We start from the raw sequence: 72,089 nt of genomic DNA, 5'->3' as shown, positions 1-72,089 counted from the left end.
AGACTGAGATTTATGGGTATTGATGATAATTCAAAATGGTACAAATTCATTGATACTAAACATGTGATTGTCATTTCACAATCTGCTAATTTTGAGGAAGATATTGACTGGTCCAGGATTCATTCCAATGATCCTGAAGTTTATTTTCCTAGAGATGGTGTTCCAGATGCCATGCAGCCTGATGACAATTCGCAGGCAGATGTTCCTTCTACCAGTTCTTCACAACCTGATGTTCCGTCTTCGCAAGCCGCGGATGCTGATGCTAGCGACGAACGTGAGGACGAGGATGATGATGATGAAGAAGAAGAAGACTGGACTGATGTTCCTAGACGCTCCAAGAGGGCCACAAAAGGAATCCCTCCACAACGTTATTCATGGCAACTGACAAAATCACCATTACCTTTGATTTGCAACGTTACTCTTCCTCCAGAGACATTCACACAAATCAAACAGCTCCCTGATTCAGAACAAGACAAGTGGTATGATGCAATGCAGGATGAAATGGACAGTTTGAAGAAACTTAATGTATTCACACCTGCAAAACCTCCAGCAAACAAGAAAGTCATTGGCACCCGATGGGTCTACAGAATCAAGAAGAAACCAAATGGTGAGTCTTTATACAAAGCCAGACTGGTAGCTCAGGGTTTGGCTCAACGTTATCCTGAGGACTACACAAACACTTACTCACCAACAGTCAGAACTGAAAGTGTAAAAATTGCTTTAACCACTGCAACTATTCTTGGTTTAGAAGTTTTCCAATTTGATGTGGACACAGCTTATCTACATGCAGACCTAGATGAAGAGATCTACTTGAGAAGCCCTCCAGGATTCCGAAAGCAAGAAGGGGATACCTGGTTCCTGAACAAAAGTCTTTATGGTCTGAAACAGTCAGGTTTAATGTGGTATTTATGTCTTACTGACAAACTAAATTCAATGGGCATTATTAAGTCCGAAACTGATGAATGCGTGTTCACAAAAAGATCTAACAATGCATATGAGATAATTCTTGTTTATGTTGATGATATTGTTTATATTGGTCCAAATAAGAAAATGAGTGAGATTTTTGCTAAAAGTTTGCAGAGATACTTCACACTAAAATCTTTAGGACACATTAGCACTTATTTAGGTGTTCAAATTGAAAAGACACAGAAAGGGTTTAGTCTTTCACAAGAGGAGAAAATTGACCACATTCTACATCATTGCAACATGAAAGATGCTAGCACAACAAAGACACCCATGCAAACAGATTTTCACAACTTAACACATGAACCAAGTCCTGAGTTCAAGGATCAAACACTTTATCGTTCAGTCATTGGTTCACTATTATACATTAGTAGTTGGACCAGACCTGACATCGCACTTAGTGTTAATCTTTTATCAACACACGTAGGTAAGGCAACACAATTTCATTGGTCATGCATTAAGAAGTTGTTGAAATACCTGAAACACACTAAACACATGAAGTTATTGCTAGAACCAACACACGCTGATCAACCAAAGCTGATTTGTTTTGCCGATTCCGACTGGGCGAGCAACAATAAGTCACGCAAAAGCACTTCTGGTTACATGATGTTCCTAAATGGTTGTCCTGTTTACTGGCAAGTGAGAAAACAGAGTTTTGTTTCATGTTCATCTACTGAAGCTGAATATGCTTGTGTTTCAGATGCTTGTAATTCTCTAACGTGGTTTGATGCTTTGATCACAGATATCTGGACACGTCCGATTCGACCAATCACCGTGATGGAAGATAATGTATCTGTTGTCTATATTTCTGAGTCACATTTTACAGGTTCTAGGTCCAGACACATTGACATTCGTTATCAAAACACAAAGCAATTAGTTAAGCAAGGTTTTGTTAAATTGCAATATGTTTCTACACATGATCAGATCGCAGACATGCTTAACAAACCACTTGCCGCAAATCAACACGAGTATCTGCGAAAGAAGATGTGCCTTAATTGATGATTTGATGACGTCAGCCCAGACTAGCAAAAGAAGGGGTGTCACGATGTTAAAAAGTTTGCTAGGCCTGAACTGCCTAAACTGACATTCAAGAGTTAAACTAAGAAAGCTTTATTGCGCAGGTCATAAAACAAAAAAAGGTTCTTATCTGAAAGTGATTTATTGCGCACGCGTTACACATTCCAAAAATTCTTCTCTTTTTTGTTCGGCAGCCAACTTTGGCTGACGGAGCTTTCATTATCAAAATGAAACAATTAGTTATTTTCTGTTTCATTTACTTTTATTAAAGTTTGTTTATTAATTAGAATATTTTTAAAGACTTTTATTTTTCTCAATATCTCAAAAGATATGCGGAAGGGAATCAGCCACGGTCCATTGATCTCAGATATCAGGCGTTTTTCCCCTGACATTGGTGAGCATCTCCAACACCACGAGGACCATGGTAAAACCTGACAACAGAAGCAGCCCTGTCAGGAAGTCCATGGACACCCCCCCCCAGGGTCTGTCCAATATCAGCAATGCCTGCAACAAGACTGGAAGAGCTCCCGTAGCTGACCTGGCCTGTCGACACTGCACACATGACATGACGTAAATCTGCACATTGTGTCACAAGCGGGGCCACCAGAACGTACGGGAGATAAAGTTTAAAGTCTTGAACTGGCCACAATTTCCCGCCGCTGGATTGTCATGACATTGGGAGAGCACAAATCCACGGAGAGGCCCTGTGGGCACATAGAGCTGATCCCGGTATCTCAAAAGGTCCATGGGGAAACCGGCCCTACCTCTGCTATCCGGAAGCAGCCCTGTCAGGAAGTCCATGGACACCCCCCCCCCCCCAGGGTCTGTCCGGTGTCGACAATGGCTGCAACAAGCCTGGAAGAGCTCCCGTAGATGACTTGGCCTGTCGACATTGCACACACGATGTGACGTAAATCTGCAATCATGTCGCAAGCGGGGCCACCAGAAACTCCGGGAGATCAGTTCAAAATCTTGAAAAAGTCACAATTTCCCGCTGCTGGATTGTTGTGAATGTCAGGCGTTCTAAATATCCCATAATGTTCTTCCTGGAATTCCACCCAGTTGAAAGTTCATGATCTATCCCCACACCCCATAATCCATCACATGTTCCAATCATCATCTTCCACCCTGGCATCTACACCCCTCTGCTTCCGGTCAGGTGCCGAGGTGCGGAGACAAAAGATGACCTTGGCTTCTATAAAAGAATGACAACAATACATTCCACAAATCCTACTCCTTTCCATTCCCCCTTCCCAACTACTACACTAATGAAACACATAGAAAATTATAAGAAAGTGTGGCAGGCCAAAAATCCTAAAAGAAACATAACTATAGGCCTGACAGTGACATTGGAAGAGCACAAGTCCACGGAGAGGCCCTGTGGGCACATAGAGCCGATCCTGGTATCTCAAAAGGTCCTCGTCGAAGGTCCATGGGTAAACCGGCTCTACCTCTGCTCTCTGTTGCTCTACTGACTCATCGTACCACTGGGCATCTAAAGCCACCTCAAACACCACCTTCATAGCCAACAACTCCTTCTTCCAGATGGTGTAATTGCGCTCGGAAGTTTTGCGTTTCTGAGAATAATAAGGGCAAGGGAAAAGGGTATCATCAGGTGCATGAGCCTGCAGTAACACTATACCCACCGCAATGTCAGACACGTCTCCCTCCACTACAAATGGACGATGGGGATTAGGGTGCTTCAGGATCGGCTCCTTCATAAAAGCGCACTTCAGGGCCATGAAAGGAGCTGTTGCTCCGTGGGCCCCATGTGAAACAGCACTTTCTTTTGCAGGAGCCGAGTGAGGGGCATGGTCAAGAAAGCAAAGGGGATGATGGTACGGTAATAGTTGGCAAACCCGAGGAGTCTCTGAACATCCTTCATACATCGAGGAGGTTGCCAACTGTGCAACGCCTCCACCTTTCCCACCTCCATCGCAATTCCCTAAGGGGAGATATGGTGCCCCAGAAAGTCAATGGTAGTCTGCCAGAACTGACACTTCTCCAGCTTTGCAAATAAACGATGTTCTCGGAGTCACTGCAAGACTAGGTACAAATGTTGTTGATGATCCTTCCAGGACTTCGAGTAGATCAAGATGTCGTCCAGGTAAATGATGACAAACTGATCCAATAGATCACAGAGGATGTCATTCATGAAGTGTTGGAAGATTGCTGGGGCATTGGTCAACCCAAACGCATGACCGTGTATTCGAAATGTCTGTAACGGGTGCCAAGGGCTGTCTTCCATTCATCTGTCCCCCTGACTTGGACAAGGTTATAAGCTACACACAGGTCCAGCTTTGTGAACACCGTCAACTCCTGGAGCCACACCAACCACTCAGGAATCAGGGGCAGTGGTTAACGGTTACACACCATGATGGAAATCAAGGGACGGTAATGACAGCAAAGTCTCAGATCCCCCATCTTCTTTTTCACGAACAAAACAGGAGCAGCAGGCTTCCCTGATGCCTTCGGAGCGCTCAAAACGACTCTCCGAACAAACCGGAAGTCACTTCTGGTTTGCTCGGATGGTTGTTTTAAACATTCTGAAGGCTTCAGGGAAGCCTCTGGATGATCCCTGAAGTCTTTGGAGAGCTTAAAATGACCCTCCGAGCAAACAGGAAAAAATAATAATAATAATAATAATAATAATAATAATAATAATAATAATAATAATAATAATAATAATAGTAGTAGTAGTAGTAGTAGTAGTAGTAGTAGTAGTAGTAGTAATAGTAATAATAATAATAATAATAATAATAATAATAATAATAATAATAATAATAATAATAATTTAATTTGTTAGCTGCTCCCTCTCCACAAAGGTTATAAGCTACACACAGGTCCAGCTTTGTGAACACCGTCAACTCCTGGAGCCACACCAACCACTCAGGAATCAGGGGCAGTGGTTAACGGTTACACACCATGATGGAAATCAAGGGACGGTAATGACAGCAAAGTCTCAGATCCCCCATCTTCTTTTTCACGAACAAAACAGGAGCAGCAGGCTTCCCTGATGCCTTCGGAGCGCTCAAAACGACTCTCCGAACAAACCGGAAGTCACTTCTGGTTTGCTCGGATGGTTGTTTTAAACATTCTGAAGGCTTCAGGGAAGCCTCTGGATGATCCCTGAAGTCTTTGGAGAGCTTAAAATGACCCTCCGAGCAAACAGGAAGTAATAATAATAATAATAATAATAATAATAATAATAATAATAATAATAATAATAATAATAACAACAACAACAACAACAACAACAACAACAATAATAATAATAACAACAACAACAACAACAACAACAACAACAACAATAATAATAATAATAATAATAATAATAATAATAATAATAATAATAATTTAATTTGTTAGCTGCTCCCTCTCCACAAAGGACTCGTGGCGGCGTACAATAAAAAACATACATAAATACATATAAGCATACACATACACACATACACATACATATACATACACGGACACGGACACGGAGGAGGTAACAATTACATATATCACAATAATAATAATAAAATTAACCATTAAAAAATACTCCAAAATAAAATTACAAATTTAAAAGGACTGTCAGGAGGAAAGGATAAACTACGGTTGAGCCAGGCCAGATAATTGAAAAAGGTGGGTCTTGAGCTTTACACGGAAGGAGCGGAGTTCGGAAGTAATCCTGATGTCAAGGGGGAGGTCATTCCACAGGGCTGGGCCCATCACAGAGAAGGCCCTGCTTCTAGGTGTCGCCCCCCGACACTGTTTAGCGGACGGCACCAGGAGAAGTCCCTCTCTGTGTGAGCGGATTGGTCATAGGGATGTATGGGGCAGGATGCGATCCCGCAGATAACTATGTCCTGTGCCATGGAGCGCTTTGAAGATCGTAATCAAAACCTTGAAACGCACCTGATAGACCACAGGAAGCCAGTGCAGCTCACGCAGGAGAGGTGTTACATGGGAGAACCTAGTCCTCCCCATAATCACCCGCGCGGCCGCATTCTGAACCAACTGTAGTCTCCGAGTGCATCTCAAGGGAAGCCTCATGTAGAGAGCATTGCAGTAGTCCAGGCGAGACGTCACTAGCGCATGGGTGACTGTGCGCAAGGCATCCCGGTCCAATAAGGGGCACAATTGGCGCACCAGGCGGACCAAGTGGAACGCCCCCCTTGCCACGGCTGTTACATGGTCATCCATGGACAGCCGGGCATCTAGGAGGATGCCCAAATTGTGCGCCCATTCCATGGGGGCCAGTTGCTCGCCCCCAATGGCCAGAGATGGAAGCAACTGGTTGAACCGGGGGGCTGGAAGCCACAGCCACTCCGTCTTGGAGGGGTTGAGTTTAAGTCGGTTGTCATCCATCCAGACCCGTACAGCTTCCAAGCACCGGGACATCATTTCGACGGCCTCATTGGGGTGGTGCTTCCGGTTTGCTCGAAGAGTTGTTTTAAGCCTTCCGAAGGCTTCAGGGAAGCCTCCAGACGATCCCTGAAGCCTCCAGAGGACCTCCGCAGGGTGTGGGGGGCAGAGGAGACTCTTTTTGCCCTCCCCAGGCTCCTATAAAGCCTCTGGAGCCTGGGGAGGGCGAAAAAAGCATGTAAAAATGGGGGGAGCGCCTGTTGTGCACATATGTACACTGGGGGGGTCGCATATTGCATTATCTGTGCGGCACATGACTTGCCTGTTCTCCCCCGACTTGTGGCACGCGAGCCAAAAAGGTTTTTCATAGCTGCGATAGACCTATCAGCCTGACCTGAATATGAGGAAAGATTCTGGAAAAGATAATTAAGCAACAAATTAGTTAACACCTAGAAGTAAACAAAATATTAGCCAAAAGCGAACATGGGTTTGTCAAAAACAGATCATGCCAGACTAATCTTATTGCATTCTTTGACAAAGTAGCAAAATTAGTGGACCAGAGGAATCCCATCAATCTGGTTTACTTGGACTTCAGTGAGGCATTTGATAAGGTAGACCATAACCTACTACTAGATAAAGTAGAAGAATGTGGGTTGGACAGTATCACCACCAGATGGATTCGTAACTGGCTGACCAACCGCACTCAGCGTGTAGTACTGAATGGAATTGCATCTACAGGGAGGGGGGTATGCAGTGGAGTACCCCAAGGCTCTGTTTTGGGCCCAGTATTCTTCAACATCTTTATCAATGATTTGGATGAGGGAATAAATGGGGAATTCATCAAATTTGCAGATGACACCAAGCTGGCAGGAATAGCCAACACTCCAGAAGGTAGGCCAAAGATATAGATGGATCTTGACAAACTTGAACATTGGGTACTATCTAATAAAATGAAATTCATTGGTGAAAAGAGTAAGGTTCTACATTTAGGCAACAAAAATGAAATGCACAGGTACAGTATAGGTGGTACCTTGCTCAACAGTAGTAACTGTGAAAGGGATCTTGGAGTCCTAGTGGACAACCATTTAAATATGAGCCGGCAATGTGCAGCAGCTGCCAAAAAAGCCAACACATTTCTAGGCTGCATCAACAGAGGGAAAGAATCAAGATCACGTGAAGTGTTAATACCACTTTATAATGCCTTGATAAGGCAACACTTGGAATAGTGCATTCAGTTTTGGTCACCACAATGTAGAAAAGATGTGGAGACTCTAGAAAGAGTGCAAAGAAAAGCAACAAAGATGATTAGGAGAAAGGAGACTAAAATATATGAAGAACAGTTGCAGGAAGTGGATATGTCTAGTTTAATGAAAAGAAGTAGTAGGAGAGACATGATAGCAGTGTTCCAATATCTCAAGGATTGCAACAAAGAAGAGAGAGTCGAACTATTCTCCAAGGCACCTGAGGGTAGAACAAGAAGCAATGGGTGGAAACTTATCAAGCAGGGAAGCAACTTAGAACTGAGGAGAAATTTCCGGACAGTTAGAATGATCAATCAGGCAGGGGGTTGGACTAGAAGATCTCCCATGTCCCTTCCAACTCTGCTATTGTATTGTGTATACCTTTAGCAGATGAATATGGTAGACTTGCAGTAGTTTGAATTGAACTCAACAGAATAAAATCAATAGTGGTAGGTGTATATACGCAAATGATGAGAGAAGCATTTTTTTGAAAAAATATTAATGGACCATTTACAGCCCTTTTCATGTGGAAACTGTCTTATGACGGGAGATTGGAAAGGAATGACTACACCAGCTTTGGGTAGAACACCACATCAAGGGGATTAAACCCTCACAGGGTAAATTATCAAAGACTTTATTTGAAATGATGGATGATCTAATATTAATAGATTCATGGAGAAATAAAAGTGGAGACACCAGAGAGTATACCTTTTTTTCTGAAACACATTAATCTTTTTCAAGATTTTTTTCAAAAAATCTCTCAAATAAAATTCTGAAAGTGGACATTCTGCCTAAATCTTCTTCTGATCATAATCCTGTGCTTCTGGTTTTAAGAGGAAAGAGCAAAAAGAAACTGCAAGAGTACTTTGAGAATAATTTAGATAAAAGGACAATACTCAATGACAGTATTGAATACTAATAAAGATGATAGAAGGAGCTATTTTGTACACCACAACATTTAGAGAAGAAAATATCCCAGGAAATGATATAAAGGATAATGGATGCAATGAGACAGAAAGAAATTCAACTGTAAAAGACAACCATGGATCTTAAAAGTTTACAACATGTCAAATTCTTATGGCAAATGTTAACAGTACAGGAAATAGAAACCAATTGAACTAGGCACAACAAAGGTACTTCAAGTTGAAAATAAACCAGGGAGATGGTTGGCATATAAATTAAGAAAGCAAAAGCAAAAGACAATGTTTGGAACAATTTGTGTAGGCAGTAATGTAATAAGATACTGTTGGAAGAAATGTCCTTCTGGGTTCGGCTCCAAGTGGGGAAAAAGACACTGGAGACATGGAGGCTGCTTGGAATGATAGTTTTAATGGTGGACAGGACCACATGGCTTGAGTCCTGAACAGAAAAGGTGATCACATGCTTCAATGTTGGTGGAGAAGAAGAGAAGGGAAGAGAAGAGCTGAAGAAGGGCTTGCAGGGATTTTTATAATCTGTTCAGCCCCACCAATCTGTTTCCTGTTCCTGTGTAAGATATGTATTCTGATTGGCTGTCAGACTCACATGGGCCCATGCAAGGGCAACCCTCTAGGCTGAGTTTTGAATCCAGGTTTGATTGAGTTCAGATGCCATGTGGTCAGTTGAGTAAAGGCTTATATTATCATGCCATCATTCCCATCCCCCCTGGAGCTGAAGGGAGGAACTCTTTATTATGTAAAGTGGACTAGCTTGGCCTTCTTAATGGCCCATTGATAAAGTGAGGATGGCAGGAAGCTGCAGGAATTTACTTAGTTTTTAAAATGTGTTTCTCCCTTTTTCACATCCAGGAAAATATAATATTCTGCCTTATCAATATTTCCTAGGATATTTCATTTTTCTGGGAGAGGACTGGGTGATAACTTCCTACAATACAATGAACTTATTAAAAAGTCTTTCATAATTTATATTCAAATTTATACAAAAGACAGGAGATAGATATGTCAAAAATAGATGAATATCTTTGAAGGCAACAGCTGCCTAACCCCAGAGGCATCAACAACCCAATAAGTGTTTTTGAGATATTGGAAGTCATTAAAAAATGAAGCCAGGCAAAGACCCAGGCCCAGATGGTCTTACAAGCCAATTGTCAGGTCTGGAAGACATCTTTTGCATTAGGCCTTCAGGCCTGGCACATTTATTACTTTGGGAAACTGGGAGGGAGGATTGTTTGCGGTTGGGAAATGTATAGTCAAAATAAATGGACTTGAACTTTGGTTTGGTTGGGGAAACCAGGAAACTTTCAGATTCAGGTTTTCCCAGATGTGCCAATATGACATCTCTAATAAAAAGGAACTTTGAGGAAACTCAGAGTCTTTTTTCGTTGGGGGTGTCACTTGGAACCCTGACACCAACATTATAAGTGCTTTGAGGATGAACTTCTCCAACCACCAAAGGACACAATAAATGATATACTACAGGAGGGAAAGATGCCCCAGACATGGAAAGAAGCCAACATTTTGTTGCTATCCAAGGAGGGTCAAGATGTTACAAAGACAAAGAATTGTAGACCAATTTCATTATTAAACAAGGACTAGAAACTTTGTGCTGCCATTTGGACAGATTTAGTCTATACATGAAGACCAAGGAGTCTTTCGGCCAAAAAGAGATATTGTGAAGATTGTGTTAAACATTATTGAATGCTTACAATATCATAAAGAGAAACAGGCAGCCTTAATATTTTTAGAATGGAATGGAATGGAATGGAATAGAGTAGAATAGAATGGAATAGAATAGAATAGAATAGAATAGAACAGAACAGAACAGAACAGAACAGCACAGAACAGAACAGAACAGAACAGAACAGAACAGAATAGAATAGAATAGAATAGAATAGAATTTCAGTAATGCCCTCACACATAAACATATTTGCATCTCTATTTCGCTTTATGGATGTAGTGATTTTACTTTTGTCTTGAGACTCATGTGTTCCTGCCTCTGCAAGTCCCCAGATGTTTTGAAGTTGTTCACTTATGTGACTTTCTTACTATCATTATTAAATTAGTCAGTTTTTTCTTCCAAATCCTATGGGACTCCATGAAAGTAGGAGCAACTGACACTGAATAATGGTATTTATTGTCCCCATCCTATTCCAATCCATGGCTGGGAGCCTCAGAGCTCTGTGAATTGTTTTGATAATATGATGTTGCTCTCTCTGGTTTTGTCTGAAAAGCATCTCAAGAAGGCATATCAGTCTGATCTACTTCAAAGATCTTGTTGCAGACAAAGGCATTTGTGCACAGAAAGAAGGCACTCGTGGAAGATGTTAGTATTTGTGGAGTTGCTGTTAATAGTATTGCCTGAAGTGGTGTGCAAGAATCCTAGCCTTCAATGTGCCTTTCAGGAGCCTCTTCCTATTCAGCACACCTACCATCAGCTTGGAGACATTAACATTGCTGGCATTATTTCTGCCTTCTTTGCAACTTCTAATCCTATTGATTTCATTCAAGATCCTTTTCAGAGTTTTCATGATCGAACTATGTACGTATACCATTAATTTATTGTCAAGCTCTTAACTTTGCTGGTAAATCACATGATGCTTGAAATATTTTCTTCCGATAGCCAAAAGTCAAGAAAGGAATGTCTAAAACAGGATATCTACGTTTATTTTAAGTAAAATGATATTTCACTTTAGTTTCCAAGTAAAGTTGAAATAGATGAAATAGAGATCCAATTTGCCTTGATAACAAATTGCATCTAAATATCTCTTACTTTACAGATATGTATGGCTATATTAATGAAGCTGTCACTGCAGTTAAGAAAGGAGAAGCACATATGTCCCATGATAAGTTTTTTCATTGATATTTCTGGTACCAAAATGCAGCAATTTCACTCTGTTTATAAGCTATTCTTTAAAGCTGTGCTTTGGTATGGGCCATTCTCACATACTATAACACAGAAATAAGAATTATTAAACACATTAAAACAAAATATGCTGTACTGAAGGATTGCAAGGCACATGATGTGAAACAGACCTCTCTTAATGTATTTTTTAAAATTGTTTTACAGAATAGTTTTTCAGAATTACCAGCATATCCTGGCCTTAGCATTTGCTATCAAACAGATTAATGAAAATCCCCAGATCCTAACCAACATCACGCTGGGCTTCCACATTTTTAACAGCAATTTTAGTCCAAGCTCGACTTACTTTGCCTCAATGGTTCTACCTTTCAGTCAGGGAAAATTCATCCCTAACTACAAGTGTGGGATCACAAATACTTTGGCTGCAGTCATTGGGGGACCTGACAGCTCTCTTCACATGGCAAGTGTGCTGTGCATCTACAAAGTTCCTCAGGTAAGATTTGATGGAGATATACGCTATCATTTTGCCATAATTCCCTAAACATCTACATGCTTCTCTCTGTAAAAAGAAGAGAACTTTTGTATAAGTAGATATTGTTTTTCCTTGATAAAGTTAGCATAATAGTATAAGTAATCATAAAATGTACAGATGTTGAAGGTATTTGACATAGCCAATTCCAGATACTGAACAAAGGCTCAAATTTGAAACATTCACAATAGATTCCAGAAAAATGTATTTACTGATATTTCAAGAGAGACATCTTGTTTGTTATTTCCTAATCAACACAAAGAGTTGCATAATGTTTCAGTATATAAAAATAACAAAATACTCAAATGAAATGTACACATTTTCAGAGGCTCATATAGACCCTTGTGATTGTATATGTTTATCTTTCTGTAGTTGATATATGGCTCTGCTCCAGTCATGGATAAAGAGACTCAAGCAGTTTTCTTCCAACAAATGTTTCCTAATGAATCCCACCAACGCAAGGGCCTCCTGCAGTTATTGCTGTATTTTAGATGGATCTGGATTGGAATTCTTATACTAAAAGATGAGAAAGGAGAGAAATTCCTCCAGGAGGTGCTCCCCACATTTTCAATACATGGCATCTGCATTGAATTTATAGCAGAGTTACCAAAGGAATCTGTTTACAATGATTTTACTGATGTCATGGATGAAGGATTACATATATACCATGTTCTCATGAATAGCACAGCCAATGTGATAATCTTATATGGTGAAACTCAGTCCATATCAACTCTGAGAAGTTTCCTCCAGTTTTCAGAAGTGGAGGATGTACCAAAGAAGAATAAGATCTGGCTTATAACCGCTCAAACAGATTACACATCAGTTGCCGTTCATAAATTTTGGGATATCCATTTTCTACATGGTGCTTTATCCTTTGCAGTTCACACAAGGGAGGTCCAAGATTTCCAAGAATTTATTCAAAATGTGAATCCAAACAACAACCAGCATGATTATTTTCGAAAAGATTTTTGGGAACAGGCATTTGATTGCTCCTTTTCAAACTCAAAAACTGAGACCTCTGAGAAAACATGTACTGGGCAAGAGAGGCTTGACACCCTTCCCACATCTGTGTTTGAAACATTAATGAGCAGCCAAAGTTACAATATTTACAATGCAGTCTATGCTGTGGCACATGCTTTTCAGTCTCTCTCTCTATACAGATCTAGAGAAACAACAATGATGAAAGAAAGAAGGAAACATTTTCACAATCAAGTATGGTGGCAAGTAAGTCTGTTAGCAGTCCATAAACTCTAGCAAATATTATTCCCCAGGGATATTGATGTCTGAAAATCCAAAAGTGTGATGTAATAATGGATTAACTAATGATAACGTTCATAGGCTGATATTAAAATTGAAAATGGCATTCTACAAAATTCCTTAGAAGATGCTTCTCTCTATGAAATTAACTTAGCACTTAAACCACTTCACAGTGTTTTACATCCCTCTCTAAGAAATTTACCGACTCAACATGTTCCATATTGCCCCCAACAATTCTGGTCCTTATTTGACCAACCTTGGAAGAATAGAAGGCTGAGGCACCCTTGAGCTGGTGAAAATAGAACTGTCGAACTGCAGGCAGCCAGCAGTCAGCAGAAGTAGCCTGCAGTACTTTCATTCTAACCACTGTTCTAAGCTCATGTTCTTTTTATAGGGTTCTCACCTCTTCATAGACTATTTCTAGATACAGATATTATCAACACCATATGGAGAATTTTAGAGCAAATGGATGGAGATGAATGAGAGCAGCTTTATATGCTTCCAAGATTATGGCTCTGAGAGAAGATGGGAAGGTGTTTTTAATATCTTAGTGTGCATAATAAAAGAGGACCAAGATGGGATGGGATTTTGAGCCTATGTTTTGTGAGATATATGTACTCCTTTGGGATGAAATAAAAATAAATTTCAAATGATGAACATGTAAGCCATCACATTAATGTAAGATATCAAATTCCAGAAGCATGCAGATATTGTCTCTGGCTCTACCACTTCCACTGAGACTTTGTTTCTAAGGTAGAATAGTTTCCTAAAAATTATTCTCTAAATTAATTTTAGATTTTACTTTCTAAAAGTATCATTATATTGTAACTTGTACAGGCAGCCCTAACTTAATGATGATCATTGGTGATGATTGTATGCAACTGATATTGATGAAGTTAGATGTTGTGACATCACTTGAGCAATTACTGGCTCAGGATTTGGATCATGCAAGCACAATAAGGAAGATGTACTTTCCATGTAATTAAATAAGCAAGGTGACAATGTATAGCCTTCTTGTACTTACCCTATTTAGAAGCAATCAATTATTCCACATCTGGTTTTAACTGTTTCGTCTGACCGGCCCCAATCTGATCCCTTAGGAAAGAAAGACCCTCGACTCCATTTTGTTAAAGCAAAGGGTTCTCTTATTAAAGGTGTTGGTTGAAGTAATGTGAAGCCAGCTCTGAATTCTCCCATGCTTGCAAGATACAAAAAAGCTGCATCCAGAGTCCATTTTTCCTCTGTCTCTATGATAAGTCTGTTTCCAGCCAACCAGATCTCACCAACATGTTTTGATAATGCTGAAATATTTGCAGATAATCCACATATTTCTTAGGCTTGGCCTTGGGATGCTGGTACAAACAAGATCTGGCTGTTCTGTCTTTATCACTTGTCATTCCCCATCCCAATTTCCCATCACCTAGAAATACAGCTTTATTACCCTTTCATACTCCCCACCTCTGCCTGCTTTTGACAGCAGGATGCCTTTGAGGTTCCAAGGTGAATCGGGCATAGGTGACATTAGCTTTCTCAGGTGACAGCTATGTTGGTCGTGTACACTCAATACTTTAATAACCTGTCACAAATTAAGAACTTATCACAAATTGTTGCGATCCACATAATCAAAGGCGTTAGCATGGTCAATGAAGCAGGAGTAAATGGTTTTCTGGAATTACATTGCTTTCTCATAATCCCGCAAATGCAGGAATCTTGATCTCCAATTCCTCTGCCTTTTCAAAACATCATTTGTACTTCTTAATTTTGGGTTCATTTACTGATGAAGCCTAACTTGTAGCAATTTGAATATATCTTGTAGTGTGTGAAATGAGTGCAATTATATGGTACTTTTATACATCCTAGTATTTGTTATATATTTATTAGAAGTGATCTGGCTTAAGTAGCTTTTTCAATTATGCCACAGAACTTTGTTTTCTTTTATTCCTTGCTTGTTGTTTATTTTGTAATTCTATGTTATTTTTATTTTAGAAATCTGATATGCAATCTCTACCACTATTTTAGAATCATTGTTATGTTATTTATTTGATACTGGCCTACAAAATGGTTTTTATAGAGTCTTTGTTGAAAGAAAAAATGATTTAATTAATATATGCATGTTTTGAATACATGAATTATTTCTCCCTCCCTTGGTTTGTCCCTCTCTGATTGCCTCTGTGCTTCAGGTTCATTCTTTCCTGAGAAGTGTCAGATTCAACAACAGTGTTGGTGAACAGATCTCCTTTGATAAAAATGGAGAGTTCATTGGTGGATTTGATGTTATCAACTGGATCACATTCCAAAACCAATCCTTTGCTAGGGTCAAAGTTGGAGTCATAGATCCCACAGCTCCAGCAGACAAGTTCTTCAATATTTCTATAGATTTCATCACATGGCCAGTAGGATTTAATCAGGTTAGTTTTTTTTGCATCTCGATTTCTCTGCTTTCATTTAAATATCTTTATTGATGAAAATGTCACAGTATCATTTCTGACTAATCTAGGTACAACTTTTCTGGAAAAGAAAAGATATCAGTCGGATTTTTAAAAACTTTTCTAGCAATTGCTATTCAATATTAGAAAATATACTTTCCTGGCTGCCTGTCAAACTTGAGCAATAGTTTCCAGGTTTTTGAAGTTAAGCTGCAAACCAGCACTGTAGATCTTTTCTGTTTGCAGGCATCAAAATTCAGAAGTTGAGAGAACCAACTTTAACTAACTAGCACAGAAATTGTCTTTGAAGAGAGATGATGGCTAATGAAGGCTTCAAATATTTATTTAATTATAATTTCAGAGCTATTGCATCTAAAATTATGTTATCCTGCTACTTCGTTTTTAATCTCATGGTAACTCTCCAAGCACTTTCTATCCCCTCTGTATCTTAAAATATTCTTTTTCATTCATTGATAGGAATTTCCTTTATCTTTGTGTAATAGTCCTTGTGAGACAGGATACAGCAAGGCCAAGAAAGAAGGGAAGTTGTTTTGTTGCTATGATTGCAATTTATGTCCAGCGGGGAAAATATCAAAGGAAAAAGGTAGGAAATTTCCAAATATACTGGGATTAAGCCAGTGTTTCTCAAATAGTGGGGCGCGCCCCCCAGGGGGGGCGCGAGGCTCCGTAAAGGGGGGCTCGTTTGCCCGTCAGGATCGCTGAGCCCGCCCGCGTCTCTCTTCCCTCAGCCGCCCCTTCTCTTTCTCCTTCTTCCGACCGGCCCTCACAGTCACGACTCAAGCCTATCCATGTCGGGCAGCCACAACAAGGCAACTGCTCCTCCTGCGGCCAGCTGCGGTGCCCATTTATCAGGCCTCCGACCCGGAACCTTTATCGGCCACTGGAGCCATACAGGAACCGGATCTAGTGCTGGCTAAATGGGTGGGGAGTAAGGCGGGGCCCCGGCGGAGAGAAGCGAAACCCGGGCTTCAAGGATGCGTCTCTGTCTGGAGAGTTTCCAAGGCTCTGTGGTAAGGAAAGGCGAGAGTTTCCAAAGCTTAGAGCGTGGGGGGGGCGCAAAAATACTATTTACAGTCGCGCGGGGGGCACGAAATGTTTTCTTCTTCCTAGGGGGGGCATGACAGAAAATAATTGAGAAGCACTGGATTAAGCCAACATTTTAATTTTTATATTAACTCACTTGCATTCTTTTTTAGACATGGATGACTGCTCTCCATGTCCAGAAGATCAATATCCAAATCCTGCCAAAAATATGTGCATTCCAAAGCGCATCATCTTTTTATCCTATGAAGAACCTTTGGGGATCAGTCTGACAGGTCTTTCTCTTTGCTTTTCTTTAATGACTATTTTAGTGATCACAATCTTCTTGAAACACAAAGACACTCCCATCGTCAAAGCGAACAACCGGAATCTCACTTATATACTCCTAGTTTCTCTTCTCCTCTCTTTCCTTTGTGCATTTCTATTTGTTGGGAGGCCAAATACGATTGTGTGTCTCTTTCGACAACCAGCTTTTGGCCTCATCTTTTCTGTGGCGGTTTCCTGTGTATTGGCTAAAACCTTTCTTGTGGTTCTAGCGTTCATGGCTACCAAACCTGGTTCCAATCTGAGGAAATGGGTGGGGGGAAAGATGGTCAGTTTCATTCTATTATCCTGTTCCCTTGTTCAAATATGTATTTGTGCTGCATGGCTGATAACAACACCACCATATCCAGATATTGATGCAGAGACAATGCCTGAAGAAGTCATCCTGGAGTGCAATGAAGACTCTGTCATGTTCTACTGTGTTTTGGGCTTCATGGGTTTTCTTGCTCTCCTTAGCTTCTCTGCTGCTTTTCTAGCTAGGAATTTACCTGACAGTTTCAATGAAGCCAAATTCATCACCTTCAGCATGTTGGTCTTCTGCAGTGTTTGGCTGTGTTTTATTCCAACCTATCTAAGCACAAGGGGAAAATATACTTTGGCTGTGGAGATCTTCTCCATGATCTCCTCCAGTGCTGGCTTATTGGTTTGCATCTTTCTCCCCAAGTGTTTTATCATTGTGATGAGACCTGAACTGAACAATAAACACCAGCTCATGAAGAGAAAGTTTTAAGAAATCTTTATCTTTGACTGATATCTTTTATATCTGCATATTGGAGAACGAATTACTCTATAAAAACATAAATTACATCACAAATTAATGTATTGACATATTTATAGACATTATTGATTTTTTTTTGCATTCCAGATATTCAGTTATAACTGCAACTATCTTGTACTTTGTTTGGTTTGTTTTTGCAGTGAGCTGGTGCTTATATTTGATTTGATATTACAAATATTATATTAGATATTACAGTATTGTTGTCTTTTAATGCTTATGCTAGTCATATCTTTGGAGCAAACTTCAACATAGGGAACCTTATTCTGTGGTGTTTGTGCTCTTTTAGTTGTTCACTTATTCTTTGCTTCAATTCTTCTAGTTCTTTACTTGCAGGGCTTTGTTCTTTTTTCTTTTATAAATGAAAACAATTCTAGTTTCCTGCATTGCCAATTCCTTCTGGTTTGCCTCTAAAATCTGAGTTACCTCTGGCGAGGCTTAGATTTCTATGCTCTGGGTAGATCTTTTCAGTTCTTCCAATTCAGCTTCTGTAAATACATTATTATATCTGGTTATTTTAGGGGTTTTTAATTTACTGTATTTGTTTTTAGGGTTTTGAATTTATTTTATATCTGCTTTGTACAGTTCTTTTAACTACATTTTAACCTCCTCCATGTCAATTGTCAACTGTACATATTTAATTTAATTTTATTGTATCCTGTTATATTTTGTATGAACTGTACACCGCCCCGAGTCCCTTGCGGGAGAGGGGGCGGTCTAGAAGCATTAAATATTATTATTATTATTATTATTATTATTATTATTATTATTATTATTATTATTATTATTATTATTATTATTATTATTATTTCATACTATAAATCATCACTCATCTGCTAGCCTCTGTTTTGTTATTTCCAATTTTAGATATTGTTTTATTTTCCAGAAATGGTGCATTCACTTCCAATGTCCTGTTATTCCTGGGGTTGATCTGTAATAATAGAGCATTACTTCTTTACTTTCAATCACTAGGTCCACATTGTGATGGGTAAATACATTTTCTTACAGTAGTTCTGCAGATGCTGGCCCTGGTTGCTTAACCAACAGTCGTGTACCTTATTTTTCACCCAATGTCCAGCAACTCCAAAACATTAGCATGGTCCTTGTTGACACAGGCAATCACATATGGGTTCCTCAGAACACAACCACATCAAGGCACTCAAATAATTGCCTCACTGGGGATTACTATCTTTTATCATACAATCACCATAGGTTCAGATTGGATCTGGCATTTTCTAAATCTTCATATGAAATCCATCCCAAAGACACTTCTGGTTGAACCTTCCACCTTTGAGGTCAGGGGAGTTCTTAGCTCTGATAGAGACCCTCTATAGTTTTAGGCTTTTAATGTTTTCTAAGCCAGAAAAATCCCAAACCCCGGGATAGGGGGAGCCTTTGGAAATTGACCCTTTTGCTCAGGGGCTGCAACTAGTTTTACACTCAGTTTGGTGATCACACACATGCATGCCTAATGCACTTGCATGCAGCATTCAAACAGCAATTTGAAGCTCAGCTCTAAGGAAGCCCCTGTAAGCAGAATAGCGGAGGTGCAGAAATCAGATGTGCTTTCTAGCTGTCGACTAAGCTAGAAAGAAGGAAATATAGGAAAAGATAGGGCGGGGGTGGTTGGGTGTGCAGGGCTGATTGTTAGAGCTACCGATTTGCCTGAACCTGCCAGATCCTGCAGCAGCCAACCACTGCTTTAGCTTCCTTGTGCAACCAAACACTCTCACACTTCTTCTTGAAGAAAAAGAAGAAGTAGTCAGATGAGTCCCTGGGTGAGGCAGGGCAATAAAGAGGCTTTCTCTAGTTGCAGCTTGCCATTTCCATTTTTGTGTATCTATCATCATTTTTGAGGCTTTGTGATTGTTTAGAGGCTTTTTTATATAATAGTGCTGATTCACCAAAAAAGGGAGCCAAAGACTATACTATTGCCAACTCTCTTCAAGCTTCTGTTAGTCTAAACCCAGTGGAATATATTTTATAAGGCCATGACTCTGAAACTTTTAACATTAAAATTAAATTGTGTCATTTTAAACGCAAAGACATGGCTATGCAAAAGAAGACACACAACTTAGAGAGATAATCAGCAGATATAGAATTCTTAAAGCCTTTTATGGCTAAGTATTCTGACCCCCTCCCCACTTCATACACCAACACACCGAGACAAAGATACTGCAGGATGATTTATTAACACAGAGACTAGACCTTGGCAGCAATCCAGCACAGTCGAGACCTTGGCAGCAATCCAGCACAGACTAGACCTTGGCAGCAATCCAGCACAGATGAGACCTTGGCAGCAATCCAGCACAGACTAGACCTTGGCAGCAATCCAGCCTGCCAAGAGGACAAGACCGAATAGCTTCTCCAGCTCTGGTAAATATGTTGATTCCTGCAAACAGCTTGTGGAAAGTCCCTCCTTAAATACAGTCTTGAGAGGAGCCTAATTACAACCACCTGAGTTCAATTATTTCCTATAATTGCATAGCTGTTCTTTTCGTCTATTAGCCCTTCATTGCCGGGCATCCAGAAACCCTTGTCTCCTCCCCACTGCTCCAATGCATGACATCAGGAGCACACTCACTTGTCTCCTCCTCACTGCTCCAAGGCATCATTTCATTAGCACACTCCCTTTGGCTTTCACCACTGCTCCATGCCTCAGCCTCTCTGATCCCTGCTCGGAGTCCGAACCCTGTCCATGTTCCTCCACATCTTCCAGAGCCAACCCATAAGGCCCCTCACTGTCGGAGTCTGGTTGCAGCTCTAACAGCTCCTGCTGGCCCACAACAGTATCCCTTACCACAGGGCCTTCCCGCAGCTCTGATGCTTGGGGTGTGGCCTCGATGGATATTTCACATGTTAAACGTGCACCAACGGTCCAGGTACTCCCATCTGATCCCTCATCCTTCCAGTCAACCAAGTGCTGAAAACATCCCTTCAGCCATCTCGAGTCTCAGATCTGGGCCATTTTGTGCGGTAGCTGCTTCTCCATCTCACACAATGATGGCTGGGGGAGAGAGGGTTGGCGGAGAGGACAAGCCGACCACTCAGGAATCAGGAGCGAGCGATGGAACACTGGGTACTCTCGGATTGAGCATGGTAGGGTCAGGCAATAGGCCACTGGGTTGATGATGGCCTTCATGGGGAACTGCGCAAGATACCGTTGGTCCAACTTCTTAGTCAGCCGGTGGGACGGAAGATGCTGCGTGCACAGCCACACGCAATCTCCCACAGCCAACTTCGGCACCACACGTTGAGACTTATTCACACTTTTGTAGTCCTCCTTTGCCTGATTCAGATAGTGGCACACAACTTTGTGGACTGCCTGGAGCTCAGAGAGGAAGTCCTGCGCTGCGGGGACTGGGGAGTCCACTGGGGTGAGAGTGAATAAGCAAGTGTGATACCCGACGTTAGCCATGAAGGGCATTGTCTGGTTGGAGGTATGCTGCGAGTTGTTAAACGTGAATTCCGCCATGGCCAGGTACTCCGCCTAGTTGTTCTACTTCTGATTCAGAAAGCAGTGCAGGTACGGTCATGACATTGGGAGAGCACAAGTCCATGGAGAGGCCCTGTGGGCACATAAAGCCAGTCCCGGTATCTCAGAAGGTCCTCATCTAAGGTCCACGGGGAAGCCGGCCCTATCTCTCTTCTCTGTTGCTCTACCCACTTGTCATCCTGCTGTGCATCCCAAATCAGAGACTGTAAGTCCACGGGCTCATGAATAGCAGCGAAGGAGTCGACGGGTAGAATGGTCTTGGGGGGAAGTGAGTATGCAGGGTCAGAGTACTCTAGTTTTCTAGACAAGGCATCCGCCCTTTGATTGTTCGCAATAGGGATGTAAGTCACTTTAAAGTTGAACCGGGCAAAGAACAGAGACCACCGGATCTGGGGCTGGTTCAGCTTATGCGCCATTGTCAAAATCTCTAAATTCTTATGGTCCATACGGACCTCAACTTGATGACTGTCCCCCTCCAGGTGATGCCTCCAGGTCTCAAACGCCACCTTGATAGCCAACAACTCCTTCTCCCAGATGGTGTAATTGCGCTCAGAAGGATTGAATTTCTGAGAATAATAAGAGCAAGGGAAAAGGGTACCATCAGGGGCGTGAGCCTGCCATAACACCACATCCACCGCGATGTCACACACGTCTGCCTCCACTACAAATGGACGATGGGGATCCGGGTGCTTCAGGACTGGATCCCTTGTAAAAGCACTCTTCAGGGCCACGAATGCCTGATGCTCCGTGGGCCCACAGCAAAACGGCACTTTCTTTTGCAGGAGCCGAGTGATGGGTGCAGTCAAGAAAGCAAAGCTGGGGATGAAGGTGCGGTAATAGTTCTCAAACTCTAGGAGTCTCTGAACATCCTTCATATGTTGAGGAGATTGCCAACTGTGCAACACCTCCACCTTGCCTGGCTCCATCGCAATTCCCTCAGGGGAGATCCGGTGCCCCAGAAACTCGATGGTAGTCTGCCAGAACTGGAACTTCTCCAGCTTTGCAAATAAACAATGTTCTCGGAGTCGTTGCAGGACCAGGCGCAAATGTTGTTGATGATCCTTCCAGGACATTGAGTAGATCTAGATGTCATCCAGGTAAATGATGACAAAGTGATCCAAGAGGTCCTGGAAGATGTCATTCATGAAGTGTTGGAAGATTGCCTGGGCATTGGTCAACCCAAACGGCATGACCATGCATTCAAAATGTCCGTAACAGGTGCCAAGGGCTGTCTTCCATTCATCCCCACCCTGACTCGGACCACGTTATAAGCCACATGCAAGTCCAGTTTTCTGAACACCGTCACCTCCTGGAGCCACTCCAACAACGCAGGAATCAGGGGCAGTGGGTAACGGTTAAGCACCGTGATGATATTCAGGCAACGGTAATCACAGCAAAGTCTCAGATCCCCCATCTTCTTCACAAACAAAACCGGTGCAGACAATGGCGAAGACGAGGGCCAGAAAAAAACCCGGGCGAGGTTCTTGTGTATAAAGTCCTGCAATGTGCCGTGGCGGCCGGTCCACCTCTGTTTCGGTGTGCACCCAACCTAAAATCTCCCTCAGATCGGGCTCCGCCCCTTTCTGAAATGTTGTTCCTGAATTGAGGGGGAGGCCGCAGGCCGCGCAGCTCCCCTACCCTTTTTGGGGCGAACCAAAACCAGGTGTCCAGGATCCCCACAGTAGAAACACAACCCCCTGCATGCCATCTATCCATCTCCATGCGTGACAAGCAGGGTTTGGTTTAACCCAACTCCATGGGATCCTCCCATGCAATTGGAGTCTCCTGAGGGACCGGCATCCTAGTGGTCTCCTGGGACACGCGGTGAGGCCTCCGCCTCTGCAGCCGGGCGTCTATCCAGAGTCACAAGTGGACCAATGCATCGAACTTTTGTGGCCTGTCCACCCTCACTAGCTCATCCTGCAGGTAATCTGATAGCCTGTCCTGAAAAGTGTCCATGAGGTCTGGCTCATTCCAAGCTGAGTCCTGACTAAGCAGCTGGAATTCGCTAACATAATCCTGCAAAGAGCCACGGCCCTGCTGCAGCGACTTAAGTGGTCTGGTGGCTGTATCTCCCTTAATGGAATCATCATACATCAGCCTGAGATGGTCACAAAAGCCATGGAAATCATCCAGCAGAGGGCTAGTCTGAGATGGCAACGGAGTAGCCCAACGAGCTGCTGTGCCTGAGAGCAAGCTGATAATAAATCCCACTTTCATCCGGTCAGTGGGAAAGTCCTCCGCTCTCAAGCTGATAAACAGTTGGCATTGTCCCAAGAATGCTGCAAACATAGCTTGGTTGCCATCAAACCTGTCTGGTGTAGCCACTGGGCATTTCCTCCATGGTTGGGGGGGGGGGGTAGCAGGCCTCTGGAGCTGAACTACTTGCCCAGCCAGCAAAGCCAACTATTGAGCCAAGTGGGCATTATCAGCATGTAGTTGTTCAATTGTAGCTGAATGGAGCTTTGTTTGGGGCAGGAATTAATCTGTTTTGACCCCCCTCTTCACACACCAACAGGCCGAGACAAAGATACTGCATGATGATTTATTAACACAGAGACTAGACCTTGGCAGCTATCCAGCATAGACGAGATCTTGGCAGCAATCCAGCACAGACTAGACCTTGGCAGCAATCCAGCACAGACTAGACCTTGGCAGCAATTCAGCCTGCCAAGAGGACAAGACCCAATAGCTTTTCCAACTCTGGTAAATATGTTGATTCCTGCAAACAGCTTGTTGAAAGTCCCTCCTTAAATACCGTCTTGAGAGGAGCCTAATTATAACCACCTGAGTTCAATTATCTCCTGTAACTGCATAGCTGTTCTTTACATCTATTAGCCCTTCATTGCCGAGCATCCAGAACCACTTCCCTTGTCTCCTCCCCACTGCTCCAATGCATGACATCAGCAGCACACTCCCTTATCTCTTCCCCACTGCTCCAAAAAATGACTTCAGGAGCACACTCCTTTTGGCTTTCAACGCTGCTCCATGCCACAGCTGCCTCCTGGTGGCCAATGTCTGAAAGGATATATGAAACAGGTGAAAGCCAGAGTAGATTGTATGGAGCATAAATAGGAAGAAGACAAAATCTTTAAGTGAAGCTAAATTGTAAGAGATAATAATTCTGGAAGTTCAGATTAAAAAATCCTGATTAAGATTTTGTGGAATACCTGACCAACCAGGAGAAGATATCAGATTAAGGATGGTGAAGGCCTTGGCCCTATTAATTAATAAAGAGGAAAAAGAAATGGAAATTGATTTGGAAAAGATTTACAAAATTAATTCCAGATTTGCCATCATGAGAAAGTTACTATGGGATGTTATTATTCATTTTGTAAGAAGAAGAATGAGGGATCAGGTTCTGGATTGCCATTTTATCAGCTGGTATTAAAAAGATCAGTTAGGAGTTATTTTATATAAACCCCAATTTGTCTTATATAAAAAATCCCAATTTAAACCCAAGCTACCTTGGATAGTGGAAAGAGGGGGACATAGCCAAGGCAGAATATTAGCAAATAGCCCGAGACTGAAAGTGAGGAAAGCTAAGGCTCACAATGAAGGAAAGGCTTGCCACAAATGTAAAAAATAACAAAAAAAGCTTCTTCCAACATGTTAAAAACAAGAAAAAGTTAAGGAAACAATTGGCCCATTGCTGGGAAAAAGTAACAAGAAGGTGACAAGCAACTGGGAGGAAGCAGAAGTATTTAATTCATTTTTTTGCATCTGTCTTTACACAAAAGGATGAAACAGTCCAACATATCAAAAACAGCACCACAAAAATCAGATTAGGAACACAAGTTGAAATAGGGGAAAAAATGGTAACTGAGCACCTGTCTAACCTAGACAAGTTCAAATCACCAGCACTGGATAGATTACACACCAGGGTTCTGGAGGAACTGGCAGATGAGACCTCAGAACCACTGAACTGTATCTTTCAGAGATCCTGGAGCACCGGGGAACTGCCAGAGGACTGGAAAAGAGCTGATGTGGTTCTCATCTTCAAAAACGGAAAAAAAATAGATCCATGAAACCATAGACCTATCAGCCTGGTCTCAATACCAGGAAAGATTCTGGAAAAGATAAATAAGCAACAAATTAGTGAACACCTAGAAGTAAACAAAATAATAGCCAAAAGCCAAAATGGGTTTGTCAAAACCAGATCATGCCAGACTAATCTTATTGAATTCTTTGACAAAGTGACAAAATTAGTGGACCAGAGGAATGCCGTCGACAAAGTTTACTTGGACTTCAGTAAGGTGTTTGATAAGGTAGACCATAACCTACTACTAGATAAAGTAGAAGAATGTGGGTTAGACAGCATTACCACCAGATGGAATTGTAACTGGCAACCAGCATATTCATCAATGATTTGGATGAGGGAATAAATGGGGAACTCATCAAATTTGCAGATGACACCAAGCTGGCAGGAATAGCCAACACTCCAGAAGATAGGCTTAAAATGCAGCAGTATCTTGACAAACTTGAACATTGGGCACTATCTAACGAAATGAAATTCAATAATGAATAGAGTAAGGTTCTACATTTAGGCAGGAAAAACAAAATGCACAGGTACACTATATGTGATAACTGGCTCAATAGTAGTAACTGTAGGAGGGATCTTGGAGTCCTAGTGGACAACCATTTGGTAATGCTACACTTGGAATAATGCATTCAGTTTTGGTCACCAGGATGTAGAAAAGATATGGAGACTCTAGAAAGAGTACAAAGAAAAGCAACAAAGATGATTAGGAGAATGGAGACTAAAATATTTGAAGAACGGTTGCAGGAACTTGGGTATGTCTAGCTTAATGAAAAGAAGTAGTAGGAGAGACATGATAGCAGTGTTCCAATATCTCAAGGATTGCCACAAAGAAGAGAGAGTCAAACTATTCTCCAAGGCGCCTGAGGGTAGAACAAGAAGCATTGGGTGGAAACTAATCAAGGAGGGAAGAACTTAGAACTGAGGAGAAATTTCCTGTCCATTAGAACGATCAATCAGTGGAACAGTTTGCTTCCAGAAGTTGTGAATGCCCCAACACTGGAAATCTTTAAGAAGATGTTGGATAGCCATTTGTCTGAAATGGTATAGGATTTCCTGCCTAGGAAGGGGGTTGGACTAGAAGATCTCCAATGTCCCTTCCAATGTCCCTTCTATTGTATTGTGTATACCTATAGCAGATGAATATGGTAGACTTGCAGTAGTTTGAATTGAACTAAAAGGAATAAAAACAATAGTGGTAGGTGTATATACGCCAAATGATGAGAGAAGCATTTTTTTTTTAAAAATGGACCAGTTACAGCCCTTTTCATGTGGAAACTGTCTTATGATGGGAGATTGGAAAGGAATGACTACATCAGCTTTGGGTAGAATACCACATCAAGGGGATTATACCTTCACAGGGTAAATTATCAAAGACTTTCTTTGGAATGATGGACGATCTAATATAGATTCAGGGAGAAATAAAAGTGGAGACACCAGAGAGTATACCTTTTTTTCCTGAAAGACATTAATCTTTCTCAAGATTTTTTTCTAAAAATTTCTCTAATAAAATTCTGAAAGTGGACATTCTGCCTAAATCTTGTTCTGATCATAATCCTGTGCTTCTTGCTTTAAGAGGAAAGGGCTCGAGTTTTGGATGGAGATTAAATAAAACTATAGTACAAAAGAAAAGGATTATAAAAGACCAAAAAGAAACTGCAAGAGTACTTTGAGAATAATTTGGGTAAAAGGACAAGCTCAACGACAGTATTGAATGCTAATAAAGATGTTAGAAGAGGCTATTTTATACACCACAACATTTAGAGAAGAAAACATCCCAGGAAAATAGATAAAGGATAATGGATGCAATGAGACAGAAAGAAATTCAACTGCAAAAGACAACCATGGATCTTAAAATTTTACAACATATCAAATTCTTATGGCGAATATTGTCTTTGTTAACCGTACAGGAAATTGAAACAAAATTGAACTAGGCACAACAAAGACACTTCAAGTTTGAAAATAAACCAGGGAGATAGTTGGCATATAAATTAAGAAAGGAAAAGCAAAAGACAATGTTTGGAACAATTTGTGTAGGCAGTAATGTAATAAGATACAATGAACTTATTAAAAAGTCTTTCATAATTTCTATTCAAATTGGTACGAAGACAGGAGATAGATATGTCAAAAATAGATGAATATCTTTGAAGGCAACAGCTGCCTAACCCCAGGGCATCAACGACCCAATAGCTGTGTTTGAGATATTGGAAGCCATTAAAAAAATGAAGCCAGGCAAAGACCCAGGCCCAGATGGTCTTAAAAGCCAATTGTCAGGTCTGGAAGCCATCTTTTGCATTAGGCCTTCAGTCCTGGCACATTTATTGATTTGGGAAACTGGGAGGGAGGATTGTTTGGGGTTGGGAAATGTATAGTCAAAATAAATGGACTTGAACTTTGCTTTGGTTGGGGAAAACCAGGAAACTTTCAGATTCGGGTTTTCCCAGATGTGCCAATATGACATCTCTAATAAAATGGAACTTTGAGAAAACTCAAGACTCAGAGTCTTTTTTTATTGGGAGTGTAACTTGGAACCCTGACACCAACATTATAAGTGCTTTGAGGATGAACTTCTCCAACCACCAAAGGACAAAATAAATGATATACCAAAGGAGGGAAAGATACCCCAGACATGGAAAGAAGCCAACATTTTGTTGCTACCCAAGGAGGGTCAAGATGTTACAAAGACAAAGAATTGTAGACCAATTTTATTATTAAACAAGGACTACAAACTTTGTGCTGCCATTTGGGCAGACAGACTAAAGAAGATTTAGTCTATACATGAAGATCAAGCAGGCTTTCGGTCAAAAAGAGATATTGTGAAGACTATCTTAAACATTATAGAATGCTTACAATATCATAAAGAGAAACAGGCTGCCTTAATATTTTTAGAATGGAATAGAATAGAATAGAATAGAATAGAATAGAATAGAATAGAATAGAATAGAATTACAGTAATGCCCTTACACATAAACATATTTGCATCTCTATTTCGCTTTATGGATCTTGTGATTTTATTTTTGTCTTGTGGTTCATGTGTTCCTGCCTCTGCAAGGAACACATGAACCACAGATGTTTTGAAGTTGTTCACTTATGTGACTGTCTTACTATCATTATTAAACTAGTCAGTTTTTTCTTCCAAATCCTATGGGACTCCATGAAAATAGGAGCAACTGATACTGAATAATGGTATTTATTGTCTCCATCATATTCCAACCCATGGCTGGGAGCCCCAAAGCTCTCTGAGTTGATTTGATAGGATGTTGCTCTCTATAATTTTGTCTGAAAAACATCTCAAGAAGCCGTATCAGTCTGATCTACTTCAAAGATCTTGTTGCAGACAAAGGCATTTGTACACAGAAAGAAGGCACTCATGGAAGATGTTAGTATTTGTGGAGTTGCTGTTAGTAGTATTGCCTGAAGTGGTGTGCAAGAATCCTAGCCTTCAATGTGCCTTTCAGGAGCCTCTTCCTATTCAGCACACCTACCATCAGCTTGGAGACATTAATATTGCTGGCATTATTTCTGCCATCTTTGCAACTTCTAATCCCATTGATTTCATTCAAGATCCTTTTCAGAGTTTTCATGATCGAACTATGTAAGTATACCATTAATTTATTGTCAAGCTGTTAACCCTGCTGGTAAATCACATGATGCTTGAAATATTTTCTTCCGATGGCCAAAACTCAAGAAAGGAATGTCTAAAACAGGATATCTACGTTTATTTTAAGTAAAGTGATATTTCACTTTAGTTTCCAAGTAAATTTGAAATAGATGAATTAGAGATCCAATTTGCCTTTATAACAAATTGCATCTAAATATCTCTTACTTTACAGATATGTATGGCTATATTAATATAGCTGTCACTGCAGTTAAGAAAGGAGAAGCACATATGTCCCATGATAAGTTTTTAAATTGATATTTCTGGTACCAAAATGCAGCAATTTCATTCTGCTTATAAGCTATTCTTTAAAGCTATGCTTTGGTTTTGGCCATTCTCACATACTATAACACAGAAATAAGAATTATTAAACACGTTAAAACAAAATATGCTGTACTGCAGGATTGCAAGGCACATGATGTGAAACAGACCTCTCTTAATGTATTTTTTAAAATTGTTTTGCAGAATAGTTTTTCAGAATTACCAGCATATCCTGGCTTTAGCATTTACTATCAAACAGATTAATGAAAATCCCCAGATCCTAACCAACATCACACTGGGCTTCCACATTTTTAACAGCAATTTTAGTCCAAGCTGGACTTACTTTGCCTCAATGGTTCTACCTTTCAGTCAGGGAAAATTCATCCCTAACTACAAGTGTGGGATCACAAACACCTTGGCTGCAGTCATTGGGGGACCTGACAGCTCTCTTCACATGGCAAGTGTGCTGTGCATCTATAAAGTTCCTCAGGTAAGATTTGATGTAGATATACTCTATCATTTTGCCGTAATTCCCTAAACCTCTACATGCTTCTCTCTGTAAAAAGAAGAGACCTTTCGGGTAAGTAGATATTATTTTTCCTTGATAAAGTTAGCATAACAGCATGAGTAATCATAAAATGTACAGATGGTGAAGGTATTTGACATAGCCAATTCCAGATACTGAACAAAGTTTCAAATTTGCAACATTCACAATAGATTCCAGAAAAGTGTATTTATTGATACTTCAAGAGTGATATCTTGGTTGTTATTTCCTAATCAACACAAAGAGTTGCATAATGTTTCAGTATATAAAAATAACAAAATACTCAAATGAAATATACACATTTTCAGTTGCTCACATAGACATTTGCAATTGCATATATTTATCTTTCTGTAGTTGATATATGGCTCTGCTCCAGTCATGGATAAAGAGACGCAAGCAATTTTCTTCCAACAAATGTTTCCAAATGAATCTCACCAACATAAGGGCCTCCTGCAGTTATTGCTGTATTTTAGATGGATCTGGATTGGAATTCTTATACTAAAAGATGAGAAAGGAGAGAAATTCCTCCAGGAGATGCTCCCTACATTTTCGGAGCATGGCATCTGCATTGAATTCATAGCAGAGTTACCAAAGGAAGCAGTTTACAATGATTTTACTGATCTCATAGATGAAGGATTACATATATACCATGTTCTCATGAACAGCACAGCCAATGTGATAATCTTATATGGTGAAACTCAGTCCATATCAGCTCTGAGAACTTTCCTCCAGTTTTCAGAAGTGGAGGATGTACCAAAGAAGAATAAGATCTGGCTTATAACCGCTCAGACAGATTACACTTCAGTTGCCGTTCATAAATTTTGGGATATCCATTTTCTACATGGTGCTTTATCCTTTGCAGTTCACACAAGGGAGGTCCAAGATTTCCAAGAATTTATTCAAAACGTGAATCCAAACAACAACCAGCATGATTATTTTCGAAAAGATTTTTGGGAACAGGCATTTGATTGCTCCTTTTCAAACTCAATAACTGAGACCTCTGAGAAAATGTGTACTGGACAGGAGAGGCTTGACACCCTTCCCACATCTGTGTTTGAAACATTAATGAGTAGCCAAAGTTACAATATTTACAATGCAGTCTATGCTGTGGCACATGCTTTGAAATCTCTCTCTCTATCCAAATCTAGAGAAATAACAATGATGAAAGAAAGAAGGAAATATTTTCACGATCAAGTATCGTGGCAAGTAAGTCTGTTAGCAGTCCATAAACTCTAGCAAATATTATTCCCCAGGGATATTGATGTCTGAAAATCTAAAAATGTGATGTAATAATGGATTAACTAATGATAACATTCATATGCTGATATTAAAATTGAAAATGGCATTCTACAAAATTCCTTAGAAGATGCTTCTCTCTATGAAATTAACTTAGCACTTAAACCACTTCACAGTGTTTTACTTCCCTCTCTAAGAAATTTACCGACTCAACATGTTGCATATTGCCCCCAACAATTCAGGTCCTTATTTGACCAACCTTGGTAGAATGGAAGGCTGAGTCACCCTTGAACAGGTGAAAATAGAACTGTCGAACTGCAGGCAGGCAGCAATCAGCAGAAGTAGCCTGCAGTACTGCATTCTAACCACTGTTCTAAGCTCATATTCTTTTTATAGGGTTCTCACCTCTTCATAGACTATTTCTAGATGCAGATATTATCAACACCACATGGAGAATTTTAAAGCAAATGGATGTAGATGAATGAGAGCAGATTTATATGCTTCCAAGATTATGGCTCTGAGAGAAGATGGGAAGGTGTTTTTTGTATCTCAGTGTGCATAATAAAAGAGGACCAAGATGGGATGGGATTTTGAGCCTATGTTTTGTGAGATATATGTACTCCTTTGGGATGAAATAATAATAAATTTCAAATGATGAACATGTAAGCCATCACATTAATGTAGGATATCAAATCCCATTAGCATGCAGATATTGTCTCTGGCTCTACCACTTCCACTGAGACTATGTTTCTTAGGTAATATAGTTTCCTAAAAATTATTCTCTAAATTAATTTTAGATTTTACTTTCTAAAAGTATCATTATATTGTAACTTGTACAGGCAGCCCTTACGTAATGATGATCATTGGTGATGATCATACGCAACTGAATTTCTATTGCTAAGTGATGCAGTTAGATGTTGTGACATCACTTGAGCAATTACTGACTTCAAGGATTTGGATCATGTAAGCACAATAAGTATTGCTTTTTCCGCACTGTTGCAATTTCAGAGGGTTGCTGAAGAAGCAATTATTAAACAATGAACTCCTGTATTCAGTCGCTAAGTCCTGCCTGAGGTTTGCAAATCCATGAACCATAAAAGCCCAGACCCAGCTGTCCTCCACTGTCTTCCAGAATTAAAGTTCATTGTGTTGATGACATTATCCAACCATCCAGCTTCACTTACTTTCCCAACCAGTTCACAAATGTGCCATGTCAGCACATGCTCATTGCCTTCTATGCATGTGTAGTGCTGTCGCATTTGATGGGCAGAGACTCCCACACTATCTGTTCACCTGAACCGGAGAGAACCATTTGAATTCCACCACTGCAACCATCTCATTCAATGTTTAGTTGAGAAAATAAATTGGGAAAAAATGCAATTTTTTAAAAAAAAAAATTTTAAATTAAGAATTTACTAGAATGTTTGGCCCTTTCTGAACTAATATGATTTAAGATTTGGATCATGCAAGCACAATAAGGAAGATGCACTTTCCATGTAATTAAATAAGCAAGGTGACAATATATAGCCTTCTTGTACTTACCCTATTTAGAAGCAATCAATTATTCCACATCTGGTTTTAACTGTTTCGTCTGACCGGTCACAATCTGATCCCTTAGGAAAGAAAGACCCTCCACTCCATTTTGTTAAAGCAAAGGGTTCTCTTATTAAAGGTGTTGGTTGAAGAAATGTGAAGGCAGCTCTTAATTCTCCAATGCTTGCAAGATACAAAAAAGCTTCATCCACAGTCCATTTTTCCTCCATCTCTATGATCAGTCTGTTTCCAGCCAACCAGATCTCACCAACATGTTTTGATAATGCTGAAATATTTGCAGATAATCCACGTATTTCTTAGGCTTGGCCTTGAGATGCTGGTACAAACAAGATCTGGCTATTCTGTCCTTATCACTTGTCATTCCCCATCCCAATTTCCCATCACCTAGAAATACAGCTTTGTTACCCTTTCATACTCCCCACCTCTGCCTGCTTTTGACAGCAGGATGCCTTTGAGGTTCCAAGGTGAATCAGGTATAGGTGACATTAGCATTCTCAGGTGACAGCTATGGTGGTCGTGTACACTCAATACTTTAAGAACCTGTCACAAATTAAGAACTTATCACAAATTGTTGCGATCCACATAATCAAAGGCGTTAGCATTGTCAATGAAGCAGGAGTAAATGGTTTTCTGGAATTACATTGCTTTCTCATAATCCAGCAAATGCAGGAATCTTGATCTCCACTTCCTCTGCCTTTTCAAAAAATCATTTGTACTTCTTAATGTTGGGTTCATTTACTGCTGAAGCCTAACTTGTAGCAGTTTCAATATAGCCTTGCTAGCATGTGAAATGAGGGCAATTATATGGTACTTTTATACATCCCAATATTTATTATTTATTTATTAGAAGTGATCCGGCTTAAGTAGCTTTTTCAATAAGGACACAGAAGTTTGTTTTCTTTTATTCCTTGCTTGTTGTTTATTTTGCAATTCAATGTCATATTTGTTTTAGAAATCTGATATGCAATCTCTACCACTATTTTAGAATCATTGTTATGTTATTTATTTGATACTGGCCTACAAAAAAAGGTTTTTATAGAGTCTTTGTTGAAAGAAAATTGCCGTAATTAATATATGAATGTTTTGAATACATGAATTATTTCTCCCTCCCTTGGTTTGTCCCTCTCTGATTGCCTCTGTGCTTCAGGTTCATTCTTTCCTGAGAAGTGTCAGATTCAACAACAGTGTTGGTGAACAGATCTCTTTTGATAAAAATGGAGAGTTCATTGGTGGATTTGATGTTATCAACTGGATCACATTCCCAAACCAATCCTTTGCTAGGGTCAAAGTTGGAGTCATAGATCCCACAGCTCCAGCAGACAAGTTCTTCAATATTTCTGTAGCTTTCATCACATGGCCAGTAGGCTTTAATCAGGTTAGGTTTTTTTTGCATCTCGATTTCTCTGCTTTCATTTAAATATCTTTATTGATGAAAATATCACAGTATCATCTCTGACTAATCTAGGTACAACTTTTCTGGAAAAGAATAGATATCAGTCAGATTTTTTAAAACTTTTCTAGCAATTGCTATTGAATTTTAGAAAATATATTTTCCTGGCTGCCTGTTAAATGTGAGCAATCATTTCCATTGTTTTGAAGTAAAAGCTGCAAGCCAGCACTCTACATCTTTTCAGTTTGCAGGCAGCAAAATTCAGAAGTTGAGGAAACCAACTTTAACTAACTAGCACAGAAATTGTCTTTGAAGGGAGATGATGGTTAATGAAGGCTTCAAATATTTATTTAATTATAATTTCAGAGCTATTGCATCTAAATTTATGTTATCCTGCTACTTCATTTTTAATCTCATGGTAAATCTCCAAGCACTTTCTTTCCCCTCTGTATCTTAATATATTCTTCTTCATTCATTGATAGGAATTACCTTTATCTTTGTGTAACAATCCTTGTGAGACAGGACACAGCAAGGCCAAGAAAGAAGGGAAGTTGTTTTGTTGCTATGATTGCCATTTATGTCCAGAGGGGAAAATATCAAAGGAAAAAGGTAGGAAATTTCCAAATATACTGGGATTAAGCCAACATTATAATTTTTATGTCAACTCACATACATTCTTTTTCAGACATAGATGACTGCTTTCCATGCCCAGAAGATCAATATCCAAATCCTGCCAAAAATATGTGCATTCCAAAGCGCATCACCTTTTTATCCTATGAAGAACCTTTGGGGATCAGTCTGACGGGTCTTTCCCTTTGCTTTTCTTTAATGACAATTTCGGTGATCACAATCTTCATGAAACACAAAGACACTCCCATCGTCAAAGCCAACAACCGAAATCTCACTTATACACTCCTAGTTTGTCTTCTCCTTTCTTTCCTTTGTGTATTTCTATTTGTTGGCAGGCCCAATGCGATTGTGTGTCTCTTTCGACAACCAGCTTTTGGCCTCATCTTTTCTGTGGCGGTTTCATGTGTATTGGCCAAAACCTTTCTTGTGGTTCTAGCATTCATGGCTACCAAACCTGGTTCCAGACTGAGGAAATGGGTGGGGGGAAAGATGGTAAATTTCATTCTATTATCCTGTTCCCTTGTTCAAATATGTATTTGTGCTGCATGGCTCATAACGTCCCCACCATATCCAGATATTGATGCAGAGACAATGCCTGAAGAAGTCATCCTGGAGTGCAATGAAGACTCTGTCATGTTCTACTGTGTTTTAGGCTTTATGGGTTTTCTTGCTCTCCTTAGCTTCTCTGCTGCTTTTTTAGCTAGGAATTTACCTGACAGTTTCAATGAAGCCAAATTCATCACCTTCAGCATGTTGGTCTTCTGCAGTGTTTGGCTGTGCTTTATTCCAACCTATCTAAGCACAAGGGGAAAATATACATTGGCTGTGGAGATCTTCTCCATGATCTCCTCCAGTGCTGGCTTATTGGTTTGCATCTTTCTCCCCAAGTGTTTTATCATTGTGATGAGATCTGAACTGAATGATAAACACCAGCTCATGAAGAGAAAGTTTTAAGAAATCTTTATCTTTGACTGATATGTTTTATATCTGCATGTTGGAGAACAAATAACTCTATAAAAACATAAATTACATCACAAATTAATGTATTGACATATTTATTGACGTTATTTATTTTTTGCATTCTAGGTATTATAACTGCAACTATCTTGAACTTTGTTTGGTTTGTTTCTTGCAGTGAGCTGGTGCTTATATTTGATTTGATATTACAAATATTATATTAGATATTACGGTATTGGTGTCTTTTAATGCTTATGCTAGTCATATCTTTGGAACAAGCTTCAACATAGGGAAGATTATTCTGTGGTTTTTGTGCTCTTTTAGCTGTTCACTTATTCTTTGCTTCATTTCTTCTAGTTCTTTAGTTACAGGGCTTTGTTCTTTTTCTATTCTAAATGAAAAGAATTCCAGTTTCCTGCATTGACAATTCCTTCTGGTTTGCCTCTAACAATCTGGGCTTAGATTTCTTTGTTCTGGGTAGATCTTTTCAGTTCTTCCAAATCATCTTCTGTAAATACTTTATTTCATACTATAAATCATCACTCATCTGCTAGCCTCTGTTTTGTTATTTCCAATTCTAGATATTGTTTTATTTTCCAGAAATGGTGCATTTACTTCCAATGTCCTGTTATTCCTGGACTTGATCTGTAATAATAGATCATTATTTCTTTACTTTCAATCACTAGGTCAACATTGTGATGGGTAAATACCTTTTCTTACGGTAGTTCTGCAGATGCTGGCCCTGGTTGCTTAACCAACAGTCGTGTAGCTCATTTTTCATCCAATGTCCAGCAACTCCAAAATGTTAGCACGGAACTTGTTGACACAGGCAATCACATATGGGTTCTTAGAGCACAACCACATCAAGGCACTCAAATAATTGCCTCACTGGGGATTATTATGTTTTATCATGCAATCACCATAGGTTCAGATTGGATCTGGCATTTTTTAAATCTTCATATGAAATCCATCCCAAAGACACTTCTGGTTGAACCTTCCACCTTTGAGGTCAGGGGAATTCTTAGCTCTGATACAGACACTCTACAGTTTTAGGCTTAGAGTGTTTTCTAAGCCAGAAGAATCCCAAACCCCAGGATAGGGGGAGGCTTTGGAAATTGACTGTTTTGCTCAATGGCTGCAACTAGTTTTACACTCAGTTTGGTGATCACATTCATGCATGCCTAATGCACTTGCATGCAGCATTCAAACAGCAATTTGAAGCTCAGATCAAAGGAAGCCCCTGTAAGCAGAATAGTGGAGGTGCAGAAATCAGCTGTGCTTTCTAGCTGTCGACTGAGCTAGAAAAAAGGAAATATAGGAAAGGATAGGGCGGGGGTGGTTGGTTGTGGCTGACTGATTGTTAGAGCTACCTGTTTGCCTGAACCTGTCTGATCCTGCAGCAGCCAACCACTGCTTTAGCTTCCTTGCACAACCAAACACTCTCACACTTCTTCTTGAATAAAAAGAAGACGTAGTCAGATGGATCCTGGGTGGGGCAGGGCAATCAAACAAGTTCACTGTGGAAGAACCAGCAATTCTCAATGGACAATAAAGGGTGTCACTGCTTCTTAGGCACTAGGTTGGGTTTTGTTTGTTTGTTTGTTTGTTTTTGCATGTTTACCTTTCATACAAAAAGAGGCTCTCTCTAGTTGCAGCGTGCTATTTCCATTTTTGAGGATCTATGATCATTTTTGAGGCTTTGTGATTGAAAGATAGCAAGGGGTGGGGGAAGATGAGATATCTGAGTCAAACAACGAAACTGGAAATAACTTGAAACTAAAGCATTGTGGAAACTATTCCTGAAAATATTTTTGCAATTTTTGGCTTAAAGCTTTCAGAGAACTTTATATAATTAGCTGACTCGATAGATTTGTTTTTTGGAGTTTAATAAGAACTCTCAGTACAAACTTCTGAGACTGCTATGAGGTGGGGGTGATCAGTTTCATTTTTTTACATCTCCTGTATGGCCATTTGTGGCAAAGCCTAAGTTTAGAGGCTTTTTTATATAATAGTGCTGATTCACCAATAGAGGGAGCCAAAGACTATAGTATTGCCAACTCCCTTCAAGCTTCCGTTAGTCTTAAACCCAGTGGAATATAATTTATAAGCCCATAACTCTGAAACTTTTAACTTTAAAATTAAATTTTGACATTTTAAATGCAAAGACATCAGCAGATATAGAATTCTTAAAGCCTTTTATGGCTAAGTGTTCGGACCCCCCCCCCACTTCATACACCAACACTCCGAGACAAAGATACTGCACATTGATTTATTAAGACACAGACTAGACCTTGGCAGCAATCCAGCATAGATGAGACCTTGGGAGCAATCCAGCACAGACGAGACCTTGGGAGCAATCCAGCACAGATAAGACATTAGCAGCAATCCAGCACAGATAACACATTGGCAGCAATCCAGCCTGCCAAGAAGACAAGACCCGATACCTTCTCCAACTCTGGTAAATATGTTGATTCCTGCAAACAGCTTGTGGAAAGTCCCTCCTTAAATACAGTCTTGAGAGGAGCCTAATTACAACCACCTGAGTTCAATTATTTCCTATAATTGCATAGCTGTTCTTTCCGTCTATTAGCCCTTCATTGCCGGGCATCCTGAACCACCTCCCTTGTCTCCTCCCCACTGCTCCAAGGCATGTCTTCAATAGCACACTCCCTTTGGCTTTCACTGCTGCTCCATGACTCAGGCGCCTCCTGGTAGCCAACCAGCCTCTCTGATCCCTACTTGGAGTCGGAACCATGTCAAGGGTTGTCCACATCTTCCAGAGCCGAGTCATAAGGCCCCCCACTGTCAGAGTCTGGTTGCAGCTTCAACAGCTCCTGCTAGCTGATAACACTATCCCTCACTGCAGGGCCCTTCCCCTGGCTTTGACACTTGGGGAGCAGCCTCGAGGGATATTGCGCATGATAGGCATGCACCAACTCAGGTGCACGCACATCAGTCGCATCAGTCCAGGTCCTCCCATCCGACCCCTCGTCCTTCCAGTCGACTGAAAATGTCCCTTCAGCATCTCAAGTTTTGGATCTGGGCCACTTCGTATGGTACCCACGTCTCCACCTCACGTGGTGGTGGCCTGGGAGGGAGAGGGTTGGCGGAGAGGACAAGCTGAACACTCAGGAATCAGGAGCGAGCAATGGAACACTGGGTGCACTTGCATCGAGCGTGGTAGGGTCTGGGGATAGGCCATCGGGTTGATGATGGCCTCCACGGGGAACAGCCCAAGATACTTGTGGTCTAACTTCTTAATTGGCTGGTGGGATGGAAGATTCCACGTGGACAGCTACACGCGATCTCCCACAGCCAACTCTGTGCCCGTACATCGAGACTTATCCATCACTCTTTTGTAGTCTTCCTTTGCCTGATTCATATAGTGGCACACCACTTGGTGGACCACCTGGAGCTCAGAGAGGAAGTCCTGCACTGTGGGGACCGGAGAGTCCATTGGGATGAGAGCGAAAAAGCGAGGGTGATACCCGATGTTAGCTATGAACGGTGTCGTCCGTGTGGAGGTATGTTGCGAGTTGTTAAACGTGAACTCCGCCACTGCCAGGTACTCCACGCAGTTGTTCTGCTGCTGATTCACAAAGCAGCACAGGTACTGTTCCAAAATCACAATCACCGCCTCCTTCCCCTCATCAGTTTAAGGATGGTGCACTGAGGACAAAGAAACCTGGACCTCTAGAGCCGCCATCAGCCCTTTCCAAAATTGGGCCATAAATGTGTCCAACGGTCCAACACGACCTGGTTGGGTAGGCCGTGGAGCTTGAAGATGTGCTTGGTGAACATGCGGGCAGTGATGCAGGCTGTCATCAAACTCTGACAGGGGATGGAATAAGCCATCTTGGTGAGCATCTCCAACACCACGAGGACCACGGTAAAACCTGATGACGGAAGCAGCTCTGTCAGGAAGTCCATAGACACACACACACACCCCAGGGTCTGTCTGGTGTCGACAATGTCTGCAACAACCTGGAAGAGCTCCCGTAGCTGACTTGGCCTGTCGACACTGCACACACGATGTGATGTAAATCTGCACATCGTGTCACAAGCGGGGCCACCAGAAAGTACGGGAGACCAGGTTCAAAGTCTTGAAAAGGCCACAATTTCCTGCCGCTGGATTGTCGTGACATTGGGAGAGCACAAGTCCACGGAGAGGCCCTATGGGCACATAGAGCCGATCCCAGTATCTCAAAAGGTCCTCATCGAAGGTCCTTGGGGAAACCAGCCCTACCTCTGCTCTCTGTTGCTCTACCGACTTGTCGTACCGCTGCGCATCTAATGCCACATCAAACACCACCTTGATAGCCAACCACTCCATCTTCCAGATGGTGTAATTGCGCTCGGAAGGATTGAGTTTCCGAGAATAATAAGGGCAAGGGAAAAGGGTATCATCAGGGGTATGCGCCTGCAGTAACACTACACCCACCGCAATGTCAGACACGTCTCCCTCCACTACAAATGGACGATGGGGATCAGGGTGCTTCAGGATCGGCTCCCTCATAAAAGCGCACTTCAGGGCCATGAACGCCTGTTGCTCCGTGGGCCCCAAGCAAAACGGCACTTTCTTTTGCAGGAGTCAAGTGAGGGGCATGGTCAAGAAAGCAAAGCTGGGGATGATGGTACAGTAATAGTTGGCAAACCCGAGGAGTGTCTGAACATCCTTCATACGTCGAGGAGGTTGCCAATTGTGCAACGCCTCCACCTTTCCCACCTCCATCGCAATTCCCTCAGGGGAGATACGGTGCCCCAGAAACTCGATGGTAGTCTGCCAGAACTGACACTTCTCCAGCTTTGCAAATAAACGATGTTCACGGAGTCGATGCAAGACTAGGCACAAATGTTGTTGTTGATCCTTCCAGGACGTCGAGTAGATCAAGATATCGCCAGGTAAATGATGACAAACTGATCCAATAGATCGCAGAAGATGTCATTCATGAAGTGGTGGAAGACTGCCGGGGCATTGGTCAACCCAAATGGCATGACCGTGTATTCGAAATGTCTGTAACGGGTGCCAATGGCTGTCTTCCATTCGTCGTCGTCCCCTGACACGGACAAGGTTATAAGCCACACGCAGGTCCTGTTTTGCGAACACCGTAAACTCCTGGAGCCACTCCAACAACTCAGGAATTAGGGGCAGTGGGTAATGGTTATGCACCGTGATGGAATTCAAGCGACGGTAATCACAGCAAAGTCTCAGATCCTCCGTCTTCTTTTTCACAAACAAAACCGGAGCAGACAAGGGCGAAGACGAGGGCCGGATAAAACCCTGGGCAAAGTTCTTGTCTATAAAGTCCCACAATGTGGCCAACTCTGGCGTAGACATAGAGTACAGGGAACCCGTAAGGAGCTTCACCTCAAGTACCAGGTCGATGGGACAGTCATAAGGCCAGTGCAGTGGCAGTTGATCCACCTCCTGCTCGCTGATGTCTTCTGTGAACTCCGCTAAGTCCGGCGGCACGGCCACCTTGGGCGAACTGAGTACCTAGGCCATACAGATGTGATGGGTGTGGTCAACACATTGCAGGGATGGGAAAGTAATCAGGTTCTGCGAACAGTAAATCTGAGGGTTGTGCAACCACAGCCAAGCCAACCCCAAGACCACGGGGAAATGTCGTCCCTAAGCCATGGAAAATTGGATGGCCTCCTCGTGCTTCATGACGATCAGGCGCAAAGACTGCATGGTGGCCTTGATAGGCCCAGACAGAAGCACCTGGCCGTCAATGGTCTCATCCCACATCAGTGGGTCCACCGGACACAGAGGGACATTGTACTTTGTAACAAATGCCACATCCATAAAGTTTGTGGTAGCCCCAGAATCAACCAAGGCATGGGCCGGAATTCCCTGCGGACTACCCAAGGAAAGGATGTGTGCTGCTAAGATCATGTGCCGTGGCGGCCCATCCACCTCTGTTTCGGTGTGCGCCCAACCTAAACTCTCCCTCAGATCGGGCTCTGCCCATTTTCCGACATGTTGTTCATGAATTGAGGGAGAGGCCCCAGGCTGTGCAGCCCCCCTACCCTTTTGGGGGCAAACCAAAGCAAGGTGTCCAGGATCCCCACAGGAGAAACACAACCCCCTGCACACCGCCTATCCATCTCCCTGCGTGACTAGTGGGTTTTGGCGGCACCCAACTTCATGGGCTCCTCCAGTGCAATTGTAATCTCCTGAAGGACCGGCACCCTAGTGGTCTCCTGGGACACGCAGCGAGGCTACCACCTCTGCAGCCACGCATCGATCCAGAGGCACAAGTGGAACAATGCATTGAACTTCGGTGGCCTGTCCACACTCACTAGCTCATCCTGCAGGTCATCTGACAGCCCGTCCTGAAAAGTGTCGATGAGGGCTGGCTCATTCCAAATTGAGTCCTGACTATGCAGCCGGAATTCGCTAACATAATCCTGCAAGGAGCCATGGCCCTGTTGACTTAAGTAGTCTGGTGGCTGTATCCCCCTTAATGGGATTATCATACATCAGCCTGAGATGGTCACAAAAGCCCTGGAAAACATCCAGCAGAATGCTAGGCTTAGATAGCAACAAAGTAGCCCAACGAGCTGCTGTGCCTGAGAGCAAGCTGATAATAAATCCCACCTTCATCCAGTCAATGGGAAAGTCCTCCACTCTCAAGCTGATAAACAGATGGCATTGTCCCAAGAACGTTCCAAACATAGCTTGGTTGCCATCAAACCTTTCTGGTGTAGCCACTGGGCATTTCCTCCATGGCTGGAGGGGGGGGTAGCAAGCCTCTGGACCTGTGTTACTTGCCCAGCCAGCAAAGCCAACTGTTGAGCTAAGTGGGCATTCTCAGCATGTAGTTGTTCCATTGTAGCTGAATGGAGCTTTGTTTGGGGCAGGAATCAATCTGTTCTGACCCCACTATTCATACACTAACATGCTGAGACAAAGATACTGCATGATGATTTATTAACACATAGACTAGACCTTGGCAGCAATCCAGCACAGATTAGACCTTGGCAGCAATCCAGCACAGATTAGACCTTGGCAGCAATCTAGCACAGACTAGACCTTGGCAGCAATCCAGCCTGCCAAGAGAACAAGACCCGATAGCTTCTCCAGCTCTGGTAAATATGTTGATTCCTGAAAACAGCTTGTGGAAAGTCCCTCCTTAAATACAGTCTTGAAAGGAGCCTAATTATAACCACCTGATTTCACTTATCTCCTGTAACTGCGTAGCTGTTCTTTACGTCTATTAGCCCTTTATTGCCAGGCATCCAGAACCACCTCCCTTGTCTCCTCCCCACTGCTCCACAGCATGATTTCAGGAGCACGCTCCCTTTGGTTTTCACCGCTTCTCCATGCCTCAGGTGCCTCCTGGTGGCCAACCAGTCTTTCTTTTCCCTGCTCAGAGTCAGAACCCTGTCCAGGGTCCTCCACATCTTCCATAGCCGACTCATAAGGCCCTCACTGTCAGAATCTGCTTGCAGCTCCAACAGCTCCTGCTGGCCCACAACAGCTAAATATATGTTAAAAACACAAAACCAAATTAAAAATGTCAGAATAAAGCTTGAGGCAGATTTTCAGTCACCAGCAAGTGAACTCTGGGAAGAAATCCAATGTCTGAAATGATATATGAAACAGGTGAAAGCCAGAGTAGATTGTAACGAGCATAAATTGGAGAAGACAAAATCTTTAAGTGAAGCTGGATTGTAAAATATAATAATTCTTGAAGTTCAGATTAAATAGTCCTGACTAAAATTTGGGGAATTCCTGACCAACCAGGAGAAGATATCAGATTAATGATGGTGAAGGCCTTGGCCCTATTTATTAATAAAGAGGAAAAAGAAATGGAAATTGATTTGGACAAGATTTACAAAATAAACTCCAGATTTGCCATCATGAGAAAGTTACCATGGGAAGTTATTATTCATTTTGTAAGAAGAAGAATGAGGGATCAGGTTCTGGATTGCCATTTTATCAGCTGGTATAAAAAAACATCAGTTAGAAGTTATTGTATATATAAACCCCAATTTGTCTTATATATAAAATCCTAATTTAAACCCAAGCTACCCTGGATAGTGGAAAGAGGGGGACATAGCCAAAGGCAGAATATTAGGAAATACCCCGAGCCTGAAAGATGTAGTGAAAAAAGCTAAGGCTCACAATGAAGAAAGGCTTGCCACAAAAGTAAAAATATAACAAAAAAAGCTTCTTCCAACATGTTAAAAACAAGAAAAAGTTAAGGAAACAATTGGTCCATTGCTGGGAGAAAGTGACATGAAGGTGACAAGCAACCGGGAGGAAGCAGAAGTATTAACTCATTTTTTGCATCTGTCTTTACACAAAGGATAAAACAGTCCAACATATCAAAAACAGCACCACAAAAATCAGATTAGGAACACAAGTTGAAATAGGGAACAAAATGGATAGACAAAACCCCAGGGTTCTGGAGGATCTGGCAGATGAGACCTCAGAACCACTGAATTATATCTTTCAGAGATCCTGGAGCACCAGGGAACTGCCAGAGGACTGGAAAAGAGCTGATGTGGTTCCCATCTTCAACAAAGGAAAAAAAATAAATCCATGAAACCATAAACCAGTGATGATGAAGCTATGGCATGCGTGTCACCTATCAGCCATTTGTCAGGCATTTAAAAGCCATTTAAAAGCCATTTAAAAGCCATTTTTCACCCAGGCTCCAGAGGCTTTATATGAGTCTGGGGAGGGTGAAAATCGCCCCCCATCCCCCCCGGAGGCCCCCTGGAGGCTTCAGGGACCGTCTGGAGGCTTCCCTGATGTCTTCGGAGCACTTAAAATGATCCTCCGAGCAAACCAGAAGACTCTGGTTTGCTCGGAGGGACGTTTTAAGCCTTCCGAAGGCTTCAGGGACTTTCCGGAGGCTTCTCTGATGCCTTCGGAGTGCTCAAAAGGACTCTCCAAGCAAACTGGAAGTCACTTCTGGTTTGCTCGGAGCATCGTTTTAAGCATTCTGAAGGCTTCAGGTAAGCCTCCAGATGGTCGCTGAGGCCTTTGGAGCGCTTAAAATGACCCTCCGAGCAAAGAGGAAGTGACTTCCAGTTTACTCGAAGAGTCGTTTTAAGCCTTCCGAAGGCTTCAGGAAACCCTCCGGATGATCCCTGAAGCCTCCGGAGGGCCTCGGGGGGGGGGGGAGGCTCTTTTTGCCCTCCTGAGGCTCCTATAAAGCCTCTGGAGCCTGGGGAGGGCGAAAAAAGCATTTAAAAATGGGGGGAGTGCCTGTTGTGCACGAATGTGCACTGGGGGGGGGTCGCACATTGCATTATGTGTGCAGCACGCCTGCACACAACCCCCCTGCACTCCCCTCACATTGCATTATGTGTGCAGCACGCCTGCACACAACCCCCCTGCACTCCCCTCACTTGTGGCACGCGAGCCAAAAAAGGTTTGTCATCGCTGCCATAGACCTATCAGCCTGACCTGAATACCAGAAAAGATTCTGGAAAAAATAATTAAGCAAAAAATTAGTGAACACCTAGAAGTAAACAAAATATTAGCCAAAAGCCAACATGGGTTTGTCAAAAACAGATCATGCCAGACTAATCTTATTGCATTATTTGACAAAGTTACAAAATTAGTGGACCAGAAGAATGCCATCAATATAGTTTACTTGGACTTCAGTGAGGCATTTGATAAGGTAGACCATAACCTACTACTAGATAAAGTAGGAGAATGTGGGTTAGACAGCATCACCACCAGATGGATTCGTAGCTGGCTGACCAACCGCACTCAATGTGGAGTCCTCAATGGAATTGCATCTCCAGGGAGGGTGGTATGCAGTGGAGTACCCCAATGCTCTGTTTTGGGCCCCGTACTCTTCAACATCTTTATCAATGATTTGGATGAGGGAATAAATGGGGAACTCATCAAATTTGCAGATGACACCAAGCTGGCAGGAATAGCCAATACTCCAGAAGATAGGCCAAAGATATAGATGCATCTTGACAAACTTGAACATTGGGCTCTATCTAATAAAATGAAATTCATTGGTGAAATGAGTAAGGTCCTACATTTAGGCAACAAAAACGAAATGCACAGGTACAGTATAGGTGGTACCTTGCTCAACAGTAGTAACTGTGAAAGGGATCTTGGAGTCCTAGTGGACAACCATTGAAATATGAGCCAGCCGTGTGCAGCAGCTGCCAAAAAAACCAACACATTTCTAGGCTGCATCAACAGAGGGATAGACTCAAGATCACGTGAAGTGTTAATACCACTTTATAATGCCTTGGTAAGGCCACACTTGGAATACTGCATTCAGTTTTGGTCACCACGATGTAGAAAAGATGTGGAGACTCTAGAAAGAGTGCAGAGAAGAGCAACAAAGATGATTAGGGGACTGGAGACTAAAACATATGAAGAACGGTTGCAGGAACTGGGTATGTTTAGCTTAAGAGAAAGAAGGACTAGGGGAGACATGATAGCATTGTTCCAATATCTCAGGGGTTGCCACAAAGAAGAGAGAGTTGAATTATTCTCTAAGGCACCTGAGGGTAGATAAGAAGCAATGGGTGGAAACTAATCAAGGAGGAAGCAACTTAGAACTGAGGAGAAATTTCCTGACAGTTAGAATGATCAATCAGTGGAACAGCTTTCCTCCAGAAGTTGTGAATGCCCCAACACTGGAAGTCTTTAAGAAGATGTTGGATAGCCATTTGTCTGAAATGGTATAGGGTTTCCTGCCTAGGCAGGGGATTGGATTAGAAGATCTCCAATGTCCCTTCCAACTCTGCTATTGTATTGTGTATACCTATAGCAGATGAATATGGTAGACTTGCAGTAGTTTTAATTGAACTCAACGGAATAAAATCAATAGTGTGTATACGCCAAATGATGAGAGAAGCATTTTTTTTAAAAAAAAATAATGGACTAGTTACAGCCCTTTTCATGTGGAAACTGTCTTATGATGAGAGATTGGAAAGGAATGACTACATCAGCTTTGGGTAGAACACCACATCAAGGGGATTAAACCCTCACAGGGTAAATTATCAAAGACTTCCTTTGAGATGATGGACAATCTAATATTAATAGATTCATGGAGAAATAAAAGTGGAGACACCAGAGAGTATAGCGTTTTTTCTGAAAGACATTAATCTTTTTCAAGATTTTTTTTAAAAAAATCTCTCAAATAAAATTCTGAAAGTGGACATTCTGCTTAAATCTTGTTATGACCATAATCATGTGCTTCTAGTTTTAAGAGGAAAGAGCTCGAGTTATGGATGGAGATTAAATGAAGCTATTCTACAAAAGAAAAGGATCATAAAAGACTAAAAAGAAATTGCAAGAGTACTTTGAGGATAATTTATGTAAAAGGACAAGCTCAACGACAGTATTGAATGCTAATAAAGATGATAGAAGGAGCTATTTTATGCAGCACAACATTTAGAGAAGAAAAAATCACAGGAAAATAGATAAAGGATAATGGATGCAATGAGACAGAAAGAAATTCAACTGTAAAAGACAACCATGGATCTTAAAAGTTTACAACATGTCAAATTCTTATGGCAAATGTTAACAGTACAGGAAATAGAAACCAAATGAACAAGGAACAACAAAGACACTTCAAGTCGAAAATAAACCAGGGAGATGGTTGGTATATAAATTAAGAAAGGAAAAGCAAAAGACAATGTTTGGAACAATTTGTGTAGGCAGTAATGTAATAAGATACAATGAACTTCTTAAAAAGTCTTTCATAATTTCTATTCAAATTGGTACAAAGACAGGAGATAGTTATGTCAAAAATAGATGAATATCTTTGAAGGCAACAGCTGCCTAACCCCAGGGCATCAACTACCCAATAGCTGTGTTTGAGATATTGGAAGCCATTAAAAAAATGAAGCCAGGCAAAGACCCAGGCCCAGATGGTCTTAAAAGCCAATTGTCAGGTCTGGAAGCCATCTTTTGCATTAGGCCTTCAGGCCTGGCACATTTATTGATTTCGGAAACTGGGAGGGAGGATTGTTTGGGGTTGGGAAATGTATAGTCAAAATAAACGGACTTGAACTTTGTTTTGGTTGGGGAAAACCAGGAAACTTTCAGATTCAGGTTTTCCCAGATGTGCCAATATGACATCTCTAATAAAATGGAACTTTGAGGAAACTCAAGAATCAGAGTCTTTTTTGTTGGGGGTGTTACTTGGAACCCTGACACCAACATTATAAGTGCTTTGAGGATGAACTTCTCCAACCACCAAAGGACACAATAAGTGATATACTACAGGAGGGAAAGATACCCCAGACATGGAAAGAAGCCAACATTTTGTTGCTACCCAAGGAGGGTCAAGATGTTAGAAAGACAAAGAATTGTAGACCAATTTCATTATTAAACAAGGACTACAAACTTTGTACTGCCATTTGGGCAGACAGTCTAAAGAAGATTTAGTCTTTACATGAAGACCAAGCAGGCTTTTGGTGAAAAAGAGATATTGTGAAGACTGTGTTAAACATTATTGAATGATACAATATCATAAAGAGAAACTGGCTGCCTTAATATTTTTAGAATGGAATGGAATGGAATGGAATGGAATAGAATAGAATAGAATAGAATAGAATAGAATAGAATAGAATAGAATAGAATAGAATAGAATTACAGTAATGCCCTTACACATAAACATATTTGCATCTCTAATTCGCTTCATGGATCTAGTGATTTTACTTTTGTATTGTGGCTCAGGTGTTCCTGCCTCTGCAAGTCCTCACACATTTTGAAGTTGTTCATTTATGTGACTGTCATACTATCATTATGAATTCAATTAGTTTGAGTCTTGCAAATCCTATGGGACTCCATGAAAATAGGAGCAACTGACACTGAATAATGGTATTTATTGTCCCCATCCTATTCCAATCCATGGCTGGGAGCCCCAAAGCTCTGTGAGTTGTTTTGATAATATGTTGCTCTCTCTAGTTTTGTCTGAAAAACAACCCCAGAAGGCATATCAGTCTGATCTACTTCAAAGATCTTGTTGCAGACAAAGGCATTTGTGCACAGAAAGAAGGCACTCGTGGAAGATGTTAGTATTTGTGGAGTTGCTGTTAATAGTATTGCCTGAAGTGGTGTGCAAGAATCCTAGCCTTCAATGTGACTTTCAAGAGCCTCTTCCTATTCAGCACACCTACCATCAGCTTGGAGACATTAACATTGCTGGCATTATTTCTGCCTTCTTTGCAACTTCTAATCCCATTGATTTCATTCAAGATCCTTCTCAGAGTTTTCATGATCGAACTATGTAAGTATACTATTAATTTCTTATCAAGCTCTTGAGTTTGCTGGTATATCACATGATGCTTGAAATATTTTCTTCTGATTGCAAGAACTCCAGAAAGGAATGTCTAAAACAGGTTATCTAAGTTTATTTTAAGTAAAGTGATATTTCACTTCAGTTTCCAGATAAAGTTGAAATGCTTGAAATAGAGATCCAATTTGCATTTAGAACAAATTGCATCTAAATATCTCTTACTTTACAGATATGTATGGCTATATTAATGAAGCTGTCACTGCAGTTAAGAAATGATAAGCACATATTTCCCGTGATAAGTTTTCTCATTGATATTTCTGGTATCAAAATGCAGCAATTTCATTCTGCTTATATGCTATTCTTTAAAGCTGTGATTTAGTATGGGCCATTCTCACATAATATAACACAGAAATAAGAATTATTAAACACATTAAAACAAAATATGCTGTACTGAAGGATTGCAAGGCACTCTCTTAATGTATTTTTTAAAATTGTTTTACAGAATAGTTTTTCAGAATTACCAGCATATCCTGGCCTTAGCATTTACTATCAAACAGATTAATGAAAATCCCCAGATCCTAACCAACATTACGCTGGGCTTCCACATTTTTAACAGCAATTTTAGTCCAAGCTGGACATACTTTGCCTCAATGGTTCTACCTTTCAGTCAGGGAAAATTCATCCCTAACTACAAATGTGGGATCACAAACACTTTGGCTGCAGTCATTGGGGGACCTGACAGCTCTCTTCACATGGCAAGTGTGCTGTGCATCTATAAAGTTCCTCAGGTAAGATTTGATGGAGATATACACTATCATTTTGCCATAACTCCCTAAACATCTACATGCTTCTCTCTGTAAAAAGAAGAGACCTTTCAGATAAGTAGCATGAGTAATCATTAGAGGTACAGATGGTGAAGCTATTTGACATAGCAAATTCCAGATACTGAACAAAGGCTCAAATTTGAAACATTCACAATAGATTCAACAAAAATGTATTTACTGATATTTCAAGAGAGACATCTTGTTGGTTATTTCCTAATCAACACAAAGAGTTGCATAATGTTTCAGTATATAAAAATAACAAAATACGCAAATGAAATGTACACATTTTCAGAGGTTCACATAGACATTTGCAATTGCATATGTTTATCTTTCTGTAGTTGATATATGGCTCTGCTCCAGTCATGGATAAAGAGACTCAGGCAGTCTTCTTCCAACAAATGTTTCCGAATGAATCCCACCAACGCAAGGGCCTCCTGCAGTTATTGCTGCATTTTAGATGGATCTGGATCGGAATTCTTATAGTAAAAGATGAGAAAGGAGCGAAATTCCTCCAGGAGATGCTCCCTACATTTTCGGAGCATGGCATCTGCATTGAATTCATAGCAGAGTTACCAAACGTAGCTGTTTACAATGATTTTACTGATCTCATAGATGAAGGATTACATATATACCACATTCTCATGAACAGCACAGCCAATTTGATAATATTATATGGTGAAACTCAGTCCATATCCGTTCTGAGAAGTTTCCTTCAATTTTCAGAAGTGGAGGATGTACCAAAGAAGCATAAGATCTGGCTTATAACTGCTCAAACAGATTACACCTCAGTTGCCTTTCATAAATTTTGGGATATCCATTTTCTACATGGTTCTTTATCCTTTGCAGTTCACACAAGGGAGGTCCAAGATTTCCAAGAATTTATTCAAAATGTGAATCCAAACAACAACCAGCATGATTATTTTCGAAAAGATTTTTGGGAACAGGCATTTGATTGCTCCTTTTCAAACTCAATAACTGAGACCTCTGAGAAAACGTGTACTGGACAGGAGAGGCTTGACACCCTTCCCACATCTGTGTTTGAAACATTAATGAGCGGCCAGAGTTACAATATTTACAATGCAGTCTATGCTGTGGCACATGCTTTGAAATCTCTCTCTCTATCCAAATCTAGAGAAACAGCAATGATGAAAGAAAGAAGGAAATATTTACACAATCAAGTATGGTGGCAGGTAAGTCTGTTAGCAGAGTGGTACATCAATCACCATATCTTCATTTGCAACTAGTGTCCATAAACTCTAGCAAATATTATTCCCCAGCGATATTGATGTTTGAAAATCCAAAAGTATGATGTAATAATGGATTAACTAATGATAACGTTCATATGCTGATATTAAAATTTTAAATGACATTCCACAAAATTCCTTAAAAGTTGTTTCTCTTTATGAAATTAACTTAGCACTTAAACCACTTCACAGTGTTTTACAGCCTTCTCTAAGCAGTTTACCGACTCAACATGTTGCATATTGCCCCCAACAATTCAGGTCCTTATTTGACCAACCTTGGTAGAATGGAAGGCTGAGTCACGCTGAATGCTTTAATTCTTTTTAAAAAATTAAGAATTTACAATACTTTTTGGGCCTTTCTGAACTAATATGCAACTTCTTTTTTCTTGGAAGTCTCACGCTGTTTTCTAGGAGATGCTTTGCTATTCACACCCTACTCCCTGCTATGAAAGTTTACCCCTTTCGTCCCTGTCCAGAAGTGTTATCCTTATCCTTTTTTCACCTGGTTTCTTGCCCTTTGGTTGCCTAGTGATTTTCAAGGTTTTCAGGTATGATGTGCTGATGTGGGCACTCTGTTTCACTGGATTGACCAATTTGATCTCCTTGTACTCCAAGGGACTCTCAAGAATCTTCTCCAGCACCACAAATTGAAAGGATCAATACTTCAGTGCACAGCCTTCCTTATGTTCTAACTCTCACAGTTGTACTTTACAGTACATAGCTCTACAGACATTTGTGGACAAGATGATATCTCTGCATTTTAATATGGCGTATAGGCTTGCCATAGCTTTGTTCTCAAGGAGCAAGCATCTTTTTAATTTCAAGGCTGCAATTATCATCTGCAGTGATCTTGGAGCCCATTAAAATAAAATCTTTTACTGATTTAACTTATTTCACTTTTATTTGCTATGAAGTGATGAGACCAGATACCATATTCTTAGGTTTTTTAATATGGCATTTTAAGCCAATTTTGCACTCCCTTACCTCATCAAGAGGCTCTTTAGTTCCTTTCCCCTTTCTGTCATTAGAGTGGTATCGTCTGCATATCTGAGGTGGTTGATACTTTTCTGAGCAATCCTACTTCTGGCTTGTGATTCATCCAGCTTGGCATTTCACAAGGTGTAATTAAATAAGCAAGGTGACAATATATAGCCTTCTTGTACTTACCCTATTTAGAAGCAATCAATTATTCCACATCTGGTTTTAACTGTTTTGTCTGACTGGCCCCAATCTGATCCCTTAGGAAAGAAAGACCCTCCACTCCATTTTGTTAAAGCAGAGGGTTCTCTTATTAAAGGTTTTGGTTGAAGTAATGTGAAGCCAGCTCTGAATTCTCCCATGCTTGCAAGATACAAAAAAGCTTCATCCGCAGCCCATTCTTCCTCTATCTCAATGATCAGTCTGTTTCCAGCCAACCAGATGTCACCAAGATGTTTTGATAATGCTGAAATATTTGCAGATAATCCACATATTTCTCAGGCTGGCCTTGAGATGCTGGTACAAACAAGATCTGGCTGTTCTGTCTTTATCACCTATCATTCCCCATCCCAATTTCCCATCACGTAGGAATGCAGCTTTATTACCCTTTCATACTCCCGACCTCTGCCTGCTTTTGACAGCAGGACCCCTTTGAGGTTCCAAGGTGAATCAGGCATAGGTGACATTAGCTTTCTCAGGTGACAGCTATGGTGGTGGGGTACACTCAATACTTTAAGAACTTGTCACAAATTAAGAACTTAGGGGGCAAGAATTGAAATATCAGGACAGGCAAATAACCATTCTGAAACAGATTCCCAAGAAAGTGAGGGGAAAAAGAAAAAGCTATTCACAGTTAGCGAAGAGACTATACCAGAAGGGTGTGTGGTTTAGATGGTTGATGCCTGAAGGTATGCTAGTATTCTGGGAGGACACAAGAGTTAGAATCAACACACACAGAGGCACAGGCCTTTATGGAAAAAAATAAAGCTCTCTTAGAAAAACCAGATGATTCTACCCCAGATACACAGGACACGGGAGGGGCCGGAGCTCTGCCAGCGGGGGGAGATGGGGCGACACCGAGAAAGCTCAGATCACAAAAATGAATAAGATATCTGCTTGACATAAATTGACCGAAATTATTAATTGAATCTACATGCTGACTATATGTTACTATTTTATAATGACTTCTTTGTAAATGTAAACTTTGAGTATGGAGGGAGGGGGCACCTACCGCACACTGTAACCGCCAAAATTTGTACCTTTCCATTACCTTTTTCCCTGTAAAATTTCAAAAAAACCAATAAAACTTTGTTTCTTAAAAAAAAAAAAACAAATTAAGAACTTATCACAAATTTTTGTGATCCACATAATCAAAGGTGTTAGCATGGACAATAAAGCAGGAGTAGATGGTTTTCTGGAATTACATTGCTTTCTCATAATCGAGCAAATGCCGGAAATTTGATCTCCAGTTCCTCTGCCTTTTCAAAAAGTCATTTGTACATCGTAATTTTGGGTTCATTTACTGCTGAAGCCTAATTTGTAGCATTTTGAATATAACCTTATAGTGTGTAAAATGGGTGCAATTATATGGTACTTTTATACATACTAGTACAGTGATGGCGAACCTTTTTTGGCTCGCGTGCCACAAGTGGGGGGAGCGCAGGAGGGTCGAGTGCAGGCGTGCCACACCCATAATGCAACGTGAGACCCCCCAGTGCGCATGCGCGCACAACGCGTGACCCCCCCATTTTTACATGCTTTTTTTGCCCTCCCCAGGCTCCAGGGGCTTTATAGGAGCCTGGGGAGGGCGAAAGGAGCCTCCCCCGACCCCCCAGAGGCCCTCTGGAGGCTTCAGGGACCATCCGGAGGCTTCCCTGATGCCAACGGAGCGCTTTAAACCACCCTCCGAGCAAACCGGAAGACACTTCCGGGTTGCTCGGAGGGTCGTTCTAAGCGTTCCGAAGGCTTCAGGGACGTGCTTAAAACCACCCTCCGAGCAAACCAGAAGTGACTTCCGGGTTGCTCGGAGTGTCGTTTTAAGCGCTCCGAAGGCATCAGGGAAGCCTCCGGATGGTTCCTGAAGCCTTCGGAACGCTTAAAACCACCCTCCGAGCAACCCGGAAGTCACTTCTGGTTTGCTCGGAGGGTGGTTTTAAGCGTTCCGAAAGCTTCAGGGACGGTCCCTGAAGCCTCCGGGGGGCAGCGGGGGAGGCTCTTTTCGCCCTCCCCAGGCTCCTATAAAGCCTCTGGAGACTGGGGAAGGCCAAAAATAGCTTTTAAAAAGGTGAACTCAGCTAGCAAGCAGGCGCATGCGTGCTGGCCAGCTGACAGGGCAGCGCCTCGCGTGCCCTGATAAATGGCTCCGAGTGCCACTTGTGGCACGCGTGCCATAGGTTCGCCATCACTGTCCTAGTATTTATTATATATTTGTTAGAAGTGATCCTGCTTAAGTAGCTTTTTCAATTATGCCACAGAACTCTGTTTTCTTTTATTTTTTGCTTGTAGTTTATTTTGCAATTCAATGTTATATTTGTTTTAGAAATCTGATATGCAATCTCTACCACTATTTTAGAATCATTGTTATGTTATTTATTTGACACTGGCCTACAAAAAAAGGTTTTTATAGAGTCTTTGTTGAAAGAAAATTGCCGTAATTAATATATGAATGTTTTGAATACATGAATTATTTCTCCCTTCCTTGGTTTGCCCCACTCTAACTGGCTCTGTGCTTCAGGTTCATTCTTTCCTGAGAAGTGTCAGATTCAACAACAGTGTTGGTGAACAGATCTCTTTTGATAAAAATGGAGAGTTCATTGGTGGATTTGATGTTATCAACTGGATCACATTCCCAAACCAATCCTTTGCTAGGGTCAAAGTTGGAGTCATAGATCCCACAGCTCCAGCAGACAAGTTCTTCAATATTTCTGTAGATTTCATCACATGGCCAGTAGGATTTAATCAGGTTAGTTTTTTTGAATCTCGATTTCTCTGCTTTCATTTAAATATCTTTATTGATGAAAATATCACAGAATCATCTCTGACTAATCTAGATACAACTTTTCTGGAAAAGATTTTTTTAAAACTTTTCTAGCAATTGCTATTGAATTTTAGAAAATATACTTTCCTGGCTGCCTGTTAAATGTGAGCAATCATTTCCATTGTTTTGAAGTAAAAGCTGCAAGCCAGCACTGTAGATCTTGTCAGTTTGCAGGCAACAAAATTCAGAAGTAGAGAAAACCAACTTTAACTAACTAGCCCAGAAATTGTCTTTGAAGAGAGATGATGGTTAATGAAGGGTTCAAATATTTATTTAATTATAATTTCAGAGCTATTGCATCTAAAATTATGTTATCCTGATACTTCATTTTTAATCTCATGGTAACTCTCCAAGCACTTTCTTTCCCCTCTGTATCTTAAAATATTCTTCTTCATTCATTGATAGGAATTTCCTTTATCTTTGTGTAACAATCCTTGTGAGACAGGATACAGCAAGGCCAAGAAAGAAGGGAAGTTGTTTTGTTGCTATGATTGCCATTTATGTCCAGAGGGGAAAATATCAAAGGAAAAAGGTAGGAAATTTCCAAATATACTGGGATTAAGCCAACATTATAATGTTTATATCAACTCACATGCATTTTTTTCAGATATAGATGACTGTTCTCCATGTCCAGAAGATCAATATCCAAATCCTGCCAAAAATATGTGCATTCCAAAGCGCATCACCTTTTTATCCTATGAAGAACCTTTGGGAATCAGTCTGACAGGTCTTTCTCTTTGCTTTTCTTTAATGACAATTTTGGTGATCACAATCTTCATGAAACACAAAGAAACTCCCATCGTCAAAGCCAACAACCGAAATCTCACTTATACACTCCTAGTTTCTCTTCTCCTCTCTTTCCTTTGTGCCTTTCTATTTGTTGGGAGGCCGAATACGATTGTGTGTCTCTTTCGACAACCAGCTTTTGGCCTCATCTTTTCTGTTGGGGTTTCCTGTGTATTGGCCAAAACCTTTCTTGTGGTTCTAGCATTCATGGCTACCAAACCTGGTTCCAATCTGAGGAAATGGGTGGGGGGAAAGATGGTCAGTTTCATTCTATTATCCTGTTCCCTTGTTCAAATATGTATTTGTGCTGCATGGCTGATAACGTCCCCACCATATCCAGATATTGATGCAGAGACAATGCCTGAAGAAGTCATCCTGGAGTGCAATGAAGACTCTGTCATGTTCTACTGTGTTTTGGGCTTCATGGGTTTTCTTGCTCTCCTTAGCTTCTCTGCCGCTTTTCTTGCTAGGAATTTACCTGACAGTTTCAATGAAGCCAAATTCATCACCTTCAGCATGTTGGTCTTCTGCAGTGTTTGGCTGTGTTTTATTCCAACCTATCTAAGCACAAGGGGAAAATATACGTTGGCTGTAGAGATCTTCTCCATGATCTCCTCCAGTGCTGGCTTATTGGTTTGCATCTTTCTTCCCAAGTGTTTTATCATTGTGATGAGACCTGAACTGAACGATAAACACCAGCTCATGAAGAGAAAGTTTTAAGAAATCTTTATCTTTGGCTGCTATGTTTTATATCTGCAAGTTGGAGAAGAAATTACTCTATAAAAACATAAATGACATCAGAAATTAATGTATTGACATATTTATTGACATTATTGATTTTTAGTATACTTTAGAATGTTATGGTGAGCCCTGACTAAATTTATTGATTAAATGTGACTTGTAAATTTGTCTTTACTGGTCATCTTAATTTATATGCAATAGAATGTGTAAAAAGAAGTGCAGTCAAATACATATAAGAATTTGTTTAAACATGGAAAAAAATCTATGATTTTTTTTCTGAAGAAATCGGACAGAGGGAATTTCCTGATGAACACTACTTGTAGTGGGCTACAAAATGTGGGGTAAATCTGGCCATATGCCTTTTTCTCAATAGAAAAGACAAGAGAAATCTCTGGCACAAAAAATAATTCTAGAAAACTCAAATAAATTCCATCAGAAGTCCAATACATGTTAGTATCCAATTTGCATAATGGTCTCCTTTTGAGAGATTCAATTGATTATGATGACTCTGTAGATGTTTCATGGTCACAGCATGTTTCATGGTCATAAATCTGTTGAGTAGATAAGAGCTTTGCAACACTTGAATAATTGGTCATAAGTCTGTTTGAGTAGATGGTTTTGCAGCACTTGAATGAGAGGCACACAGTGATTCTAAGTCCCAGTTGATGATCCGCAATGGGTTTAACTGTTTATACATGCTGGCACAAAAGTCATGCCCTGGATCACATTGGTCAAGGAATTTTGGCTTAAAGGGTACAGGAGAAGAGTCTTTTCTGCTGTGGCTCCTGTACTTCAGAATATCATGCCTGCTGAAGTGATTAAGTTGTTGCTACCTCCTCCTCAAGCATACCTTACTCCCTTCTCCCATCTTGGTTAACTGAATTTTAAATATAGGCATTTTTGTTGTTTCTTTATCATATTTTAATTATTGGAATATGAATTGTGTAGGGTCAACTGGCAAAATGGATGGCATACACATTTAGCAATAAAAAAAAATCTCAGCTTGCTAATCTTATTTTCCATCCTGATGGTTCATTTTGGTGGCACACTTTTTGGCTTTATCCTTCTTTGCTGATTTTGTATCCTAGATATTCAGTTGTAGGGCTTTGTTCTTTTTTCTTTTCTAAATGAAAACAATTCTAGTTTCCTGCATTGCCAATTCCTTCTGGTTTGCCTCTACAATATGAGTTACCTCTGGCAAGGCTTAGATTTCTTTCCTCTGGGTAGGTCTTTTCAGTTCTTCCAATTCAGCTTCTGTGAATACTTCTGTGAATATTCTGTGAATATAGTATTTCATACTATAAATCATTACTCATCTGCTAGCCTCTGTTTTGTTATTTCCAATTCTAGATATTGTTTTATTTTCCAGAAATGGTGCATTCACTTCCAATGTCCTGTTATTCCTGGACTTGATCTGTAATAATAGATCATTATTTCTTTACTGTCAATCACTAGGTCAACATTGTGATGGGTAAATACCTTTTCTTACGGTAGTTCTGCAGATGCTGTCCCTGGTTTCTTAACGAACAGTCCTGTAGCGCATTTTTCACCCGATGTCCAGCAACTCCAAAACCTTAGCATGGTCCTTGTTGACACAGGCAATGACATATGGGTTCCTCAGAGCACAACCACATCAAGGCATTCAAATAACTGCCTCACTGGGGATTATTATGTTTTATTGCACAATCACCATATGTTCAGATTGGATTTGCCATTTTTTAAATCTTCATATGAAATCCATCCCAAAGACACTTTGGGATTCATTCTTTTTCTTCAAGAAGAAGTATGAGTATGCATATCTGTCCAAGTAAGGAAAAGCAGTGGGTAGACATCTCTGGGTAGATCTTTTCAGTTCTTCCAATTCAGCTTCTGTAAATACTTTATTTCATACTATAAATCATTACTCATCTGCTAGCCTCTGTTTTGTTATTTCCAATTTTAGATATTGTTTTATTTTCTAGAAATGGTGCATTCACTTCCAATGTCCTGTTATTCCTGGACTTGATCTGTAATAATAGATCATTACTTCTTTACTTTCAATCACTAGGTCAACATTGTGATGGGTAAATGCCTTTTCTTACGGTAGTTCTGCAGATGCTGGCCCTGGTTGCTCAACCAATAGTCGTGTAGCTCATTTTTCACCCGATGTCCAGCAACTCCAAAATGTTAGCACGGAACTTGTTGACACAAGCAATCACATATGGGTTCCTCAGAGCACAACCACATCAGGGCACTCAAAAAATTGCCTCACTGGTGATTATTATGTTTTATCATACAATCACCATATGTTCACCATTGAATCTAGCATTTTTAAAATCTTCATATGAAATCCATCCCAAAGACACTTCTGGTGGAACCTTCCATCTTTGAGGTCAGGGGAGTTCTTAGCTCTGATACAGACCCTCTACAGTTTTAGGTTTAGAGTGTTTTCTAAGCCAGAAGAATCCCAAACCCCGGGATAGGGGGAGGCTTTGGAAATTGACCCTTTTGTTCCGGGGCTGCTGTTAAGTAATTAAGCTCCCCATTGGGAGAGCGAGTATGCAGAGAAGCGTAATGAGAGTGATATGGAATAACATGCACAAACCAGCATACAGAGACACTGAATAGTATAAAAATATAGTAGTTTTCTATGTAGAAATATAGAATTATTCAGAATCCGGTTAACAGTCCAGGTCATACACGGTTCAGTAATTCAGTTATCAATATTCTCAGTTTAACACATAAAGTATAGCTAAATAGTAGCAAACCACAATACCTCAAAATACACCAACCAGCGTCTAACAAAACAGAGAGCTAACAGCCATTCTGGCTGCCTCTTATAGCTGCTTGAGGTAACAAGCCAATTACATCTCTGAATCATTTAAAGTAACAGTAAAGTAATCATAGCTTATATATATTGCCAAGCCAAGCCTAGGGTTACATCCCTAACAGACAAGATTTACAAAATAAATTCCAGATTTGCCCTCTTGAGAATGTTACCATGGGATGTTATAATTAATTTTGTAAGAAGAAGAATGAGGGATCAGGTTCTGGATTGCCATTTTATCATCTGGTATAAAAAAGATCAGTTAGGAGTTATTTTATATATAAACTCCAATTTGTCTTATATATAAAATCCCAATTTAAACCCAAGCTACCTTGGATAGTGGAAAGAGGGGGAAATAACCAAGGCAGAATATTGGCAAATAGCCCGAGCCTGAAAGATGAAGTGAGGAAAGCTAAGGCTCACAATGAAGAAAGGGTTGCCACCAAAGTAAAAAATAGGGGGGGAAAAAGCTTCTTCCAACATATTAAAAACAAGAAAAAGTTAAGGAAACAATTGCTGCATTGCTGGGAGAAAGTGGCAAGAAGGTGACAAGCAACAGGGAGAAAGCAGACATATTAACTATTTTTTTTTTGCATCTGTCTTTACACAAAGGGATAAAACAGTCCAACGTATCAAAAACAGCACGACAAAAATCAGATTAGGAACACAACTTGAAATAGGGAAGAAAAAGGTAACCGATCACCTATCTACCCTAGACGAGTTCAAATCACCAGGACTGGATGGATTACACCCCAGGGTTCTGAAGGAACTGGCAGATGAGATCTCACAACTACTGAACTATATCTTTCAGAGATCCTGGAACACCGGGGAGCGACCAGAGGACTGGAAAAAAGCTGATGTGGTTTCCATCTTCAAAAATGGGAAAAATAGATCCAGGAAACTACAACCCTATCAGCCTGAACTCAATACCAGGAAAGATTCTGGAAAAAACAATCAAGCAACGAATTAGTGAACACCTAGAAGTAAACAAAATAATAGCCAAAAGCCAACATGGGTTTGTCAAAAGCAGATCATGCCAGACTAATCTTATTGCATTCTTTGACAAAGTGACAAAATTAGTGGACCAGAGGAATGCCGTCAATATAGTTTACTTGGACTTCAGTAAGGTATTTGATAAGGTAGACCATAACCTACTACTAGATAAAAGTAGAAGAATGTGGGTTAGACAACATCACCACCAAATGGATTTGTAACATGCTGACCAACAACACTCAACGTGTAGTCCTCAATGGAACTGCATCTACATGGAGGGAAGTATGCAGTGGAGTACCCCAAGACTCTGTTTTAGACCCAGTACTCTTCAGCATCTTTATCAATGATTTGGATGAGGGAATAAATGGGGAACTCATCAAATTTGCAGATGACACCAAGCTGGCAGGAATAGCCAACACTCCAGAAGATAGGCTTAAGATGCAGAAGTATCTTGACAAACTTGAACATTGGGCACTAATGAAATGAAATGTAATGATGAAAAGAGTAAGGTTCTACATTTAGGCTGGAAAAAATGAAATGCACAGGTACAGTATATGTGGTACCTTGCTCAATAGTAGTAACTGTAAAAGGGATCTTGGGGTCCTAGTGGACAACAATTTAAATATGAGCCATCAGTGTGCAGCAGCTGCCTAAAAAGCCAACACAGTTCTAGGCTACATAAACAAAGGGAAAGAATAAAGATCACATTAAGGGTTAATACCACTTTGTAATGCCTTGGTAATGCTACACTTGGAATACTACATTCAGTTTTGGTCACCACGATGTAGAAAAGATGTGTAAGATTCTAGCAAGAGTGCAAAGAAAAGAAACAAAGATGATTAGGAGAATTGAGAATATATGAAGAATGGTTGCAAGAACTAGGTCTGTCTAGTTTAATGAAAAGAAGTACTAGGGGAGACATGATAGCAGTGTTCCAATATCTCAGAGGTTGCCCCAAAGAAGAGAGCGTCAAACTATTCTCCAAGGCACCTGAGAGTAGAACAAGAAGCAATGGGTGGAAACTAATCAAGGAGGGAAGCAACTTAGGAATTAAGGAGGAGGAGCTTCCGGAGGGAATGGCGGCCGGCTTGCATGATTGCGGGGGGGCCTCCCTGATGGGAGGGGTGCTGCCGGCCCTCTGTCACATCTTGAGGGTCGGAATTTCGTCGACGACCACCCTGGCTTCGCCCTGGCTTTGGGCTGGATCACCAGGGTGGTCGGAGAGCCAGACGGTGAGGCAGAAACGCACTAGCTAGCTGATTTGGGGCTGGGGCTGGCGATTGCCAGCTCGTGTGCAGAACGGAAGAACGGAGCAAAGCGGAATGGAGCAGAATGGAGCGGTGCAGAGGCAGCCTGAGGAGGAAAGGAATCCCTGACAACCCATGCAGCCCAGGCGGTGGAGGTTTGTGCAAAGGCGGTGGTGGAGGTGGCTAAAGACGCCGAATGCCAGACCTTTTGGCCACCATGAATCCCGGACCAGCGGGGGGGCTGCGAGTGGTGAGAACGAGACCTGGGGCGCTTTCTGGGCGCCAAAGAACGCTAGCAGACCAGCGGAGACTGCAGGGAAGCTCAGGAAAGCCGAGACGGCCCTGCGGGCTCAGGAACAACAACCCCGGGCAACCAGGCTGCCGAGGAGACAAATGGCCACTCGTGTCTGAGACTGGATAGAGACGCTTAGGAGACTGGTGGCCATTTGTTGAAGGTCTGACTTTTTACCCTCTCACCCTTGCTGACAACTTTCCTTCCCTATTCAAATTACTATCTGACTATGGCTTACCTTAACGCCCTGCTACAAACTGCTCCTTAGTACCACCTTGTTACAAACTGCTCCCCAGTTCCCCCTTGAGGCTCCACCTGTAGACCATTCTGGCTAGCCTGCTAGCTCACCAACCTACCCTTTCCATCCAGGGTAAGGAGAAGTACCATCTACATAAACCTTTTGTGGGGGAACCCTGGCTTACGAACAAACTTATGATTTTAACAACAGCACCCGAAAATGAGCTCGCCCCTATGACAACTTATGAACTCTATATATTCCAGGTCAGACCTACTACTACTGCGAGAGTCCCCCCTCTCGCAGGTATGGCCGTCAGACCTTTTAAGGACCCACCTTGATGACGGGTTTGTTAACCCAGAGAGGTGGAGGAAGCAGAAATTAGGGGGGGGTTTAATTAATCTTTTTTTAACAGTCTTAAGGGGTTCCAGGGTAGGGGGGAAGGGGATTCAGGCCAGGAGGGAAAGTAGAGCCAGGCAAACAAGTGTGGTCGGGAGGGGAGGGAGCGGAGTGGGGGAGGAGGGGGATAATAGCATTCCAGTACAGGGCTCTGTTATACCAACAGTCGTGGGGAGGGGTGGGTGTGAGGACAGATTAAGAACCTACAGTCGGTTGGGAGACCATGGTTGTTGTTTACACCCGGTCGCTTGTACCAACCCCCGCACTCTAGGTGGCCAGGATCTACAGAGCCAGGGCCTTAGGCTGATGTTATGCAATGCGAGGTCCACTGTTAACAAGGCCCCCCTCATAAATGACCTGATTTTGGAGGGGGAGCCGGACCTCGCAGGAATAACGGAGACCTGGTTGGGCCACGAGGGAGGTGTACCCCTCATGGACATGTGCCCACCAGGTTATCGAGCATTCCACCAGCCATGGGCCCAGGGTAGAGGCGGTGGGGTAGCGGTAATTATCCGGGAAGACCTGGAGCCGAGAGAGTTCACTGTGCCACAGACATCCGGGTGTGAATCCCTTGTCATGAGATGGGGCCCAGGGAGACAGTTGGGCCTGCTGATTGTATACCTGGCTCCTCGCTATACATCAGCGGCCCTGCCTGAGCTCCATGAGCTGATCGCAACGATGGCAGTGGAGACCCCCAAACTTTTGGTCATGGGGGGACTTCAACTTGCCATCGGTGGGAGAAGCATCTGAGGTGGTTCAGGAGTTCATGGCTTCCATGACAGCCATGGACCTGACTCAGTTAATTCAGGGTCCCACACATGAGGGAGGCCACACACTGGATCTTGTTTTTGTTTCTGACCAGTGGACGAGTGATCTGGGAATAGGGGACATAGCTATTACTCCCCTGTCATGGTCAGACCACTCACTTCTCCGACTTGACTTCCCTGGTGCTAACCCCCGCCGCGGGGAGGCAGAACCGGAATATCCTAGGTGGTTCCGCCCCAGGCGCCTGATGGAACTGGAAAGGTTCCAGACGGAGCTTGGGCCACCTCCTGTAGACCTGACCCGCGCCCGGATAGAGGACCTAGTAGCCGCCTGGAATAATGCGGCTGCCGGGGCCTTAGACCGGGTGGCACCTTTGCGGCCTCTCCTACGGCAATGAACCACCCTGGCCCCTTGGTTCACCGAGGAGCTAAGGGTGATGAAACGCCACAAGAGACGCCTAGAGAGCCGATGGAGATCCTCCCGTTCCGAACTTCACCGAACACAGGTACGAACCTACTTAAGGACATACCTTGTGACAATAAGAGCGGCCAAACATCGACATTGTGCCGCCTTTATTGCGTCCGCAGATAACCGCCCTGCCGCCCTGTTTCGGGTGACCCACTCTCTTTTTTCGCAGAGACCGCGGGAAGCCCCTTTACAGGGCAGGGCAGAGGAATTTGGGAAATATCTGCAGGATAAAATCGCTCAAATCCGGAGAGAATGGGTCCCCCTCAGTGGGCTAGGAGGGATGCCCCAGGCGAGTCTTGAGAGACCATTCTGGGAGGAGTTTGACTTGGTTGCCATCGAGGATTTGGACAGGTTACGCGGGCGACTACGAGCCACCACATGTTCATTGGACCCGTGTCCCTCCTGGCTTGTACTGGCATCCTGGGAGGTTACACGAGACTGGCTCTTGGTGCTAGTGAACACTTCATTGGGCGAGGGGTTCTTACCGGCCACCTTGAAAGAGGCAGTTGTGAGACCCTTACTCAAGAAGCCTTCCCTGGACCCAACGGAGCTAGCCAATTACCGTCCTGTCTCCAACCTTCCTTTCTTAGCGAAGGTTGTAGAGAGTGTGGTGGCCCAACAGTTCCCACGTCACGTGGAGGAGAATGATTATCTAGACCCGCGCCACTCCGGCTTCCGACCCGGGCACAGCACAGAGACGGCCTTGGTCGCGTTGGTAGATGATCTTTGGAGGGCCAGGGATAGGGGTTGTTCCTCTATCCTGGTCCTATTAGATCTCTCAGCGGCTTTTGATACCATCGACCATGGTATCCTCCTGCACCGGCTGGAGGGGCTGGGGGTAAGGGGCACCATTCTACGGTGGTTCTGCTCCTACCTCTCCAACCGGACGCAGCATGTGTTGGCAGGAGAGCAGAGGTCGTCCCTGAGGCCTCTCACTTGTGGGGTGCCGCAGGGGTCAGTCCTCTCGCCTCTCCTGTTCAACACATATATGAAACCGCTGGGTGAGATCATCCGTGGTTTTGGGGTGGGATATCATCTGTACGCTGATGATACACAGCTGTACATCTCCACCCCGAACCACCCCAACGAGGCCGTTGAAATGATGTCCCGGTGTTTAGAAGCCGTACGGGTCTGGATGGGTGACAACCGACTCAAACTCAACCCCTCCAAGACAGAGTGGCTGTGGCTTCCGGCCCCCGGTTCAACCAGCTAATTCCAACACTGGCCATTGGGGGCGAACAACTGGCCCCCATGGAACGGGCGCGCAATTTGGGCATCCTCCTGGATGCCCGGCTGTCCATGGATGACCATGTAACAGCCGTGGCGAGGGGGGCGTTCCACCAGGTTCGCCTGGTGCGCCAATTGCGCCCCCTATTGGACCGGGATGCACTTCGCACAGTCACTCACGAGCTGGTGACGTCCTGCCTAGACTACTGTAATGCTCTCTACATGGGGCTTCCCTTGAGATGCACTCAAAGACTGCAGCTGGTCCAGAACGCGGCCGCGCGGGTGATTATGGGGAGTACGAGATACTCCCATATAACACCTCTCCTGCGCGAGCTGCACTGGCTTCCTGTGGTCTATCGGGTGCGTTTCAAGGTATTGATTACCATCTTCAAAGCGCTCCATAGCACAGGACCTAGCTACCTGCGGGATCGCATCCTGCCCCATACATCCCTACAACCAATTCGCTCTCACAGAGAGGGACTTCTCCGGGTGCCGTCCACTAAGCAGTGCCAAAGGGCGGCGCCGAGGAGTAGGGCCTTCTCTGTGATGGGCCCAACCCTCTGGAATGACCTCCCCCCAGATATTAGGATTACCACCAACCTCCACTCCTTCCATTCAAAACTCAAGACCCACCTTTTCCAACTAGCAGGCCTGGCTCAATCATAGCTTCATTTTATTCCTCCTGTCAATTTTTAAACTTGTAATTTCCATTGGGGTTTTACTCTTAACTTCTTTTAATATTTCTATGTTATTATAATGATTGTATTGTGTTTTATACCTCCTCCGTACAATGTGTAATTTTATAATATGTGTTTTTATTTATTGTACGCCGGCCTGAGTCCCTTTGTGGAGAGGGAGCGGCTAACAAATTTAATAAATAAATAAATAAATAAATAAACTTAGAACTGAGGAGAAATTTCATCACTTCCGGTTGTTGAGAGCGATGGACATGTTTCATCCGCCCTGCGCTCTCTTGGTGGGCTTCCCTCGGCTGGGGGTGGGCACAGGGTGCCTAGAAGGGGCACCCTGCCTTTTGGGCTGCTCGCTGGGGGGCAGCTGGATCGGCGGCGGCCACGGGGGGCTCCTGGCATTGCCCCAGGAACCGAGAAGTGAGAGGGGGTGCGCGACGGAGTTTTTTACGCTCCCACGCACTTTTGTTTCAAGACACCTGGATGATTGACAATTTGAAGGCTACAGCCAAAGTGCGGTGAGATGGGAATCCTCCCCAATTCTCCTTTTGACATTTAAATGAAAGATTGTCAGCTTTCTAAAAGATTTTCAATCCCCTGCTGGGAAGTGTGATTGGAGGGAGAGGGATTTCCCCCCCCCTCAGAAAAGTGGCTTGGATTCATCTCCTCTCTCGGAGGAGAGAGAGTTTTAAAAGAAATCACACTCGCTATAAGCAATGGCAAAATGAATGCTCTAATGCAATTGTGAAAGAAAAGTGATGATCTGACTTTTTAAAAAAAACTTTGAAAACTTTAGACTTGTTGCTTTCTGATCCCTGGGGCTGGCGAAGCAAGATGGCACACTTCCATCATCTTTATGCCCTTTGAAATTAGACTCCTCCTATGAAAATTGCTGTACTTTTGCCTCCGTGATCCCCAGAAACATCTCTTGCTACAGAGTTTCTTGGATTTGGAATAACTGACTTTAGATTTGAACTATATAGAAGGTCTTTATTCCTGTCTGGACTGCCTGCCTCGTGGTTTCTCTTGGTTGTGCCTTTCCACAGTCGCCTCTTCTTTGTATGGACATAGATATCTCTGAGTCCTCTTTTTATGATGGCTACGAAGAAACCACCACCTGGGAAGCCAGGTTCTGCTCCAGCATCTTCAACATCCAGTCCAATTGGTCAACAGTCATTAACATCGTCTTTACAACCTAAAGCCCCTGAAAAGGAATCAATAACTCATCAGCTGCTTCAAAAGATTTTAAAAGGGCAGGAGGAAATGAAAAATCAACTGAGAGAGATGAATGAACAGCTCAGAGAAAATCAAAACCAAATGGCACAAAACAAACAGAGACTAGACATTCTGGAGGAGGGGACGGCTGAGATGAGGGGGGAGGTGAGGGGGGTCCAGAGAGGAAATTTAGAACTTGAGAACCACATGATAAAAATGGAATTTGAAAGGATGTCTTTTTTTCTTAGATTTCAAAACGTAATTGAGACTGACAATGAAGACCTGAAGGAGATCATGACAACAATGTTAGCTGAATACATTAAATAAGACAAACAGCAGTTAGGATGGAATATTGGCTTAGTTTATAGAGTTAATTCAGCTTATGCTAGAACACACAATGTTCCAAGAGAGGTTCATATTAAGTTTCTTAGAAAGGCTACAAGAGATGAGATTATGGGGCACAAAGGGAGCAAACATTAAAATACAATGATAGAGAGATAGCCATCCTGAAACAAATCCTGAAGAAAGTAAGAAACAAGAGGAAAAAATATGCACTATTAGCAAAAAATATATATTTGATAAAGGATTTTGGTTTCGGTGGCTTCTGCCAGAAGGTATGCTGATTTTCTGGGAGGGCAGTAGAGTCAGAATTAATACAACTATGGAGGCGGAGGCCTTCATGGAAAAAAACAAAGCTCTTTTAGACAAAGAGGGAGACAGTACACAAGATATGGGAGGGCCCGAAGCTTTGCCCCATACATCCCTACGACCAATTCGCTCGCACAGAGAGGGACTTCTCCAGGTGCCGTCTACCAAACAGTGTCGGGGGGCGACGCCTAGGAGCAGAGCCTTCTCTGTGACGGGCCCAGCCCTGTGGAATGACCTCCCCCCTGATATCAGGACTACCTCTGACCTCCGCTCCTTCCGTGCAAAGCTCAAGACCCACCTCTTCCAATTAGCTGGCCTGGCTCAACCATAGTTTTACCTTATTGCTCCTGACGGGTTTTTTAAATCTTGTAATTTAATTGAGGGTGTTTTAAATTGTCAATTTTAAATTCTATTTTATATATTTGTTACCTCCTCCATGTATATGTGTACGTACGTGTATGTGTTTATTTTTATCTGTATATGTATTGTTCATTTGTATATTTTATGTGCTTTTATTGTACGCCGCCCCGAGTCCTTTAGGAGAGGGTGCGGCTAACAAATAAAAATTTATTATTATTATTATGCTGGCAGGCGGGGGGGGGGAGGAGGCAACAATGAGAAAACTCAGATCACAAAAGTAAGTTAGAAAAATAGTGCAATTGCTGATATAATGAATCTTTCTGTTAGATACAAAGTAAATGATTGAAATTTTATTCAATCATTTATTTTCGACCCCTTTTGGACTGGGATGCCCTGCGCACAGTCACACACACGCTGGTGACGTCCCGCCTGGACTACTGCAACGCTCTCTACATGGGGCTCCCCTTGAGGTGCGCCCGGAGATTGCAGTTGGTCCAGAATGCAGCGGCGCGGGCAATTATGGGGAGAACGAGGTTCTCCCATATAACACCTCTCCTGCGCGAGCTGCACTGGCTTCCTGTGGCCTACCGGGTGCGCTTCAAGGTGTTAGTTACCATCTTTAAAGCGCTCCATGGCACAGGGCCTAGCTACCTGCGGGATCGCGTTCTGCCCCACACATCCCTGCGACCTATTCGCTTGCACAGGGAGGGACTTCTCCGGGTGCCGTCCTCCAGAGAGTGTCAGAGGGCAGCGCCCAGGAGTAGGGCCTTCTCTGTGATGGGCCCTACCCTTTGGAATGACCTCCCCCCAGACATTAGGACAACGACTGACCTCCGCTCCTTCCGCACGAAACTTAAGATCCACCTGTTCCGACTAGCCGGCCTGGCTTAATTTAGAGCTTCTCCACCTCTTGGGCATTTTTAATTTTAATTTTTAACTTTAACTATCATTGGGGTTTTTAATTGTTTTAAATTATTGTAATTTATTTATTTATTGTTCCACCTCCTCCATATTGTATCGTTGTAACCGCTGCTGGTGTACATCGCCCCGAGTCCCTTGGGGGAGAGGGGGCGACTAAGAAGTCAAAATAATAAATAAATAAATAATAAATTATTGAAAGATATAATGTAAAAATAAGCTGTTAAAATTTATTTAAGTAGTAACATCTTGTTTATCATTTTGTAAAAGTTATGAGACTTGGGGGAATACCATTTCCCGCACGATGTAGCTGTCAAAATTTGTACCCATATCCACTACCCCTATCCTTAAAATTTTATAAAACCAATAAAACTTTTTTTCAAAAAAAAAAAAAGAACTGAGGAGAAATTTCCTGACAGTTAGAACGATCAATCAGTGGAACAGCTTGCCTCTAGAAGTTGTGAATGCCCCAACACTGGAAGTCTTTAAGAAGATGTTGGATAGTCATTTGTCTGAAACAGTATAGGATTTCCTATCTAGGCAGGGGGGTGGACTAGAAGATCTCCAATGTGCCTTCCAACTCTGCTATTGTATTGTGTATACCTATAGCAGATGAATATGGTAGATTTGTAGTAGTGGAAATTGAACTCAATGGAATAAAAACAATAGTGGTGGGTGTGTATAGACCAAATGATGATAGAATAATTTTTTTAAAAATATTTAATGGACCAGTTACAGCCCTATTCATGTGGAAACTGTTCTTATGATGGGAGATTGGAAAGGAATAACTACACCAGCTTTGGGTAGAACACCACATCAAGGGGATTATACCCTCACAGGGTAAATTATCAAAGACATTATTTGAAATGATGGACGATTTAATATTGATATATTCATGGAAAAATAAAAGTGAAGACACCAGAGAGTATACCTTTTTTCCTGAAAGACATTAATCTTTTTCAAGATTTTTTTCTAAAAATCTCTCAAATAAAATCTGAAAGTAGACATTCTGACTAAATCTTATTCTGATCATAATCCTGTGCTTCTGGTTTTAAGAGAAAAGAACTCGACTTTTAGATGGAGATTAAATGAAGTTATTCTACAAAAGAAAAGGATTATAAAAGACGAAAAAGAAACAGCAAGAGTACTTTGAAAATAATTTAGGTAAAAGGACAACCTTAATGACTGTATTGAATGCTAATAAAGAGGTTCGAAGGGGCTATTTTATACACCACAACATTTAGAGAAGAAAAAAATCCCAGGAAAAGAGATAAATGATAATGGATGCAATGCGACAGAAATAAATTTAACTGTAAAAGACACCCATGGATCTTAAAATTTTGCATCATATCAAATTCTTATGGCAACTATTGTCTATGTTAATAGTACAGGAAATAGAAACAAAATTGAACTAGGCCCAACAAACACACTTCAAGTTGAAAATAAACCAGGGAGATGGTTGGCATATAAATTAAGAAAGGAAAAGTTAAAGACTATGTTTGGAACAATTTATGTAGGCAGTAATGTAATAAGATGCAATTTATTAAAATGTATTTCATAATTTTTATTCAAATTGGTAGAAAAGACAGGAGATAGATATGTTCAAAATAGATAAATATCTTTGAAGGCAACAGCTGCCTAATCCCAGAGGCATCAACGACCCAATAGCTGTGTTTGAGATATCGGAAGCCATTAAAAAATGAAGACAGGCAAAGACCCAGGCCCAGATGGTCTTACAAGCCAATTGTCAGGTCTGGAAGCCATCTTTTGCATTTGGCCTTCAGGCCTGGCATATTTATTGCTTTGGGAAACTGGGAGGGAGGATTGTTTGGGGTTGGGAAATGTATAGTCAAAATAAATGGACTTGAACTTTGGTTTGGTTGGGGAAAACCAGGAAACTTTCAGATTCGGGTTTTCCCAGATGTGCCAATATGACATCTCTAATAAAAAGGAACTTTGAGGAAACTCAAGCCTCAGAGTCTTTTTTCGTTGGGTGTGTAACTTGGAATCCTGACACCAACATAATAAGTGCTTTGAGGATGAACTTCTCCAACCACCAAAGGACACAATAAATGATATACTACAGGAGGGAAGGATACCCCAGACATGGAAAGAAGCCAACATTTTGTTGCTATCCAAGGAGGGTCAAGATGTTACAAAGAGAAATAATTGTAGACCAATTTCATTATTAAACAGGGACTACAAACTTTGTGCTGCCATTTGGGCAGAGAGACTAAAGAAGATTTAGTCTATACATGAAGACCAAGCAGGCTTTCGGCCAAAAAGAGATATTGTGAAGACTGTGTTAAACATTATTGAATGCTTACAATATCATAAAAAGAAACAGGCAGCCTCAATATTTTTAGAATGGAATGGAATGGAATAGAATGGAATAGAATTACAGTAATGCCATTACACATAAATATATTTGCATCTTTATTTTGCTTTATGGATGTAGTGATTTTACTTTTGTCTTGAGGCTCATGTGTTCCTGCCTCTGCAAATCCTCAGATGTTTTGAAGTTGTTCACTTATGTGACTGTCTTACTATCATTATTAAATTAGTCAGTTTTCTTTTCCAAATCCTATGGGACTCCATGAAAGTAGGAGCAACTGACACTGAATAATGGTATTTATTGTCCCCATCCTATTCCAACCCATGGCTGGGAGCCCCAAAGCTCTGTGAGTTGTTTTGATAATATGTTGCTCTCTCTAGTTTTGTCTGAAAAACATCTCCAGAAGGCATATCAGTCTGTTCTACTTCAAAGATCTTATTGCAGACAAAGGCATTTGTGCACAGAAAGAAGGCACTCATGGAAGATGTTAGTATTTGTGGAGTTGCTGTTAATAATATTGCCTGAAGTGGTGTGCAAGAATCCTAGCCTTCAATGTGCCTTTCAGGAGCCTCTTCCTATTCAGCACACCTACCATCAGCTTGGAGACATTAATATTGCTGGCATTATTTCTGCCTTCTTTGCAACTTCTAATCCCATTGATTTCTTTCAAGAACCTACTCAGAGTTTTCATGATCGAATTATGTAAGTATATCATTAATTTATTGTCAAGCTCTTAACTTTGCTGGTAAATCACATGATGCTTGAAATATTTTCTTCCGATGGCCAAAACTCCAGAAAGGAATGTCTAAAACAGGATATCTACGTTTATTTTAAGTAAAGTGATATTTCACTTCAGTTTCCAGGTAAAGTTGAAATAGATGAAATAGAGATCCAATTTGCCTTTATAACAAATTGCAATTAAATATCTCTTACTTTACAGATATGTATGGCTATATTAATGAAGCTGTCACTGCAGTTAAGAAAAGAGAAGCACATATGTCCCATGATAAGTTTTTTCATTGATATTTCTGGTACCAAAATGCAGCAATTTCATACTGCTTATAAGCCATTCTTTAAAGCTATGCTTTGTTATGGGCCATTCTCACATACTGTAACACAGAAATAAGAATTATT

This window comes from Natrix helvetica (assembly GCF_964273705.1).
Source record: "Natrix helvetica genome assembly, chromosome: Z".
Lineage (NCBI taxonomy): Eukaryota > Metazoa > Chordata > Lepidosauria > Squamata > Natricidae > Natrix > Natrix helvetica.
Note: the sequence above shows the minus strand (reverse complement) of the source record.